At 40.2% G+C, this 72,089-nt stretch overlaps 1 protein-coding gene across 1 annotated transcript; it reads left to right on the top strand.

Annotated features, from left to right (window-relative positions):
• Positions 1-19,611: 19,611 nt before the first annotated feature.
• jam3b (junctional adhesion molecule 3b) lies at positions 19,612-71,671 on the top strand. Its single transcript, XM_063011528.1, has 9 exons — positions 19,612-19,682; positions 57,276-57,344; positions 57,441-57,554; positions 58,121-58,273; positions 59,807-60,009; positions 60,880-60,979; positions 61,104-61,233; positions 68,121-68,175; positions 68,271-71,671. The coding sequence occupies exons 1-9, from the start codon at positions 19,634-19,636 to the stop codon at positions 68,304-68,306; spliced, it is 909 nt and encodes a 302-aa protein (XP_062867598.1). The 5' UTR covers positions 19,612-19,633; the 3' UTR covers positions 68,307-71,671.
• Positions 71,672-72,089: the final 418 nt, after the last annotated feature.

Here is a 72,089-nt window from a genome sequence, read left to right as displayed (position 1 = left end):
TCTGTTTCAGGATTCATTGGTTTGGTTTCCCAGAGACGTTTTAACCAACTGGTCAGACATCCAAGAACAACTGACAAAGTTCTGCCATGAATTAGAAGCTGCTCGGTGGCTAGCACTGCTGCCTCACAACAAGAAGGTCCTGGGTTCGATCCCCAGGTGGGGCGGTCCGGGTCCTTTCTGTGTGGAGTTTCCTTCGGGAGCTCCGGTTTCCCCCCACAGTCCAAAGACGTGTAAGTAAGGTGAATTGGAGATATTAAATTGTCCATGACTGTGTTCGATATAAACTTGTGAACTGATGAGTCTTGTGTAATGAGTAACTACCGTTCCTGAACTTCCTGTCATGAATGTAACCAAAGTGACGTGACGTAAAAATCCTAATAAACAAACATAAACAAACATCACCGTGGTCTTAGAAGCCTCTGCAAAATGAAGAAGTCAAGCAACTCCGTGTTTTATTCTTTTTGTTATAAAATAAGAAGCAGAAGTTGTAATAATCAGTTGTCACTACAAGCGTTTAAACTTTAAACAAACCACTAGATGGAGCCAAAAAACCAGTTTTGTGAGTTCGACCAGTCTGAAGCCCTCATGAATCCAGGTTGGTCTCTTCATAATATTTTAGTCTTCTGCTGTCATTCACCAGACACAACTTATATCATTTCTTCCATTATGACTTCATTATGCAGTTAAACATATTAAACAACTTTGAAAAAAAAAAAAAATATATATATATACAGGTCCTTCTCAAAAAATTAGCATATTGTGATAAAGTTCATTATTTTCCATAATGTAATGATAAAAATTAAACTTTCATATATTTTAGATTCATTGCACACCAACTGAAATATTTCAGGTCTTTTATTGTTTTAATACTGATGATTTTGGCATACAACCAAAATTCCTATCTCAAAAAATTAGCATATCATGAAAAGGTTCTCTAAACGAGCTATTAACCTAATCATCTGAATCAACGAATTAACTCTAAACACCTGCAAAAGATTCCTGAGGCTTTTAAAAACTCCCAGCCTGGTTCATTACTCAAAACTGCAATCATGGGTAAGACTGCCGACCTGACTGCTGTCCAGAAGGCCATCATTGACACCCTCAAGCAAGAGGGTAAGACACAGAAAGAAATTTCTGAACGAATAGGCTGTTCCCAGAGTGCTGTATCAAGGCACCTCAGTGGGAAGTCTGGGAAGGAAAAAGTGTGGCAGAAAACGCTGCACAACGAGAAGAGGTGACCGGACCCTGAGGAAGATTGTGGAGAAGGGCCGATTCCAGACCTTGGGGGACCTGCGGAAGCAGTGGACTGAGTCTGGAGTAGAAACATCCAGAGCCACCGTGCACAGGCGTGTGCAGGAAATGGGCTACAGGTGCCGCATTCCCCAGGTCAAGCCACTTTTGAACCAGAAACGGCGGCAGAAGCGCCTGACCTGGGCTACAGAGAAGCAGCACTGGACTGTTGCTCAGTGGTCCAAAGTACTGTTTTTGGAAATCAAGGTGCCAGAGTCTGGAGGAAGACTGGGGAGAAGGAAATGCCAAAATGCCTGAAGTCCAGTGTCAAGTACCCACAGTCAGTGATGGTCTGGGGTGCCATGTCAGCTGCTGGTGTTGGTCCACTGTGTTTTATCAAGGGCAGGGTCAATGCAGCTAGCTATCAGGAGATTTTGGAGCACTTCATGCTTCCATCTGCTGAAAAGCTTTATGGAGATGAAGATTTCATTTTTCAGCACGACCTGGCACCTGCTTACAGTGCCAAAACCACTGGTGAATGGTTTACTGACCATGGTATTACTGTGCTCAATTGGCCTGCCAACTCTCCTAACCTGAACCCCATAGAGAATCTGTGGGATATTGTGAAGAGAAAGTTGAGAGACACAAGACCCAACACTCTGGATGAGCTTAAGGCCGCTATCGAAGCATCCTGGGCCTCCATAACACCTCAGCAGTGCCACAGGCTGATTGCCTCCATGCCACGCCGCATTGAAGCAGTCATTTCTGCAAAAGGATTCCCGACCAAGTATTGAGTGCATAACTGAACATAATTATTTGAAGGTTGACTTTTTTTGTATTAAAAACACTTTTCTTTTATTGGTCGGATGAAATATGCAAATTTTTTGAGATTTTTGGGTTTTCATGAGCTGTATGCCAAAATCATCAGTATTAAAACAATAAAAGACCTGAAATATTTCAGTTGGTGTGCAATGAATCTAAAATATATGAAAGTTTAATTTTTATCATTACATTATGGAAAATAATGAACTTTATCACAATATGCTAATCTTTTGAGAAGGACCTGTATATATATAGAAAGCAGGAGGCCACAACGGAGGCTACATGAAATTGTGTGTGTGTGTGTGTGTGTGTGTGTGTGTGTGTCTGTGTGTGTGTGTGTGTGTGTGTCTGTGTGTGTGCTCTGTGATGGATTGACGACCTGTCCAGGGTTTTTCATGCCTTTTACCCAGTTAATCAAAACCACTCAAATCATTGAATAAATGGTTAAATAAATTCATATTCATTCATTCATTCATGTTGCATATTTCACGCTATGTGTTTCTCTCATTTTATTCTCCTTAACCAGTGAATTGAACCAATGCTTGACCACATGGTCTGGCACGGTGGCTAAGTGGGTAGCACTGTCGCCTCACAGCGAGAAGGTCCTGGGTTCGATCCCCGGGTGGGGCGGTCCGGGTCCTTTCTGTGTGGAGTTTGCATGTTCTCCCCGTGTCTGTGTGGGTTTCCTCCGGGTGCTCCGGTTTCCTCCCACAGTCCAAAGACATGCCGCTAGGCTAATTGGAGACACTGAATCGTCCCATAGTTACCTAGCCGCTGCGATGCACAGACCAGTGCATTGTAGTGCCGGTCCCAAGCCCGGATGAATAGGGAGGGTTGTGTCAGGAAGGGCATCCGGCGTAAAAACTGTGCCAAATCCCGCCGGCGACTCCTAACGGGAAGAAGCCGGAAATGCCGACCCCGTAACCGAGAAACGGGACAAAGGCTGAGGAACAAGAAGAGTGTTTTTTCACCTAAATTTCCCAGCTGTCAGAGCCATTTGTTCAGAATGTGGCCTTTAGCGAAGAGAAAGCAGTTGTGTGGTTGAGATCTGACTTCAGTGACTTTGCTTTGGGCAGGTGCTGGTGCTAACAGGTAGGCCATGGGTTGACCCAGACCTGACAGGATGTATAAAGCTAATTTCTGGGCTTTGTGCTCCAGGCTGCGATGCTGTTTAAATCTTTAATGTTGAAATGGACTAACCTAGGAGAGAGAGGGGGCAAATGTGTGGAAACATGGATTTCCATATAGCATCAGGTGGTGCCCCCCCTGTAGTATCTGTGGTGTGTTGAGTATTAAACCATGTTTTTATGTTACCTGTTATTTTTGGTCTGGTCTATACATCATATCTATTGGATTCACATGGTTATTTGACAGTGACAATTGAGGGGGGTTCCTGAACATATCCAATTTTCAGGCCTGGTGGAATACGATTTTAGACCATACGATTTTTCAACTCATCCGCCTGCGTTCACTGAGTCTTCATTAAGTCAGTGATGGCACTGTATGTTTAAGTTTATTAGCTTCTGAATTTATTTATTAGCTTATTAGTTTCTGAATTAGATTGTGTCAACTACATATTGATGAATGCTAACATTAGCTACTTTCTAAGTTTTGCCTGAAGTTACAGTTTGAATAACTATAGACCCCCCAGCAGTTGTTTTTACCTTTTTTTGCTGTGCAAGTATTAATTAGGATGGTCAGACCTCCTCCAATCTTGCATTTGGATTTTGGATTATAATCCTGCTGAATGACAGGCCTCAGTGTTACCTGTTATTTTTTTCAGGATTATAGAATATAGGACATTTTCAAATAAAAATGTAAATAAAATGTAACACCAGCATGAACACATTTTCTATGTGCCCCTTACATACAGCAAATAATTTTTAAAAGCATGTTCTTTTCCATGTACATCTGCCATTACAGCTCCACAAAACCATTGCTAATGCTAACACTCCATCATATCAGCACAACACACTGACGGCATTCCTTCAGTTTAAACACTGCCAAACATTTGGTGCATCATCAAACAGCAACTGCTATCAGCTAAGAGCTTTTACATTTCAAACATTCCAGGTTTGTTTGGTATAAGAGTAAAACGTCACACACAGTAATAGTTGTTTTCTTGGATGGTCTATTTTAACCAGAATTAAATTGATGCTCATTGTCAAAATTTTAAAGCAAAAATTAAATTTCAGGATGCATTTAAAATGTATTAAGGTCATCCACACACAGCTGATTGCACTTAAGCTGACTTGTACTTATTTACTAACATTTTTGTCCATTAAAAAAAAAAAAAAAAAACACTTTAGTTCTAACAGGTTTCAGCAGATTTGTGTTCTTCGACTGTTGTTTACTTAAACTAGAGAAATGAAATGTTTGCTATGGAAGCTCTTCTGTAAGTCGCTCTGGATAAGAGCGTCTGCTAAATGCAGATGTAAATGTAAATAATCAGTAGGGATGTAATGATGCACCACAAAAAATCAGTGCACATGTGCCACGATTCAAATCGGTTATTCATTTAAAATGCATCAATATTCACTTTAAACAGCAGAGGGCACTGGCGCTATTCACCTCACCTGGTTGACGGCACTTTACAAAGTTGCCAGGTTCAAAATTTTCCAGCTATATTTTTTAAAGTGAGGACTTTCTTTATTTGTATTATTCATTTATCTATATAATGTTGGATTTGTTTTAAAATTTTATTTGTTTTTTTAACACAATAAGCATTATTTGGCATAGTTTACCTACCTCAGAAATAAAAGGGCATTCATTATTTAGATAAATAAAAGATAAGCACAAATACAGTATTTTTTTTTTTTTTTTTTTTTTTTTATATTTTTCCCCTCTTTTCCCCCCCAATTTTTATCCCCCAGTCTAGTCATGTCCAATTACCCTAAATGCGTCCTCTATACTGATTCGACTCTTCACCGCTGACTGAGGACGCCTCTCAACTGACATGCGCCCCCTCCGGTATGCACAGTCAGTACAGACTGCATTTTTCACCTGCACGAGTCGAGTTCATACACTTGACGGGCACTGTGCATGGAGGGCCACACCCCCATCAGCATTATTCCTCAGCCCTGTACAGGCGCGATCAGTCAGCCAGCAGGGGCCACAGTCACACCAGTTATGAGAACCTATGATCCGACTTTTTACCCTCTAACCCTGAACAACAGCCAATCGTTGTTCATGCTGCCGCCCAGCCCATTCGGAAAGGCAGATCTGAGATTAAATACGATGTATTCAAAACTCCAACTCCTGCAAAAGATTCATGAGGCTTTTAAAAACTCCCAGCCTGGTTCATTACTCAAAACTGCAATCATGGGTAAGACTGCCGACCTGACTGCTGTCCAGAAGGCCATCATTGACACCCTCAAGCAAGAGGGTAAGACACAGAAAGAAATTTCTGAACGAATAGGCTGTTCCCAGAGTGCTGTATCAAGGCACCTCAGTGGGAAGTCTGTGGGAAGGAAAAAGTGTGGCAGAAAACGCTGCACAACGAGAAGAGGTGACCGGACCCTGAGGAAGATTGTGGAGAAGGGCCGATTCCAGACCTTGGGGGACCTGCGGAAGCAGTGGACTGAGTCTGGAGTAGAAACATCCAGAGCCACCGTGCACAGGCGTGTGCAGGAAATGGGCTACAGGTGCCGCATTCCCCAGGTCAAGCCACTTTTGAACCAGAAACGGCGGCAGAAGCGCCTGACCTGGGCTACAGAGAAGCAGCACTGGACTGTTGCTCAGTGGTCCAAAGTACTGTTTTTGGAAATCAAGGTGCCAGAGTCTGGAGGAAGACTGGGGAGAAGGAAATGCCAAAATGCCTGAAGTCCAGTGTCAAGTACCCACAGTCAGTGATGGTCTGGGGTGCCATGTCAGCTGCTGGTGTTGGTCCACTGTGTTTTATCAAGGGCAGGGTCAATGCAGCTAGCTATCAGGAGATTTTGGAGCACTTCATGCTTCCATCTGCTGAAAAGCTTTATGGAGATGAAGATTTCATTTTTCAGCACGACCTGGCACCTGCTTACAGTGCCAAAACCACTGGTGAATGGTTTACTGACCATGGTATTACTGTGCTCAATTGGCCTGCCAACTCTCCTAACCTGAACCCCATAGAGAATCTGTGGGATATTGTGAAGAGAAAGTTGAGAGACACAAGACCCAACACTCTGGATGAGCTTAAGGCCGCTATCGAAGCATCCTGGGCCTCCATAACACCTCAGCAGTGCCACAGGCTGATTGCCTCCATGCCACGCCGCATTGAAGCAGTCATTTCTGCAAAAGGATTCCCGACCAAGTATTGAGTGCATAACTGAACATAATTATTTGAAGGTTGACTTTTTTTGTATTAAAAACACTTTTCTTTTATTGGTCGGATGAAATATGCAAATTTTTTGAGATTTTTGGGTTTTCATGAGCTGTATGCCAAAATCATCAGTATTAAAACAATAAAAGACCTGAAATATTTCAGTTGGTGTGCAATGAATCTAAAATATATGAAAGTTTAATTTTTATCATTACATTATGGAAAATAATGAACTTTATCACAATATGCTAATCTTTTGAGAAGGACCTGTATATATATAGAAAGCAGGAGGCCACAACGGAGGCTACATGAAATTGTGTGTGTGTGTGTGTGTGTGTGTGTGTGTGTGTCTGTGTGTGTGTGTGTGTGTGTGTCTGTGTGTGTGCTCTGTGATGGATTGACGACCTGTCCAGGGTTTTTCATGCCTTTTACCCAGTTAATCAAAACCACTCAAATCATTGAATAAATGGTTAAATAAATTCATATTCATTCATTCATTCATGTTGCATATTTCACGCTATGTGTTTCTCTCATTTTATTCTCCTTAACCAGTGAATTGAACCAATGCTTGACCACATGGTCTGGCACGGTGGCTAAGTGGGTAGCACTGTCGCCTCACAGCGAGAAGGTCCTGGGTTCGATCCCCGGGTGGGGCGGTCCGGGTCCTTTCTGTGTGGAGTTTGCATGTTCTCCCCGTGTCTGTGTGGGTTTCCTCCGGGTGCTCCGGTTTCCTCCCACAGTCCAAAGACATGCCGCTAGGCTAATTGGAGACACTGAATCGTCCCATAGTTACCTAGCCGCTGCGATGCACAGACCAGTGCATTGTAGTGCCGGTCCCAAGCCCGGATGAATAGGGAGGGTTGTGTCAGGAAGGGCATCCGGCGTAAAAACTGTGCCAAATCCCGCCGGCGACTCCTAACGGGAAGAAGCCGGAAATGCCGACCCCGTAACCGAGAAACGGGACAAAGGCTGAGGAACAAGAAGAGTGTTTTTTCACCTAAATTTCCCAGCTGTCAGAGCCATTTGTTCAGAATGTGGCCTTTAGCGAAGAGAAAGCAGTTGTGTGGTTGAGATCTGACTTCAGTGACTTTGCTTTGGGCAGGTGCTGGTGCTAACAGGTAGGCCATGGGTTGACCCAGACCTGACAGGATGTATAAAGCTAATTTCTGGGCTTTGTGCTCCAGGCTGCGATGCTGTTTAAATCTTTAATGTTGAAATGGACTAACCTAGGAGAGAGAGGGGGCAAATGTGTGGAAACATGGATTTCCATATAGCATCAGGTGGTGCCCCCCCTGTAGTATCTGTGGTGTGTTGAGTATTAAACCATGTTTTTATGTTACCTGTTATTTTTGGTCTGGTCTATACATCATATCTATTGGATTCACATGGTTATTTGACAGTGACAATTGAGGGGGGTTCCTGAACATATCCAATTTTCAGGCCTGGTGGAATACGATTTTAGACCATACGATTTTTCAACTCATCCGCCTGCGTTCACTGAGTCTTCATTAAGTCAGTGATGGCACTGTATGTTTAAGTTTATTAGCTTCTGAATTTATTTATTAGCTTATTAGTTTCTGAATTAGATTGTGTCAACTACATATTGATGAATGCTAACATTAGCTACTTTCTAAGTTTTGCCTGAAGTTACAGTTTGAATAACTATAGACCCCCCAGCAGTTGTTTTTACCTTTTTTTGCTGTGCAAGTATTAATTAGGATGGTCAGACCTCCTCCAATCTTGCATTTGGATTTTGGATTATAATCCTGCTGAATGACAGGCCTCAGTGTTACCTGTTATTTTTTTCAGGATTATAGAATATAGGACATTTTCAAATAAAAATGTAAATAAAATGTAACACCAGCATGAACACATTTTCTATGTGCCCCTTACATACAGCAAATAATTTTTAAAAGCATGTTCTTTTCCATGTACATCTGCCATTACAGCTCCACAAAACCATTGCTAATGCTAACACTCCATCATATCAGCACAACACACTGACGGCATTCCTTCAGTTTAAACACTGCCAAACATTTGGTGCATCATCAAACAGCAACTGCTATCAGCTAAGAGCTTTTACATTTCAAACATTCCAGGTTTGTTTGGTATAAGAGTAAAACGTCACACACAGTAATAGTTGTTTTCTTGGATGGTCTATTTTAACCAGAATTAAATTGATGCTCATTGTCAAAATTTTAAAGCAAAAATTAAATTTCAGGATGCATTTAAAATGTATTAAGGTCATCCACACACAGCTGATTGCACTTAAGCTGACTTGTACTTATTTACTAACATTTTTGTCCATTAAAAAAAAAAAAAAAAAACACTTTAGTTCTAACAGGTTTCAGCAGATTTGTGTTCTTCGACTGTTGTTTACTTAAACTAGAGAAATGAAATGTTTGCTATGGAAGCTCTTCTGTAAGTCGCTCTGGATAAGAGCGTCTGCTAAATGCAGATGTAAATGTAAATAATCAGTAGGGATGTAATGATGCACCACAAAAAATCAGTGCACATGTGCCACGATTCAAATCGGTTATTCATTTAAAATGCATCAATATTCACTTTAAACAGCAGAGGGCACTGGCGCTATTCACCTCACCTGGTTGACGGCACTTTACAAAGTTGCCAGGTTCAAAATTTTCCAGCTATATTTTTTAAAGTGAGGACTTTCTTTATTTGTATTATTCATTTATCTATATAATGTTGGATTTGTTTTAAAATTTTATTTGTTTTTTTAACACAATAAGCATTATTTGGCATAGTTTACCTACCTCAGAAATAAAAGGGCATTCATTATTTAGATAAATAAAAGATAAGCACAAATACAGTATTTTTTTTTTTTTTTTTTTTTTTTTATATTTTTCCCCTCTTTTCCCCCCCAATTTTTATCCCCCAGTCTAGTCATGTCCAATTACCCTAAATGCGTCCTCTATACTGATTCGACTCTTCACCGCTGACTGAGGACGCCTCTCAACTGACATGCGCCCCCTCCGGTATGCACAGTCAGTACAGACTGCATTTTTCACCTGCACGAGTCGAGTTCATACACTTGACGGGCACTGTGCATGGAGGGCCACACCCCCATCAGCATTATTCCTCAGCCCTGTACAGGCGCGATCAGTCAGCCAGCAGGGGCCACAGTCACACCAGTTATGAGAACCTATGATCCGACTTTTTACCCTCTAACCCTGAACAACAGCCAATCGTTGTTCATGCTGCCGCCCAGCCCATTCGGAAAGGCAGATCTGAGATTAAATACGATGTATTCAAAACTCCAACTCTGGTGCGCTAGCGTACTTTACCGCTGCGCCACCTGAGCGGCCATAGTATTTAATTATTTTTAAGAGAAATAATAAAATGAAACTTTGTCATAATTTGTCTTCAATTTCATTTTGTTTAATAAAATTGGGAAAAAAATCGTATCGTGAACCCAGTATTGTGAATCGTATCGCATTGTGGGTAGAGTGTATCGTTACATCCCTAATAATCAGACAAGAAATAAAGTAGAATAAATTGTATCATAACATGTTATAAAATTAAATATTATCTAACCTTGTAAAACTAATTTTAAATAATAATAATAATAAATAAGATTGTTCTTAAGGGCAGCACAGTGGTGCAGTGGGTAGCACTGCCACCTCAAATCAAGAGTGGCCTGGGATTAATTCCCCGACCAGGCAACCAAATTCCATCTGTGTGGGGCTTGCATGTTCTTCCTGTGTTTGCGTGGGTTTCCTCCAGGGACACTGGTTTTCTCCCACAAGTCCAAAGACATACAGTCAGGCCAACTGGAGCTACTAAAAATTGCCCTAAGTATTTGTGTGTGTGTGTGTGTGTGTGTGTGTGTGTCCGCTCTATGAAGGACTTGCCACGTGTCTGGGGTGTTTCCTGACTTTTGCTCAATTAACGTTACCCTGACCAGGATAAATCATCAAAAAGGTCCTGGGTTCGATTCCCAGGTGGAGCAATCCAGGCCCTTTTAGTGTGGAGTTCTGTGTGCATGTTCTCCCCTTGTCTGTGGATTTTCTCTAGGAGCTTTGGGTTCATCCCACTTTCCAAACACGTGCAAGTGAGGTGAATTGGAGATACAAAATTGTTCATGACTGTGTTTGACATTGAACTTGTGAACTGAGGAATCTTGTGTGACCAGTGATTACCTGTTCTGTCATGAATGTAACCAAAGTGTGTAAAATAAGATGTTAAAATCATAATAAATAAATAAATAAATTCTACCAGGGATTTAATTTTACTCTGCAAAATTCATTGGATGTATTTTATGCTCATGACCCTGACAACTAACAACTAATGGGATGTCCAACAAGCTCATGGTCAGGTGTCCACATACTTTTGGACATATACGTAGTGTTTACTTTCTAAAGTGATTTTGCATGATTGTGTTTTATATTATAGAAAAATAATGTGTTTGAACACTGAAATAAACAGGTTGTTATTTGTCCACATGTCAGCCCCCCAATGGCTAGGCTGATTCAGCCACCCTCCCGTCGAGAACATTAGCCAATCATGTCCATGCAGGAGCTCAACTGGCCGATACACCGCTGAGATTTTAACCCCAGATGCCCAGATCTTAGCAATAGTGTGCCACTGTACTGCTGCACCACCAGAGCGCTCTATGTCATTTGTTCATAAATAAAACAAGTAATATGTCTATATTATATGCTGCTGCATCACATCAGCAAATGGTCTCAGTAACATCAGCTCCAGAACTCCAGAACTGACAGCTCCCTTCAACTTTCAAAAAGTAAGATGACATTTTCTAGTGGTAGATGATTGGTATCAATGATTTAAAAAGCCAGGCAATAAATTATTAACTTTTCTGCTGGCATCACATCTTCATTTAAAAACATTTTTATAACATTTATTTTTGAATTACCATTTGCAGACCTAACACTAAATACATAAGACTGCACTTCTTTTTACACAGGATATTATGTTTCAATAAATATTTGGTTTTCCACTTTATTTCAGGTCTTAAAGAAAATTAAAGTGAGGAAGATCATAAATAGTTGAGCATCAGTGATGCGTATAGATATTACATATTTATAGAACTTAGAGCAACTTTAAGAAATTTTAGTTTACTTAGAACTAAATCAGTACATTTAGGTATAGAGTTATATATATTCTTTATGCTTTTTCTCCCTTTTTTAGCGCGTCCAATTGCCCAATAGCGTCATGCTTCCTGCTTTGATTGAGGAGAACGAAACTAACCCACGCCCCCTCCGACACTTATTACCTACACTTTGACGAGTGCAGTGCAGCTCAGCACTGTGTACGGAGAGACACACCCTGACAGCACTCTTTTCTCATCTCTGTGCAGGCGCCATCAATCAGCCAGCAGAGATCATAATTGCACCAGTCATGACAAAGAGACCCCATCCGGCTTAGTCCCGCCCATCTGAACAATAGGCCAATCGTTGTTCATGTGGCCGCTCAGCCATAGACTGTAGGCAGAGCTGAGATTCGATACGTTGTATTCGAGATCCCAGCTCTGGTTCCAGCATGTGTTTTTACCTCTGCGCCACCTGAGCGGCCACCACAAGCTACCTTTGAGGTCTAATCAAACCCCGCTCTATACCACGCAACCTCCGAGCCACTAGTCTTGCTCAACTTGATCCTCCACCCAGAACTTGAGGAAGACAAGCATCAAGGCTCTTCTCTCTACTGGCACCCAAGTGGTGGAACGAACTTTCCTTGTTTGTCTGAACATCCGAGTCGCTCGCTGTCTTTAAAAAACGATTAAAAACCTTCATCACCTCTTTACTAAGCACTTAAGCTGACGTACTTATTTACTAACACACATTTCCTGAAAAAAAATGCTAACAGGGTTTCAGCAGATTTATATTCTTTTACTGTTGTCCACTTAAACTAGAGTAAGGTAATGTTCACCATGGAAGCACTTCTGTAAGTTGCTCTAGAGAAGAGCGTCTGCTAAATGCCAAAAATGTAAATGTAAATGTTGTTGTTGTTTTCCATTGTGTAGTGTCCCAATTCAAATATACGTAACTTCAATGTGACCTTTATGTACTCCACAACGCCCTCACTTACATCCACACATATACTTTCAGAACAGAGAACCACACTTTTCTTTTACCACTAAGATTGCCACCTCAATTAGATAGTAGTTGCTCAAGTAATACCCAATCTAACCTTCCCCCCCTCAGACATTCCAACTGAGTTTATTTAATAGTCAAATGGCTGTATAGAGATAAAGCAAAAAGCCAGAAAAAACTTGGCCGCTAACACCATCAAGTCTGTTTTAAACAACAAGATCAATAATTTCACAGTGTCCTGTGTACATGTACATTTACTTTTTCATTGCATTGTTGTACTTTGGGTGCAACAGTGGGTGCAAGGCGGTATTACCCTGGACAGAAAGCCAATCCAAACCGTCACCCTCTCAGACATATCCAATTATGTCTGTTTGACGCCCAACCACCCGAGCAACCTCCAATTATTTAGTCACAGAAAAACAGTTGCAGTTGTAAATGTACCTTAAAAGGGTACGCAAACTTTTGACTACAATTGTCTTCATTCATCCACTGTCTTTGTTAAAAATTTTACTTGGTAAAACTGTGTAAATTACCAAAAAAGTGTTCACTTCCAGTGATCTTCCAGTGTTTACTTGGGCTCAGTTGAAAGGCAAACGTGGAATTCTTCACCATCTGGTGTTGGGCTGCAGTTCTAGGAATTCTGTTCTGATTAGGGAACGTGGCTTAGATACAGGCTGGGGGTGCTGGCGGGGTCCTTAAAGGCCCTGCTACCAGGGCGACATGCCTGGAATGCTATTAGTAGCTAAAGAACAATGGCCAAGAGGCATTCAAAGCAATATGTTATTCATGCGCGAACGCAAATGCCATCAACAAGTGTCCTTTCTATTTCTGCTAATGCATGTAGCTGGGACAGTCTGCTGGGTGAAAACTCAGTTTGAAGTAGGCAAAGCAGCTCAGCTTAAACTCTCTGTTAACATAATTGTACTATAAATTAAAATATATTAGATTTTATATTAGCAGTCATCGAGAAAATCTACATACACAGACCAACAGCCATTCCTGGTTGCCTTGCAACTCATGTGCCTGCGATGTGAATTAGCTGTGAAAAACAGAGGCTATGAGTATAATTTCAGATGATAAGCATTGCTTCAGGAGGGTTACATCGCTGTACCAAGCTTAGCTGTGCTAAATGACACGCTTTGGGTTCAGGTGCTGTCGCGTGGAGCATCTGCTCTCATGGCAGACATCCAGGAATCGTTTCTCTATTCCTACAGATGTTGCTGTGCTCACTATGTGAACGTAGACTGTGTGGCACAAACTGTAATATCAGACGCCATCTCTGGGTTTCTGCCAGAAGGCTCTGCCCTGCTCAGCTGACCCAGTGAATGCATGGTATGTTAGGGGTCGGTAGCAGCTGTAAACGTATGAGCACAGTCTATGCCTGGCGCTTGGCAGGCTGAGGGGAGCATATGGGTGAGTCTGAGCTAAACAGGCCCAGCAGTGCTCGGGTCACTGAGAACACATGGCTAAGACTGCACCTTTAAATCACCTGCCAGAAATCCCAGACATCTGTGCTTTATTTACCTGATAATACTTAAAGGGGCATGAACAAATACAGTTGTGCTCAAAAGTTAGCATACATGTCTAAGGGACGTGCCCCTGGATTTCAAAAATTCTTTGAACAAAACAAGAATACCCCAGAAAGGGCGCCAATCTATCCCAGGGCTTCAGCCATCCCACTTAGACATAGCCATTCATGTCTGTGTAGATGCTAAGTCAGCTGATAGCATGATGAGATTTAAAGCCCTCAGTTTGCTTATATGTATAACGATGGGTGGGAGTGGGGTGAATAGGTTCAAGTATGAATTCAAATCTTCATGTCTACCTATTCGCTTTAATGCTTTAAATGTCAGAGCCTGCTCATGTTTTTTGTTGTGAAAGGTGCAGAGGGGTGCAGAATAGAGATTCAGCTGTGCCCCTTCTTGCTTTGCTCTGGGCACTGGTCCTGTCGGATCTTATTACCTAACTGGAACTGAGATGCAGCTGGACAGAGTTTCTGCCGACACTACACTGCTAGTACGGGACTCAAGCTTTGAGTCTGAGTACGTAATGTGTCTGAAAACATGGTGTTGGGCATAAGATCATAATTCCACATGTAAATTATTTTGTACATCTAAGTTATTTTACCTGAGAAGAAGGAGCCATGTAACTGTATTTTTATTTTATTAAAAATTTGTACAAACCGGCGCTTGGGTGGCACAGCTGTCTATATTGCTTGCCCACCATCACTGAGATCTCAGTTTAAACCTCAGTGCTCCTACTAAATGGCAATTCATCTTCTGCATGTTTTATGGGGTGATAGAAAGTTGGAGAACATGACAATCTCCTGTTGTGCCTTCATGCCAGCCTAAGATTTTAAAGTAGCTCGTACATTTAATGGTGAAACAATGTTGTTGTTAAATTTGGTTTAATGTAATTTTTAAAAAATATTTTAGCATGTCTGTAATCAATTCATTTTCCAAACTTTTCTAAGGACAAATTGAACTGGTATTTACTTTAGCAGTCAGATTAAATGAAATTTGACATTTATGTTTCTGCCAGTGGGGGATGTGGTTGCCACATCCTGTTTTCTTACAAAACTGAACAGCATTAAGGGTTTAAAACTGGGGGTGCCTATTAGTTCCTGCATCCTCCGAGCAAAGAAAAAAACCCCTGCTTTGATGAGACCACTAAATGAATATCAGAGCTGATTAGATTTGCTCAAGCCTTTCGCAAAGACAGTCAATTAGTTTACGAGACATCTGTTCTGGAAAATATGTGATTCTATTCATTAAGCAATCAGTGGGTCATTATACAGATGGACACTGTAAGGAATGCTTGGTAAAAATAGCCACTGAATGCAAGTACACATGCGGTGGGTGGGCCAGGAATATACACATATGTGCCCACAATACTGTAGCACACTTCAAGATAAATATTTACTGTATGGACATAATTATTAAAGAGAATAACAGTATCCAAGTCTCTACATGATGTTGTGAACAACCCATTAATGCTGCAGATGGTGTAAGACAAAAACGTAATAAGTTTTTAATAAGAAAAATTGATTGGAAGATCAGTTGACAGATCATATGGGACATGCCTTGCTGAATCCAAATATCCTGATTATCATCTTATGCAATAACTATAATCATGTTGTTTGTTTTGTTTTATTAGGATTTTAACGTCATATTTTACACTTTCGTTATATTCATGACAGGAACGGTAGTTACTCATTACATAAGGTTCATCAGTTCACAAGGTTATATCAAACACAGTCCTGGAGAATTTTGTATCTCCAATTCACCTGACTGCACGTCTTTGGACTGTGGGAGGAAACCGGCGCTCCCGGAAGAAACCCACGCAGACACGGGGAGAACATGCAAACTCCACACAGAAAGAACCCAGACCGCCCCACCTGGGGATCGAACTCAGGACCTTCTTGCTGTGAGGCAACAGTGCTACCCACTGAGACACCGCATGCCGTCCCTATAATCATACAAGTCTTACTCCTGCATTTCTCTGCTGTGAATGCAGTGACTACAATGAACCAGAACTCATCAGCAGTCAGCAGAAGTGATTTTCTTATAACTTTTGTTAGAATTCATTTTATTTTTACATATCTAGTTTATTTGATCTAATTCTAATTCATACAATTACCTTCTAGGCCATCCAAGGAGGATGGAGGTCCATGTTGAGTCTGGGTTCTATCAAGATTTCTTCCTTATAATATTGAGTTTCATACTTACTACTTTTGCCCTCAGCTTGCTCATCAGGTTTTTTGGTCCTAGAATCAGTGAAGTGCTGTACAAATAAATTTTGATTGATTGACTGATTTACTGATTGAGCTATTCCCTTATTGTTATGTACAGTAAAGGGGCAAACAAATTGTATACAGTTTCACTTATGATATTTAGGATGCATCTAGTGCACATTTGCTCTTTAAATTTACACACATTTTTGTATGTTTTGTCAACTTTTCAACAACAGTTTGGGGAAAGCCTATTCCCTGTTCCATCATGGTTCTGCCCTATGCACAATACAGGTCTATAAAGACAAGATTTGATCACATTGCTGTGATAAAACTCCAGTAGCAGAAAAAAAGCCCAGGCCTTAACCTCATTACCCACCTTTTAGATTGGCCTTCTCGTTTTCAACACACTGGGCACACGGATACACTCCAAAATCTGGTGAAAGAGGGGATGCTGTTATAGACGTGATTAATGCCCATGGTTTTGGAATGGGATGTCCTGCAAGTTTATTAACATGTGTCCACATACATATGGCCATTTCGACAAGTGTTTAAGGATATCATAAAAATAAATTAACAACAGAAGAAGCTAGCATTCATAGAGTCAGTGCAATATCCAACAGATTTATAAAACACAAATAAGCCAACTGGATTAGTACCACATCCAGGAAATTATGGATTTAATTAGAAGACGTAACGGAACATGAGTTTCCAAGAAATATATCTCAGAAGTTTTTTATTGAAGTCAGAGAAGACTGACAGAGCAATAACAGAGTTATTCTGACTGATGCACTCTAAATATAAAAGATTACAAAGAACATCTGAGGTATAAATACATCAACTTAATGCTTGTCTTCTCTTTGTCAGGAATCAGCTCTTACTAAAACCTCTTCCCAGCCCAGCAAGTTTGCCATATACAGCAGAAAGTCTGAACCTGTGGCTCAACACGGGAGCTTGAGATGCACTGTGAGAATAGAAGCTCTAACTCTCAACTTACTCTCCTCTCTGCTGATAAGACTAGCCAAAACCTTTCTGTGGCCATATAAACAAGGCAAAGTTCAAATACTTTTGGGAAATGAAGCAAGCCTTGAGGCACACCCTAACTCAGTTCAGATCCTGTTTGTGCTAAATTACTCACTGTAATAAGCATGTTTCAATATTACCCACAAGCGACTCTATCAGAAAGTTCATGTGAGGATAAGAATTCTCATGGGCAGCATGACAGTTTGATTTAATGAGTGCTGCACAACAACATGGGTGCCGTGGACCTGGGAATGATCTTTACCACCGGTCACTGTCTGAGGAGTTTCCATATGTCTGTATGGGTTTCATCTGAATATTCCAGACTCCTCTCATTGTCCAAACATGTGAATGTGGTAGTGTTTTTTTTTTTGCCATATTAACATCCTGTCCAGAGTGTAGTCAATCATATTATATAAACTCAATTCATATTTATTTATTTATTTCTATAATCATTTTATGCTGGTCAGGGTTATGATAGCGCTGGCGCCACTCAGTAACAGTGGGCACAGTTAAATAACAAAGCTATTTTATAATATAATGATTCTAAAATCTTATTTTAGTAATATCTGTTTTATTTTAGTTTATTTTTTCCAGCATACCGGATAACATTTTTTGCTTAAAAATGAGCATTTGAATAGCTATTTCTGTATATATTTAAACTATATAAACTACAGTATATATATACTGTATATATATACATTAAAACCACCTTACCATATAGAAGCACTTTGTAGTTCTACAATTATTGACTGTAGTCTATTTGTTTCTCTACATGCTTTGTTAGCCCCCTTTCATGCTGTTTATCAATGGTCAGGACCCCCACAGCGCAGATATTATTTGTGGATCATTCTCAGCACTGCAGTGACACTGACATGGTGGTGGTGTGTTAGTGTGTGTTGTGCTGGTATGAGTAGATCAGACACAGAGGATCCACTGATGGAGTTTTTAAACACCAGTTTTTAAACACCTCACTGAGAATAGTCCACCAACCAAAAATATCCAGCCAACAGCGTCCTGTGGGCAGCGTCCTGTGTTCACTGATGAAGGTCTAGAAGATGACCGACTCAAACAGCAGCAATGGATGAGCGATCGTCTCTGACTTTATCTACAAGGTGGACCAACTAGGTAGGAGTGTCTAATAGAGTGGACAGTAAGTGGACACGGTATTTAAAAACTCCAGCAGCGCTGCTGTGTCTGATCCACTCATACCAGCACAACACACACTAACACACCACCACCATGTCAGTGTCACTGCAGTGCTGAGAATGATTCACCACCTAAATAATACCTGCTCTGTGGGGGTCCTGTGGGGGTCTTGGCCACTGAAGAACAGGGTGAAAAAGGTATATAGAGAAACAGATGGACTACAGTCAGTAATTGTAGAACTACAAAGTGCTTCTATATGGTAAGTGGAGCTGAGAAACAAGGAGGTGGTTGATATATGTGTGTGTGTATATATATACAGTATATATATACAGTATATATATATATATATATATATATATATATATATATATATATATATATATATATATATATATATATATATCTTTACTGTGTGTTTATATATACTATAATTCATTTGAGCTAAAATGCTAACATGCTGAAAGGCGGGAATATCTGAATAGCTGAGGCAGCAGGTCGCCATGGAAACTTTTATTCGATGAGCGATCGTCTCTGACTTTATCTACAAGGTGGACCAACTAGGTAGGAGTGTCTAATAGAGTGGACAGTAAGTGGACACGGTATTTAAAAACTCCAGCAGCGCTGCTGTGTCTGATCCACTCATACCAGCACAACACACACTAACACACCACCACCATGTCAGTGTCACTGCAGTGCTGAGAATGATCCACCACCTAAATAATACCTGCTCTGTGGGGGTCTTGACCACTGAAGAACAGGGTGAAAAAGGTATGTAGAGAAACAGATGGACTACAGTCAGTAATTGTAGAACTACAAAGTGCTTCTATATGGTAAGTGGAGCTGAGAAACAAGGAGGTGGTTGATATATGTGTGTGTGTATATATATATATATATATATATATATATATATATATATATATATATATATATATATATATATATATATATTTATCTTTACTGTATGTTTATATATACTATAATTCATTTGAGCTAAAATGCTAACATGCTGAAAGGCGGGAATATCTGAATAGCTGAGGCAGCAGGTCGCCATGGAAACTTTTATTCGATTGGGCACTTTCATGCGCTCGCCCCGCTCGCTCTAAAATAGCATACTACCGTACTAGATAGTATGTTAGAGTAGTAGGCTCAAAAAGTTGCTATATGTATACAGTGGGATGGCTTACTAGTTTGGCATACTACTTAGTAGGGTAGTGCGCATTTCGACCGTTATTCGTCTCTCTCTCCCTCTCAGTCTCTCTCGTTTAGTTTGCGCATGTTCGCCTCACACTGCACATTTACATCCACACCAAGATGGCGTTAACGCGTTTGTTCTGGCTGCTGGCTCTCTTCACGGTACAATGTAAGTGGCTTTTTTACGCTGTCTGTGAGAAATGTCTTCGCTTTATGAGAACGACGACTGGGAAGTTTGTTTTTTGCTTGTTTTCATTCGGTTGAAGTGGCGACATGTTCCGAGAAGCCGTTGCCCTGTTGCCCGACTGAACAAAGTACAGAATTAAATCAGAGTTCGAGCTCTCTGTGGAAATGTAGCTTATAAAGTGGACTGTTGGACTGAAGTGGATAAAAGTAGCGGCACTGTTTCACTAAACCGTGTTTATGTTTTATTCTCGTTGTTTTGGGGAGTCTGGAGCACCGGTTGCATCAGTGGTCGAACTGTATCTCAGACCTGCTTTAAGTAATGTAGGCTCACAGTGTTCCGTACAGTGCTCCTTGTTAATTACATTAATTATTTTATTTTTTTATCAAACAAGTTAAAATCAGTACACTTGATCTTTTCCGTTATTTTCAACGCCTGTGGTAGGAAATGACATTTAAAACTGAAAAAAATCAGGTAGGGTAAAGACCAACCGACACTGTTCGGCTTTCTGTTAACACGTAACAGTGTTCCATGCAGAGATACACCGAGTGAAAATGCTTCTATTTTTAATTTGATTGATCCAAATTGAACAAATAAGGGTCGAAAATGCAGAGAAGACTATTAATATAGCTGTTGGCTCACTGGCATGGAGTTGGAACAAAGTGCGTTGAATACGTTTTATTAAAAAGCAACCGCACGGAATACTGTGAAGAACCTGTTCCTTGTAATTAAACCCAGTTATTATCAGATAGTTTGTGTGTCATTTAAAGGTTTTGTTATTCGGGGTGTACAGTAGTTTCAATTAACTCGCCTATTTACATTTATTGAAGTTAATTGTCCCTTGTTACTTCAGCCTTTCCTAAAAGTTTTGAGGTAACAGACAGTTTGATGAACAGCTCACAGTCTGAATGGTTTGGTACTGCAGAATAACCCTGTTGTATAGATGCAGCATAGACCAGTTCAGTTCCTCAGTCTGTTAGTGCACAGCGAGGTTCTTTAGTGATTTACTGGTGTGGAATGACTGGGTCTGTCTGATGGTGCCTGTATGGAGGAGGCAGAAGAGCTCAGCATGAATGTTACTCGTGAAACAACAACGTGTGGCGTTTACCTAAAATAAATCTAACCACTTACACAAAAACAAAAAATACATTTCATTTACACAACTTTATTCATTACTAACTCATTTGTTTCTATGCATTTGGAATTACTCACTAGCGGAAACAAGCAAATAAAACTTAACACTACAATTTAGTGTTTGTGGTTACCAACTTCTCCTCAGTAAAACATACAGAGCTTGTTTTAATGTTTGAGGATCAGTGCATTTGTTCACTAATTTTTTGTTGTTAAATTTCCACTTAACACTGCAGATTTTCTCATAGGAAGAAGAGCACTTTGGGTTTTCTGCCTAATTAACATAAAAACAGCAGACTTTTACAATTATTTTACCCTTTAAACAGGTTGTCTGGTTTATAGTTTGGTAATATTGACTCTGTAAACCCCTAAAATAAAGTGCTGTATGGTTTCTGGTTCCAGTTTAAAGCATTAATACCTAAAGAATAATCTGACGGTAGAAGGTCTTTGCTCCATGCGGTTCAGGGACAAATTGAAATGCCCTTTCGGGTGACCGACGCGACTGCTGTTTCTAAGATTGGCTTATGGTTTGGATTAAAACACTTTATTATTCTGGTATATTTTTCTGAGTATAGTGGGTATTGTCAGGTGTTTTAGATACATCAATGCTTAACTCACTGGAGGTTAAAATCCTTTCTTTTCTCTGTAAAAAGGAAGTTTCTGTGGAACAGTAATGTTTTGGTCTTTTCAGAAGAGAGCTCCACTGTTTCTTTTTCTTCCTTGGCAAACTGTGAAATTAAACACTGTGCTGCACATGATGTATTGTGAAAATCAGGTTTTGCAATGTTATCCAAGAATTTTTTTTTATCTGTTCCTCTTATAAGGTCTCCTTGTGGGCAAATTTTAGTTATGACAGACTGATCCAATTATAGATGTACCTCTCTGGTCATGGGTCTCTCCGGGATTATGAGTTTCTGGTTTACAAGGCCAAGTTATTAGATTGATATAATTTACGAACATGCATCTTAATTGTATTACAATGTTTTTTACTATTAAAAAAACTGTGCTTTTAAGAAGACTTTTACTTGTCACTTAGTCTAATACCAAGGTTTAATCAGTTAGTTAAAATCAAATCAAATTATAATCTTGTAGTTTACAGAACTTGACTGTTTGTACAGTCTGCATTATTTGCACTTTGACAAAAAGTAATATACTACAGTTATGTTTTGTTTTTCAGTGTTGGGTACTTGAATCATGTAACCCAAACAAAAACTCTGTGTGTAGAATGGTGATCCACTGATCTTATATCAGTTTTAATTGTATTTAATTTGTATGTTATTTTCTGTGATTGATATTTTTGTGATTGGTTTGGGCAAAACTTTTATTGCTTTAGAATAAAGCGTGATAAGAAAGTGACCACTCTGTTTGATTACTAAAGCGTACGGACTGGCTTAAATCACTCATCGTGCAATTAGTCTGTAGATCTCCGCCTGCTAACTTATCTGGTTTATTGTTTTTCTTTTAGTCATGCTTGTTGTTCAGAAGTTTACTGATTAGACATTAGACAAAATAGTATGCCACACTTTTCTATACATGGAACTTGTGAATAATTCTAAATACGTGGTTCATAACAAGTCACAGGATAGATTAAACCAGTTTATGGTCAGACAGTCGGGGCCTTTCAGTGCCTCGGCGTTTGAAAGCCGTTTGAACGAGCTCTGGATAGTGTCCGGTCCTACCTGTCAAAGTCTAGCAATAGCAGGATATTTTGAATCTGAACAGTGTTTGAGAAGGGTTTTAGCTTAGGGTAAACACTTGTCCTTTTTAGCAATGGTAGCTAAGTAGTTAAGGTATTGGACTAGTAATCAGAAGATTGCAGGTTCAAGCTTCACCAACTCCTTATTGCCCCTGAGCAAGGCCCTTAACCCTCAATTGCTCGAAATGTCTTTGGATTAAAGCGTCTGCTAAATAAAAGACCAAAATAATTAAACTGTATGTACTGTGTATGTATGTTTTATGTCATATAGACGATCATTTATTTATTTCTTTTTACCCACTTCATCCTGGTCAGGGTCGTGCCTATAGACATAACTTAAATCATGTGGTTGTTAAAGAAAATGTCCCTGATGGAACTGTTCAGAATTTTTATAAAAAAATTGTAGTTGAGTAAACAAATATTTAGTATCAGATTTTTTAGCCTGTTTCTGTAAGAAAACAGCAGTTAGGAAAAAGAGAAAGTGTTAAAAATGTTCCCGAGAGGTTCATCATGTTGGCTGCTTTCCTTCCCTCCTACAGTTTTAGAGCAAATGTGCTTTGGGCTCTGTAAAAAGCGGACTGGTCCTCCTGGAATACTCCATCACCTACACACTTAGATTTTAGTAAGTGGTGGAGATAAATGGATGACACGGCATGAAGCCTCACTCCTCACATTACTTTTGAGAGAATCCTTACAAGTCTTTTTGGGTAGGGTTGTGTAGCTGTGTTAATTCACGTGTCAAGGCTGGTCAGGCATGCATGTCTCCAAAGCAGAACACTTTTTAAAACGCCGCCACAGCCTTAACAGGCTTTCCTGTCTGCGATCAAGTATAGATCGTACAAAAGACAGGTATGAAGGATTAGCGTTTTACCATCCACGTGGTTCAGAGAACTATTTCAGACATGGGGCATCAAAGTAATCCACATGGGTACCACAACAGTCAGGGTGTGATGAAACATGCTGAGTCTATGAGCGACAGAAGTCTAGTGCGTCTGGTGGCCCAATGACCGTGTAATGGCCAGAAACAGCTGAGCACCTGTGTGCCGAATTGGTTGGGGACGCCACTAACATAGAGATTAGCAAAATATCCCAGGCAGCTCGCCACGCCATGTACAGTCAGCCTAGGGAACAAATGTGGAATGCTCTCCCACAGTACATCACAGAGCAAATGGGAGCCAGATATGCACTGGACGAAAAAACGTACCATGAAGAGTATTAACCAGGATTTATTTTAGTATCTTGTTAAAGGTGCTAAATTCTAATCTCAGATTAAAATCTCTAGGATGATAAAATGTATTTTAATTAGGGTTGTCGGTGATTAACCGATAACCAGCGACAGTCATAATTCGATTAAGAGCGCATCTCCCAATGGCTAATGCCAAGTTCACACTACACGACTTTCCAAGTCGTCAGGTCACTGTACAGTTCACACTACACGACGGTGTGTATTTCACACTACACGACTGATCGGCGATAGGGGGTTTCACACTACACCATCTATCACCAACTGGAATCTCAGGCGAGCTTCTTTGGTCTCCCAAACTACATTTTGTCACGAAAACAAACGCGAGAAATGACAAAGTTTAATGATACCGCGTCCAAAAATGCACGTCAAAAAGAAGTGAGCGATCAAAGTTGTTTGTGCGCTGATGTGCAGCATAAAATCAAGGAGAAAAAAAATAAATGAATCTGAGTGGATTTGGCTACGTGGCCAGCATGGATTGTTCTATAGTGAGTTGGAGCACTCGGTGAGTCGCTTGAATGGAGTTGTTGAGTAGTTCACATATATCAATTGAGAGACGAGTTTCGATCGCTGAGCGAACGCCTAGTTGCTCCCGAGCCGGCAAATCTAGCGCCGACCAGTCGGTGAGTGAAAATCAGGGCAAAAATGGTGTAGTGTGAACTAGGCATAAGCTGTTCGGCCGATCATGTCTGTCTAGTAGGCGATGTCATCAACTTTGTCAACTTCCAAAATCTCTCAGTCTTAACCTTCCCAACTTTTCTGGAATGTGTTGCAGACATCAACTTTAGGATTTGATGTATATTTATAAAAATGTATTAAGTATTATGTACCTGTAAAACACTGCTTTCTGCTTTTATTTACCTTCTCTGTTTCAGCTATTTTGGAATTGGGTTTGTGGATGCAAGGTGGTCAAAAAGGATCTTTAATGATATCACTATTAAATCAGTTTTTAGTATTTTTTAAAGAGCCTCTTACAATTCTGAAGTGTTGCTGTTTTTGTTCTCTTTTGTCTTCATAAGATGGGACAGATGGAGGTAAAGCTGCATACATTAATGCCTTAGGAATGCCAAACATGCATTCCCCAAATGCCAATAGGATTTCTATAAAAAGATGGGCATTGATCAAAGTAGTTCCTGGCTCCTGCACTGAGATTACACATCTTCAAAGCAGAATCAGCTTAGGACTCACATTGTAAAAGAAAACAGCCCCTGCTCAAATTGCTACCTTCAAACGCTGTGCTTTATTGGACCCATTTATTTTTTTGAAACTCACAAAAGCTTTCTTACAATCATGCAGTCACAGTAATAATAGTAATATTCATTTTCATTTCATCTTCATGTTTTACCACCGCTTCACTCTAGTAAAACCACACACAATGGATGAAATATTCAACCATACCAAAGCAGATATTTTTGTCAAGTTTTTAAACTGATAGTACAAAGCGGATACCAGAAACCAGCATCGGGCGGCGAGGTGGCGCAGCGGGATATTCCGCTAGCACACCAGCACCGAGTTTCTTAACTCCTCGGTTCAAAACTCGGTGTTGCCACCGGTCGGCTGGGCGCCATCTGGCGGGCACAATTGGCAGTGCCTGCAGCAGATACTAATTGGCCACTGTATCTGCAGGGTGGGGGCCGGACTATGTGTGGGTGGGTGGGTGGGTATTCATATGCTGTGTAAAGACCCTGATTGGCGGAAGAGACGCCTGTGCAGAATGCAGGGGCGAGAAGAGGAGGGCTGTACACGTGTCGGAAGAGGCGTGTGAAGTGATGTGCTCTCCTTGAATGCAATCTGGTATCTCTCAGCAGTGGAAGACAAATATTGAGTGCGCTAATTTGGAGGAAAATGGGAAGAAAATGCAAAAAATAAGAAACCAGCATCATAGTATAGAGTTGCTTTGCGGATTTGGAACAAGTACAGCTTACAAGCATTGAGGGAGCAATTCATTTGTTTGATAAAATAGAGAGTGTCATCGTAGTCAAAACCTGAGTAAATCAACAAGAATGTAAAAAAGTTCAGACTGGTTTAAGTCATCAACTTCTCTGAGTCTGAGGGTTTCTCTCTACGATTTCAGGGTGGTTTTATGTAAAAAAAATTTTATGAAATTGCCTGAATGGAGAGAATTTAGATGTTTATGAAATATTAAGCAGAACATGTTTAAAGCATGTCAGGAGCTTCACGTGTTCATTTGCACTTTGGGCCAGTGCAATATTTTTCTTGAGGTGTGGGCTGTGTAAGTAACCTCTCACACAACACATCAGTAATTCAGTGTCCCCCGGCATCAATCGATCAGTGGCTTACTCAGTTTCACACAGTGATTTTTAATTAATTAGTTCATTCTGTTACAGAGAAGTGTGTCGATGTGTGGATCTAGAGATCAGAGATGTGTTGGTTTTTGTGCAGAATCACAGCCAGACGATTGTGTTGGATTAAGCCCAGTATTTACAGTGTTATCTGTAAGGCAATTATTGTTTCTAAAAATAGGAGCAGGCAGCAGATCATCTGACTGCCGCTGGAAGAAGACGGCTGTTTGGACTGCTTTATGATTTCAGCTAATCAGATTAGATGTTTCATTAGAAATTGAAATTTATTTGTAAAGTAATAGTCTGAATATTATATACTGCATGTGATATTCTTTATATAATTAATATAATAAAATGTGTTTAGCCTTTCACTGTGGTTACACAGTTGGTATTATCAGGAGCTGTATTTTTCCCTCCCTGAAGAGATGGCTGGCATTTTCAAGCTTTGAGTTGTTAGTCATCTAAAAAGTATATCACCAGTAAACAAAATGCCAAGAATAACAGACTCGCTACTCTGAGCTGGCAGATTGACAGTAATTTTATTCCCTCACAGCAGGTACTGTCTTCAGAATTAAGTTCTCTGATTGCCTGAATCTTTGATTAGGTGTCGGGATTAAAAAAAAAACCTTTCTGTGTTGTTCTTTACAGAAGAAGCCTTTCTCTCAGATAGCAACCTTGATTTGGTTCCAGAACCATTGACTAATTGGGGTTGGTGGTGGTGCCGTTTAGTCGGTATGACACCAGTTTAATCAACTAAAGTTATTCACATAAACAAACCTTTCAGACATGTTTACAACTCTCTTGATAAATTACCAAAATCTAAATTGATTGATATTCATTTCATTTTACTAACCGCTTCATCCTGATAAAGGTTTAAATGGGTTTGGTGCCATACGAAAACAGAAACATGGGTGTAAGTCAGAAACATTCCTTGGACATGGTGCCATTCCATCACTGATTGATTTATATTGATAACATGAATCAGTGTTTGGATAAGAAAGCATTTGGTGGGGGGGGGAAATACATTGGGAATAAAAACCTTACATATTTTTTTCTCTGACTTGTTGAGATTAGACCTTCTCACAGGCACAGGTTGTGTAATTCATGTATCAGCAGAAACTGAGCAGCCAGACAGCCTTATTTTCCTTCTTAGTGCAGTCAGTCCACCGCAGGGTGAAATCCACTTTAGCACCAGATTTGCACTGTAAGTGAAGCCGACTGGTCAGATTGCACAGACAGGACCATCTGGTGAGCCTGTCTTAGAGATAACGCTTGATAATCTTGATAATTTTTACACTTGTAAGGACACTGAACACAGCTTTTGAAATAAAGAAAAAAAAACCCTAAAGGAAATTGTGCATCGTGAAAATCTAATTGAGGCCAGTGGACGAGTTAGTCTTGCTCTGTTGCTAATGAACTTTAGTCTGAGAATGTAAAACTTCCCAAAAGTATGTACTGGAGGATGTAATTCTTCTGAAATGTTCTCACTGCATGTGTCACGATGCAGCAGGGTTTACTCGGTGTGTAACTGTACGCACTCAGCACTGCTGCTAGCTGAGAGCGCATGTGCTGGGTAAGGAAGTGCCTCACATATCTCAGAGAATGTCTGGCATAGGTGGGACGCTTGTTAACTGCTGGCTATGAAATGTGTTCATTTACTGTAAAGTATACAGTACAAGAAGCATTTTAATTATATAACACCAAACACAACCTGCACTGGTCATTTAACTAAATACAATAATGTGAAATATGCTTTACTGGCTTTTACTTAAACATGCAGACATTAAACAAAGTCAAACGTTTACACTTAGGTTAGAGTTGTGGCTGGTTCGGTTCCACCGGGAAACACTAGGCGCAGGGCAGCACTACCCTGGCCAGTCCATCGCAGGGTTTCAGCTGTCCAACCCAGAAAAGACACAGCCAATCATATCAGTAATTTGTATTAATTATCATATTACATGCTTTTTTTAACTCTTTATTATTATAAATGTAAGTATTATACTGTATTTATGCGATTTATTAACACAATAGTTAAATATATAAAATATTAATAGGTCATTAGGTGGTAAACTAGGCTTTGTGTGCATTCCAGCAAAAACAACTGTTGACTGAAAAGAATGGTTGAACTATGATTTTAGAAAGTAGTTCCTTAATATTAGAGATGGGCCCGATCCGATCCCGGACATCATATACAGATCGGATATCTGATGGACAGGCCGATCTACTTACCGATCCAAATTCCAGTTTGCATCTTGTGCTGGACCATAAACCCACTGTAATTTAACATAATGTAACATGAGGCACAACACCGATCCAGGTTCCTTTACACATCTTACCATGAACCCGTGACAACTTCAGTCAGTAACGGGTAAAAAAAAATAACATTTTCTGCTTATTTACTAAAATGTTCTTTGTATGGAAATATTTTAGTCCGGAAACGCAGAAAAGCAAAACAGCTACTTGCAATGTGTGTAAAGCTAGTGTGTCAAGGGGTGGAAGAAAGGTTTCGTTGTATAACACGACTAATTTAATCAAGCACCTGCAGAAACTTAAAAACTTAACCGTAAGATAATGTTTTTTTTTTTTTTTTTTGCTCTTTTAATATGATGTTCTGTGTGGTTTCAGCCTCATGTAACCCTCAACACAATAACAATCATAATAATATTATATAAGTATCGTTATCGGTATCGGCAGTTGTGTATCGGGATCGGAACTGAAAAACTGTGTTATGTTCATGATAACATTTATTCAAACAACTCCTATCAGGCAATTATGTAACAGGTTTATGTTACAGGTTTATGAACATGACGGTTTATTCACGTGTTCCACATTATTGCTTATACAGCAGCTGTGGCATGGATGCCCAGCTCCAGTTTTTGAGGACCGGCGTCTAGCACGGCTTTGTGATTTCTGTATTCAGAAACACCTGATTACATTCACCAGATGTAACAGCTGTGTTGGAGCACAGAAATGACCGGACTGTGCTGGATTCAGCCCTTACTTTAAGGATTGGATTTGGGTGTGTTTGAGTCATGGGATAGCTTTTGGAATACACAAAGCACTGACAGCGCTGTAGCTTTATCATAGAAGATGAACATTAACAACGATGTGGCAGTAATCAGATACAAAAGATTCGAGATTTTTAAGCCAGCTAAGAAAATCACGTTAACATTGTTAAAATGTTGTTAGGTTCTCAGGAACTAGCAGTATTTAGTTCATGTCGTGAACATCTAGCTTCCTTTCTGTAGCTCAGATATTGTCGGGAGAATATAGTAGCCTGGTCCTTATGCATTAGCTAATCAGTACATTGACCTGTAGTTAAGAAGATTATCACATTAAGCTATATCACAGTTTTTTTTTCCTATCAGCTGTTGTAAATGTTTGGTTGGATTTCCTAAAGTAGCCTCATTATCTTCAGTGATTAGCCCAGCGTCACTAGGGTAAAGATGTTTATGGAGTGGCTCTTATCTGGTTATACAAACCTTAAGGCTAACCTTAAAAGCTGTTATCACGGATGTCTGAAGCCAGTGTTTCCTGCAGGAAATGATTCAGAGACTTGACTCCTTCAAAAAAGAAATGACCAGACCGAATTCCTTCTGCTTTACAGCATGGATTCATGTGGAACAGTACTAGGTGATATTAAACAGATGTGAAAATTGTGTAAACAGGTGAGACTTGTGAGAGGAAGATGCAGCACTGAGCTACCACTGTTCAAACAGTAACTGTACTATTGGTCGTGCACTGATTTTTCTCAAATTGTCAAGACACAAACATCATTATTACGAGATCCATCTTTATATTCATGTATATTTATGTGTTCTGTATTATTCGATACGATTATGATAAAAAGCTATGTTTACTGTATTTATTGTAGCCTTTTAGGACGATATGAGTTTTCGGTTAGACTGGGTACATCTGGCCATATAAGGTTTAAAAATTAGGCTTGTACTTATACAGTTAACTGTTTTTTAATAGATTATGTACACCGATCAACCATAACATTAAAACCACCTCCTTGTTTCTACACTCACCGTCCTGACTGTAGTCCATCTGTTTCTCTGCATGCTTTGTTAGCCCCCTTTCACCCTGTTCTTCAATGGTCAGGACTCTCCCAAGACCACAGAGTAGGTATTATTTGGATGGTGGATCATTCTCAGCACTGCAGTGACACTGACATGGTGGTGGTGTGTTAGTGGGTGTTGTGCTGGTATGAGTGGATCAGACACAGCAGCGCCAATATATCCAAAATATCCAGCCAACAGTGCCCCATGGGTCTAGAAGATGACCAACTCAAACAGCAGCAATAGATGAGCGATCGTCTCTGACTTTACATCTACAAAGTGGACCAACTAGGTAGGAGTGTCTAATAGAGTGGACAGTGAGTGGACACGGTATTTAAAAACTCCAGCAGCGCTGCTGTGTCTGATCCACTCATACCAGCACAACACACACTAACACACCACCACCATGTCAGTGTCACTGCAGTGCTGAGAATGATCCACCACCTAAATAATACCTGCTCTGTGGGGGTCCTGTGGGGGTCCTGACCATTGAAGAACAGCATAAAAGGGGGCTAACAAAGCATGCAGAGAAACAGATGGACTACATTCAGTAATTGTAGAGCTACAAAGTGCTTCTATATGGTAAGTGGAGCTGATAAAATGGACAGTGAGTGTAGAAACAAGGAGGTGGTTTTAATGTTATGGCTGATCGGTGTACTTGATTATGTATTAATACTTGTAAAAGTGCGTCGTCATGCAGCACAGATGGAGGATTTGCAGTGTTTCTGTTTTTAGGTCTCTGAAGGTGAGAGTTCTCCCTCAGTCCTTCACCATAGACATACGATTTAAAGTTTGCTCTTATTGTGCTGTGGATTTTACAACAAAGACAACATCGATGTGAAGCTTGTGAAATATTTACTGCTTGGAACATCTTGGAGAATAACACTGAGAAATAATTAATGGACAACATGGAGAGAATGGAAGAGTACACTTAAGACAATGGCTTTTAGTTACGTTTCAAAGAGGGTTGAACTTAGGCATTCATATTTGTTTGTTTCCACCCCTTCGTAAAGTAGTATATTTTTTTAGGCTCTGCTTTAAACAAGAACAATGATGCACTGTGCTGGCATGTTGTATAATCATGAGGGCATTGATCAGAAATTTTGAGGATCATACTTCCTCAGGCACTTTGTGCAATGATTTGTGATTCAAAGTTATTCATGCACACACTTATCTTCACCACTCAATATCGTCCACTGTATGTTTGTAGGCGATAGAACATGGTTAGAGGGAGAATGTTCCTGCTAGCTGGAGCGTCTCTGCCCTGAAATGACAAGTTTCAGCACAAATTAGATCGGAGCATTTTAGGTGGTCTTGTTTAGGCATGACATGCCTGGCGCTTATCTTGGGTGGGGATAATTACAATGATTCTGCCCAAAATTTGAGTAATTTAGTTTTAATAGGCTTGCCAGTGTTTACATGTCGTCTTCCTTATAATAGACCAGCTAAGGCATCGCATCAGGAAAATGATCAAGTTTAAAGTTACATAGAAAACAACGTTTTGGTCTACACAGATTTTTTTTAGTTGACTGTTTTCCGAGGCACAAAAGCCAAATGGATAAAATCTGATCGCTGTTGTTGTAGGTTAAATATGCAGGATTATCGTGTTAGCCCTCAATCTAGCAAATACAAGGGGATTAACATTGTTCTTTAATGTTGATCAAGCTCCAGATGTGGACATGATTCCCTTTTTAGTAGGTGGGGATGTATCTGGACATCAGATATCCAGACAAAACAGTAAATCACTGCAGCCAGCTGAGCTTCAGGAACATGAACTAATGCAATACTGAACAGCACAGTAAATCATTGAGGATTTTTGTAGATTGCTTAGTGTAAAAAATGTCACCGATGTTACCTTTGGGGTGGTGTCCTAAATCACTGCACAAAATAATGATGGTGTTACAATTTTGATGTACTAGTAGTACTAGTATGTACTTTTTCAACATATTTAATCAATGTAAAATCATTAAAGGTAGCTGTAAGGTATCACTCTACATGTGATAAAAAAAACAATTATTGGACTTATTCTGATGGGTGTGTTTGATTTTTTGACATCCAATAATGGCCATACTCGGGAGTGTGACCTATACATGATCTGTAAAATGATTGGAGTGTTAAAAACCATAATGATCTAAATTATTCAGTGTCAGATACTGAAATGCCTCTCCTGTCTAATGCAGCACAGTTAGTTAACTCACCTGCTATTCTGAGAAAGAATTGGGGGTGTTTTAAATTCCATATTTACTGAAGAAGCTTTGAGATAAGAGCAAGGGTGTGTAAGAGCTGGACATGGAATAAGGCAGACAGGGAAAATTGATGTTGATATATACAGGTGCTCGGATGGCACAGCAGTAAATTACACCAGCCCATTAGAGTATAAATTCTCAGTGCTGCTATGAGCTGGTCAGGCGTTGCTATACAGAGAAGATTGGCTGTATCAGAGGAGAGTTTTCTAAGGTGCTGCGATGGACTGGTGTCCAGTCTGGAGTATGTTACTGCATTTCGACAGGACCTACTGTGACCCTGACCAGAATAAAGCAGTGGTAAAACATGTGGGGAAACCATGTAAAAAAACTAATTTAGCACTATCAGTATTTTTTATCAGAGGGCATGAAAAAAACCACTTTAATATAATATGCCCCCGAGCATGTCGGTGTTCTACATAATTAATTCTTAATGTTTTACGTTTTCATGTTTATGAAGCTTGTTTGGTTGCTTGTTGATAAACAGCTGCAGAAGCCAGACTAATGTAAAGTCTGATAATGCAGCTCTTGCCCTGTGTGTCATCCACCATAAGCTCTTCTGCTTCCTCCCCCATCCTCTGGAATGTTCACATTTGTTTTAGATGCCCACAGAGCGGATGGCATCAACCTTTCAGCATTTTAGCCGACTAAGAGGGCTTGCAAAACATTTCCCACATGAGAAGGAAACCTCCCGAGCAGGTGATGTAGGGCTTCCTCTTCCCCATCGCTCCCACCTGTTACTGCATTCCCTTTCAAGCTGCTCATACAACATATGCCAACTATGAGTCTGAAATGTGTCAGAAGTTGTTTTTAAGTCCCAGCTTACACCTTTTACACTGCCTGCCTTTAAGTGATGTGAATTAAGACTTTTAGGCTCAGCAAGCAGCTAAAGTTTTTGACTTCGTTGACAGGCCAAGCATACAACGGTTACTCATTTAGAAGTAAGTGGTGTCAGATAGGGGTGGTCAATACAATGATATATGTTCACTATCGAAATGTCAGCCGCTGTAGATTTAAATAGTTCTGTGATGTAAAGGTTCAGAAAGCTTTGCTAAGCATCTTGAATAAAGTGTGAAGGGCTGCTTTACATCATTTAAATGTGAAAGGCAAGAATTCAATGCAGAGGAGAAAGATTTTATATTCTGGTCTTCAGCTGAAAAAAATGTACATTAACTAATTAACATTTATATAGTGATATACAGGAGGTCCTCGACTTACGTTGGAGATCCATTCCTACGGACGCGACGTAACGCAATTTATGCCGTAAGTCGGAACCCACCTACATAAGCATCTACGTCACTCACATGGAGCACATACACAGTACAGTAATGAAGTGAAACAGTAAAAATATTCGTATTCGTCCCCTCCGCTCGCCAACTAGTTCCCGTGCGAACTTAGTTTTTATGTCTCAAACGGCGTACATCGTAATGACGGAACAAGACTTTCTTAATAAATTTATAGGAGATGGTGACGTAACCACGAAACGCCGTATGTCGAGTCCGCCGTAACCTGAGGACTTACTGTATACTGGTACTGATATTTTTCATTTCATTTTCATCAACCTCTTTATCCTGGTCATGGACACAGCGGGTCTGGTTCCACTGCCGGGCCGCGGCCATTTCCCCCCTAAGGCATAGCCAGTCGTGTCTGTGTAGACACCAGGCCGGGCCGATAGCACTGCTGGCCACCGCTGATATCTGCATTTGAATCTCGGTGGTGGTGGGCTGGTGTAATAAACCGGTGCCCGACCGGAGCTACTGTGATTAGGGATGTCCCGATCAAGTTTTTTTGTTCCCGATCTTTAATTTTGATCCCGATCCGATACCGATTCTCAAACCGATACTTGTATTTTCTAGATATTGTCTAGATAAGAACTAGATAACACTGTTCACACAGTGCACACTTCAAGTACATTACAGTTATTCAAATTAATCCAATGTACATGTTTAACAACTGAATAGCTCTGCAGTGCTGTAGGAAAAAAATGGCCTGCATCCAAGCTATTGCTTAATGTTCTTTTACAAAATAAAAGTAAACAAACCTAGTGCAGCATTGTAGTAAAAATGAAGTGAGATAATTACAGTTTCACTTTGAACTTTATATTCAAAGAACATAATTCTGTTTAATGCAGTGATACACTAAAAATGAACAAAAATCTCCACTCACAAGTGGTGTAGCAGCTTAAAACAAATAAGTTACTTAACAGCATTACAGTAAAACCTGAATACCAAAATAAAATGGAAAGTCACTCTTTTGTTATGAAGGAAAGCCAGTTCTTAAAGTGCTTGTATTGTGACAATGGTTTGATGGACGGGTCTATGCAAATTGAGTGTGTTTTGACCCTTTGGGGCTTCCATAGTGCATGGGATAGCGTGCTCGGCTCTGGCTGTCCGCTATTCGGAACAGAATAAGTTAATAAAGTGTTTTGCTCCCGACAATTTGTGAATATACCGTGTATTTTATTTCTTTATTAAGCGAGTGCATCACTACGACGCTCGGTTACATAACTAAGCCAATCAGAGCGCTTGATACTGAGATGTCGTTCAGTCTTGTAACACGTAAACTTGTAAAAGCTGTATGTTATGGTCCTGAAGTTTTCATACTTGGATTAAAAGTGATTGTTTTGTAAACCGGAGTGATCCTCGACTCACAAACCATATAAACAGTAAAATTCTACAGTAATGAACGCAGCTCTGCTCCCACCGCCTCGAGAAACGCTCACATTGCAAACATTACACCGCTGTTGGACAGCGGACATGCTGACGTAAAACAAAAGATCGGGTTATGATCGGCATTAGTAAAGCCGATTTCCGATCAGTTAAAAATGCCTTGATCGGCCCCGAACATCCCTAACTGTGATATAGCTAAAAATCTTAATCATGGTCTGCGTGATTTAACATCACCTATTTTTTTTTTTTTTCAGCTCAGGATTAGATTAAGTGTTGTGAAGTAAATCTTTTATGTGGAAAAGTATTGATTCTGTATTGATACAGCGCTGTAATTTCCTACGCACATCATCTGCCATCATACTGATACCTATTACAATATATCATGTTTAATGTTGTCAGTGCTTTGGCTTTTATTCAATGAAATAAAAACGCATAATGTAGTGAATTTTGCATTGAAGTATTTACATGAACATGACATAAACTGTAGAGGAAAGTCAGTAGCTAGCAGTTTGTTCCTGACAAAATAGTTTAAAATACCATATTTAACAGATTCATCCCTTTATAATCTTTTTAACATACAGACGGTTTGTGACACTGTACCGATACGTTATCGTTTCCACGTTCCACTTAGAACCTAAGCATGCTCCTCTAAAACAGGATAAATGTTACAGCAGTTGCGCATGCGTGCTGAGGGTGTCGAATATCTGCTGAGTAATATTTCTATGATATATTTGTTACAGAGCTAAGGCTCCACCTTTACCCCCATCCTGGCTTGAATGTGCTAATGTACATATATGTTTACTTAAGAGAGTGCAGTTTCAATCTCAGATGCTCCACATGTTCTGTATGTATGTCGATGCTCCTGGAGCTCTGTGTTGGTCTCCTTGAAGCTCTGTGTATGTTTTTTAATCATGTTTGTGATAGAGAAATAAATAAGAGTGGTTTAAACCAGGCGGTGTTTTTCACCAGTATGAGCTTATAGTTAATATCAAGTCTGGAATAATTAAACACAACCTGAACATTATTATAAATAATTAAAACATTAAATACTAAAGTTCATTTAGTGGGTTGTCATTTCTTTTTTATGGAATGTGTGTTTTTGTGTGTGTTTGTGTGTTTGTCTTTGCCCACGTATATGTTTCTGTGAAGAGGAACTGATGTATCTGCCTGGAGCTTACATACGTCCACCTCCCCCTCACAATAATCATATTTTTGATCATTTTTTGATCATTGACATTAGGGGAGTACAGTTGGAATAAAGAAAAACAATCAGCAATTAGCAGATTAAAGTTTTGTAAATTAGTCTGTGTTAATATAAATTAGATTCTGAATCAGATTAGTGCACTTAAGCTTAATTTGAAATGCTGCATTTAATGAACCAAAATACATGCAGTTTAAAAATATTTTATGGTTTGTGATGAGATCAGTAGGGAATTCTGTTTTTATGTTTTTCTGGCTGTAGTTCATTAACTTGTCTGTAGAAATTAAAATCTAAAATGTATTTGATTGGAACACCTAGTAAATGTTACTTGATTTAGTAAAATACAAAAAATGAGACCAATCAGAGAGACCTTGTGGTGTATTTACTGTCCTATAGTAGGAAGTCCCAAACATGTGCTTTGTGCTGATATTGTTATGAGCAGCTGGTATTTGCTGGGGAAGAATATAGAAACATACCACAAGCACGAGGGCTCGGCCAAAAAAAGCCCATAGATACCACCGCCTTACGCCCATATTAGACGTCTGTAGATGTTCTGTGGTAATTTTATCTTGTGTATGGGCAACAAACAGTGAAAGTTAAAGCAGTTCTTGAAAGCTGATAGCTCACACTGCTGAAAGCTGGGAGAAAGGGGTCAGTGACCTTTCACTTTGGCCATTGACCTTTTATATTGGTCAAAACACTGAATCACCTGTTGCACAGCCAAGAAGGAAATGTTCCAGTTATTGGGATGAAGCAGGTGAATATTTACCACCTGTCATCAAGAACGTCCTATAAATGTTCAATGATTCAATTTTCTAGAGACAGGAGAAACTTTAAAGGCAATAGCAATATGTATGGCCACATAATTATTTTGGACTACGGGATTCTTATCTGGAAACATTGTTTGCACCCTAGGGTGCACCTGGTATTGTGAAATTGGCTTATATTTATTAGCTGTTAACCATGTCAGACCATGCAAAGCAGTTACTGAAGCTTACGATTTTTATGAAGTATCTGCCCATAGCTTTTCATCTAACAGTAGGCTGCAGATTTTGTGGGTTAAATCAATTCTTTGGTTTTATCCAAACATAAATTTTGCCGATTTCTTTCAACCGATAACTCACCATGATTAGTCGATTGTTTAAGGTTAGCTTCAATCCAACATGCATGTAGCATCTTTTCAAAATATAAAAAACCCATCAAAAAACATCACTGAGCTTCATATTAACAGAGTGACGAACAAACTCTGATTCTATTGGATGCTATTGGCCGGCTGGGTGCCTTCATGCAGACATGATTGGTTGATTTGGCGCCTGCATAGATTCAGGGGAATGGCAAATGCAGAAGCGCTTGGCAAATGCACACATGTCTGAAGGGGTGTGTATTAGGTACGACTCTCCTCGGTCAGTGTAGGGGTCTGCAGCAGTGAATGAAAAATATAACCAGGGTAACTGAGTAGTAAAAGGTAGCTAAATTGGTAGTAAAAGGGAAAAATTCATAAATAGCATGAATAACAGCACAACAAAGAATGTGGCAATAATAAAGACAGTAAGATGAATGTGTGAACCAGGTCAGCATCCAGAATGTAGATTTTATACAGTCTCATAACTGCTCGTAACTGAAGGTTTTGTTACAAGGCAAACTTGTCCTGGTCTGAAACATTGCTGCTTTTATGCATGTGAAATGCACCATTATATTTAAAATAAATCACATTAGAAGTGTTTAATTATGTTACAGAAGCTACAGAGCCTGAAGTAAAACCATTGCTCATTTGCAAATAAAAAGACTCATAAATTCAGACCTTGTTTGCTGGAAGACGTTATTTAACAATAATGGAAAAGGATTGTGGTCTTGAAGCATTAAATGTGTGAGTGTTACTAAATTTGCATTAACTAATGCAGATGTGGCTGTGGAGCAGATCAGTACCAATCAACATGATGCCTTTTTATGGGTGTGTTAGTGGCTATAAAGTCTAGTTAGAGTTTGTCAGAGCTAGATCTTTAAAAGCATACAGATGAAAATAAAATTGGGAACAAAGTTTTTGATGCAGTGGTATGTACAGGAATCTATCTGAAATGAATCTGTCTAAATGAATGTATCATATATTTTCGTGTTGGGTCCATTAATGATTAACATAAACATGAAATATCACCACAACATTGTTTTTAGTTTGTACAGTGTTGGATTGAGCAACACCAGCAAAACCTGGAAATTGACCAGTGGTGTCCAGACTTTTTGCTATATTGCCTTGTTCTTTGTTCAGACTGTTTTTCTTAAGTTGGGTTTATGGTAGGGCTGTAAGGATACACTCTACCCACGGTGTGTGTGCTATGCAAAACAATGCTGCACATTTCCCTTTTTGTGTTAAAAAAAACTGAAATGAAATTGTAAAACAAATCCCACATTAAATGAATAAATAAATAAATAATACAAATAAAGAAAGTATCCTCACATAAATAAATTTGTCTGGGAAAATTCCGAACCTGGCAACCCTGTAGTGACGTCAACCAGGCGAGGTGAATAGCACCAGTGCCCTCTGCTGTTTAAAGTGAATATTGATTCATTATACATGTAAACCGATTTGAATCGTTACACATGTGAATCGATTTTTAATTGTGGTGCATCGTTACATCCCTAGTTTATGGTGTAAGTAATAATGTTTAAATTTGCAGCATAAGAGGAATTTCTAACTGTAAAAATAAATAGGTCTTGACTAGGGCTGTCGAAGTTAACGCGATAATAACGCATTAACGCAATCTTAATTTAACGCGATTTAAAAAAATAGTGCCATTAACGCAATTTCTAGTTCATGTTGAGACTTGACTGGTAGAACAAACGTTTTAATGTCGGACTTGCCACCGTTTTTCATTTGCGGTTTGTTAACAAAATGTAAAAGAGCGTCGTAACATTTGCACTTGCATAATAAAGAAATAAATACACGCTATATTCACAAGTTGTCGGGAGCAGAACACTTTATTAACTTATTCTGTTACGGTAAAGAATACCGGACAGCTGAGTCAAGCACGTTAGTCCATGAACTATGGAAGCCCCAAAGGGTCAAAACACACTCACTTCGTGTAGAAACGTCCATCAAACCATTGGATAGTATTACTGCCTAGTATGTGAGTGAATAAAACTCCCTTACAGTTTTCTCTTGTCCCAGCAGTTTTTAACATCAGTACATTTAGCATAAAATGTGTTCACCATTTTAATTGTAACATTTCACTTAAAAATCCTTGTTTTCTATAACATTTACACAGATTTTTTTTAATGCGATTAATCGCGATTAACTATATGAAATTCTGAGATTAATCGCGATTAAAAATTTTAATCGTTTGACAGCCCTAGTCTTGACCTTTAAAATGCTGGCCTTTGCCCTAAAGCGCATCTCTAGTGCAATATTCCTTTTGTAACTTGGTGTGTTTTAAGAGTAAGTTTGAGGTCATATTGTTGTGCAATATATTTAGTTTAATTTGTTTCCCCTCATTGTTAGTTTTGTTGCTCTATAGTGCAAAATTAAAGAAGCAAGCTCAGGACAGCAAACATGCCGTGGCTGAACGACTACTTGTTGGCAAAATGAATCATATTTAAAATGTTTAAGATATTAAAAATCACAACTCTTAAGACTTAGAAACACATTCAGCTCTAACTGCTAGAGAGATTTTTACCACACAACACTGCTTCTGTTCAGACTTGCAAACAGAAAGGCAATTAATGAGAGCTGCTACGGGGGGCCGCGCTGCACAAAGCACAATGAGAGTTGAATGATTTGTGCTTGGCCTGCCGTTTTAGGCCAGATACTGTCTCAGCGAGCATACTGAATGCCACCACTCAGCTTATAATGCCAAGTTTATGAGCTTCCTGCTACTGGTGCACTTACTGCCCAGCCAGGACAACAGTGCTGTCAATGAGAGAACCCAGATCTTTACATTTAATTCATTTTCAATTAAATCTCGTTCAGTCTGAAGTTGTTTAAAGGGTACAAAATTACATGGACAAAAGCATGAAGACACCACACTTATTATGGAGTTTTTGTTTAGGACACACCCTTTACTAGCAGGTGTGTAAAATCCAATTAATAAAAATGATGTACTTTCATCTTTGTGGCAACAGTTTGGTGAAGGGTCTATATGTTCCAACATGATACTTATTATGTGCACAAGACAAGGTCAGTCAAGCATGGTTTGGTGTGGCTGAACTCTAGTGGTCTGCACAGAGCCCTGACCTCAGCCTCACCTTTGGGATGAACTGGAACATTGATTTCAGGCCAGGTCTTTTTATCCAGCCTCAGTGTTTGACTAAGTGGAAACAAATCCTCACAGGCTCACACCAAAATTCGGACCTGTTACGGTTTGTGTGGAGTTTGGCATGTTCTCTCGTTCTTTGTGGGTTCTTTAGTGTGTTTAAATGAATGAAGGGGCGGCACGGTGGCTAAGTGGGTAGCACTGTCGCCTCACAGCAAGAAGGTCCTGGGTTCGATCCCCAGGCGGGGCGGTCCGGGTCCTTTCTGTGTGGAGTTTGCATGTTCTCCCCGTGTCCGCGTGGGTTTCCTCCGGGTGCTCCGGTTTCCTCCCACAGTCCAAAGACATGCAAGTGAGGTAAATTGGAGATACAAATTTGTCCATAACTGTGTTGGATATAACCTTGTGAATGTATGAATCTTGTGTATTGAGTAACTACCGTTCCTGTCATAAATGTAACCAAAGTGTAAAACATGACGTTAAAATCCTAATAAACAAACAAACAAATTAATGAAAGTACTTCTTTCTGTATTCCCCTTGTTTTGCGCTCTGTTTTTTGGGGCCTGTTTTAAGCAGGAATTGGAGAGGATTAGGGATGTGCCCTCGCTAAATCAACAAGTACCCCCACCAGCCATGTGGTGCTATTATTGAGCTGTCTGATAAGCCTTATTTGGCTGTAATGCTAACAATAGGAACGTTCTGCCTGGGCTGTGGTCTTTTTTTATACACTGCTGATCAACCAGTCAATACATAAAACCATAAATGTTGTAGATGAGGCTTCATTTCTTTTCAGTCCCATATCAGCTGTTCTGTACAGTCGTGTAGTTTTACACAGTTTATTTCCTTGTACACACACACACACACACACACACACACACACACACACACAGAGGCATCTACACAAACATGACTGGATATGTCTGGGGGAATGGGGCGATGGTTGAAACCCTGTGGTGCCCTGTACAGGGTTTGTTCATGACCTGCACATAATAATTTTGGATGGACCCGGACCCATGGTGACCCTGACCAGAATAAAGCAGTTGATGTAAGTGAAGTAAAAACATGAATAACAGACAGTGTAAGACGGTCCTTGTCCCTGTACGTTGTACTTTCTTTGCATCACGCAGCATATTTTTTCTCTTCTTTCACACTGAATGTAAAGATTTGATTCTCGAGCTTTGTGTTTTTTTCTGAGACACTAAAAGTGATTTCTTGCTTAATGCTGCACTGCAATGACACCATCGTATTAACACCTCATCATAACAGTCCCTTTAAAACAGCAAACAGCACGACTGTCTCATACCGTTTCAAGCTGTCATTGTTAACCAAAAAAGGTTAGCTTGGTTATAAATTTTCTGCAGCGTTTGGGGTAGGCTTTGGTGCAAATTGCATTCCTAATTAGGATTAAGGAAGAGGTCAGTCTGCTTGGACGAGAATGCGAGGCATTTGCAGCGAGTGCGACTGATGCCATCTGTGCCGAGAGCAGCAAGCAGCTAATTCTGGCAACTGGAGCCACGCGATTTAAAGATCTCTGTGCCGACAGCTTTTCAGTGAATGCAGGATCCTCGGCTCAAAAACAATGCGCTGGGATGAATAAGGCTCACGGGCAAAGACGTTTATCTTCATAGATTGAATATCATCGAGACGTAAAGCATTTTAAGAGTATAATCCGTTCTGTCAGAGCCCGCTCCAGGCCGAAAGGCTGAAAAGTGAGCAATAATTTGGTCTTATTAAGGGGGATGGTCATTGCTTCCAGCTGCCTGGAAATGGCACAGTAAGAGATCTACTGCTCTGACTTACCTGTGAATGCTACGAATTAGTAAGCTGTGCAGACTCTGCCTGGCATTGACAGCCGCTATAAATAGCCGAGACTTCCCGAACATTAACTTGTTCTCAACCCCCTGAAGAATAACTCACAGACCTGCTGCCTCCGATTGTCCATCACGTCATCACTAAACCACTCCGACAGATACAATTAAAGGTTGCCGCTAGGCTAGTCTCAGTTATGTTTTAGCTGACAGTTGTCATAAGGATAATTGTGTTTAACCGTTTAATTGTTTCTTGTGTCGATTTAATAGTCATTTAGAGCAGTAGAATAGAAACCCAGGATACTGATTTCTCTCTTGCTACCCTGTGCTGGTTAGGTACGTAATAGCCATAAAAGCTTTACATTAAAGATTTCTAATTTTACATTTAGACTCGCTTGGCTTTCTCACTGTGGCAGTCTGTGCTGACTTGAAACAAAGACTAGACTGAACTAAAAGATAATATTAGACCAAAAATACACAATTTGAAATATGAATTGATTAAATACAACCGGTGCATTATTAAAATAAGAAGGAAAACATTTAATTTATTAAGACACTGAAACAACTGATATACAGCCTATTGATTTTTTTTTTTTATTGCATTTGGTAAATTCTTTGTTTAACATAATTGATTAGCTTATTTAAAGCAGTAATGTTTCCTCAAACCAATAGCAAACTATTTAGTACAGTAGTAAGGACGCTCGGGTGGCACAGTTGTAAAATGCATTAACTCACAAATACTGAGATACAGGGTTCGAATCTCGGCAGTGCCATCTGCCGGTCAGGCGTTAGCACAAACATGATTAGCTATGTCTGAGGAATAGGAATGGAACAGCATAGCCATTGGGAGGTGTACTTGTCAGTGCACTCTCTGTGCCGGTTCCAAGCAATGCCAAAAATACAGGTGTAAAAACTGTGCCAAACCAGAAGTATCCACTGTCGCAACCAGTACATATGAGAGCAGCTAAAAGAAGAAACTCACCTATTGTCACTATATTAAATTATTTAAGATATAGTAGGAATGTAACGATACACTCTACTCACGATGCGATTCACGATACTGGGTTTTTTCCTGATTTTAGTTTTTACTGAAATTAAAGACAAATGATGAAGTTTCCTTTTATTATTTCTCTTAAAAAATAAAATAAAATACTGTATTTGTGAGAAATTTTTTTTTATTAAGCCCAATTTGGCTGAAAACCCCCTAATTTGGCAACCAGGCGTATAGCGCCAGTGACGTCAACCAGGCGAGGTGTATAGCGCCAGTGCCTCTGCTGTTGAAAGTGAATATTGATTCATCATACATGTCAAATCGATTTGAATTGTGGCATTTTTTAATCGGTTATTAACTGTCTTGTGGTGAATCGTTACATCCCTAGTATATAGGTGTGGTTTGAGCCTGAGAACCTATTACTTGGCAGTGTCTCACAGAGCCGTACCGTGTACAGAATGATATGTTATGCCTCCCATTAAACATCCACTACTACTATAGGTTGACCAGATAGCAGAGGTTTCAACTGTACATTGTCAACGAAGCCCTGGTGACCATCCTCCCTCAGACACAGCCAATTGTACCTGCTTAGACCCCGAGCCAGGTCAAAGTTGTCAGGTTTTGAATGGTGGCATTCATTCACAGTCGTTATTAAAATCTGCATAATTAATTAGGCATTCATTCACTCCCACCATCATAAAACAAAACCTCTGCAGTCATGTGAATTATCCTGAGAATGGAATGATATTAAACCAGCCGTCTGTTTATACAAAAATACAACAGGATTGTCGAGGCCTGAAATGTGGAGGTGACTAAATTCCTCTTCAGATTTTTAGTCTAATTTCTGCTTTGTAGTTTGATGATGTTTCAGGTGTTTTACTCAACATTGGCTGATCTGAGATTCAGTTAGTATGTTATTTAAACCTGTAACGCTGAAGCTAATTCTTTGCTGTAGTTGACTGGAGAAGCAGAGGCGGATTTACAGACTCTTGCACAAAGTGACAAGTTCCCAGGCTTTTTGTTGACACCCTGAACCCTTTTCAGGGCACTGATCAAGGGCTCACTAAGTAGCGTTCTGCATTTACTAACAAAACCAGAAAGCATGAGGGCAGAAGGGGCGCCTCAGGCTGAAGTGAGCTGCGTCAGAGAAGGCCCAGTTTAGAAAGAAATGCAAACGAGTGGTACAACACGTGGTTCACTTGAGCAACTCATTATTTTTAACCTAAAAACCTACACTGATCTGCATATACTGTTTAACTTAAGCAACACGCTTGTGCATATTGGTGTTTTATATTAATGTTTAATATTATACTGTATTAGTATGAATACACTTATTACACAAAGGATAGCTGTAATATTATTACTGAAGGGCCGTCCTGTAGCATAGCTCTAAATTGCACTAGCACACTACCACTGGGATCCAAGGTTCGAATCCCCAGTGGGGATATCGGCTGGTCGGGTGTCTACATACAGACATGATTGGCTATGTCTTGGAGAAGGGGTGTGGCCAAGGCCCCGCCATGCATTCGCCACCTGTCTGGTGTGTGTTATTGCACTGCCTCTGGTGTTTCCAGGGAGGGCCTGGCCCACTCTAACCTTGACCAGGATGAAGTGGTAAAGCATGAAAATAAAATGGAGACTAAAATACAGACAGGGTTACACATCCCAGGGTTTGCACAAACTCTAGTTAAAAGAAAATGTTTCTTAGTGAATTTACTTACAAAAAGTCACTCTTTTGTAGGGATGTAACGATACACTCTACCCACGATGCCATTCACGATACTGGGTTCATGATTTGATTTTTTTCCCGATTTTTTTTTTACTGAAATTGAAGACAAATGATGACAAAGTTTCCTTTTATTATTTCTCTTTAAAAAATAAAATAAAATACCGTATTTGTGATTATCTTTTATTTATCTAAATAATAAATGTTCTTTTATTTCTGAGGTAGGTACAAACTATGCAAAACAATTTAGAATTAAGCCCAATTTGGCTGAAAAATCACCAGAATTTGGCAACCAGGCATATAGCGCCAGTGACGTCAATAAGGCGAGGTGTATAGCGCAAGTGCCCTCTGGTGTTTAAAGTGAATATCAATTCATTTTACATGTCAAATCGATTTGAATTGTGGAATTTTTGAATCGTTATTAACTCTATTGTGGTGAATCATTATATCCCTACTCTCTTGCCATGAGATGACAAAAATGAATAAATTGATGGCACATTGATTTGATTGTATTTGGGGGGGGGGGTATGTAGCTAAGCGTGGCTCTCTATACTCAATATGGCTCCGTGTCGGAACCCCCTACTGGCAGGTGAAAAGAAGCAGACACAGACTGGACATGTGTCGGGGTTGTGACACAGCATCATGCCGCTTAATGTACTTAAATTTCAAATGAAAAAACAAGATTTCTTGGTTCATTCTGCTGGATCTCATAAACTAAATATAAAGCACAGTTTTATATGAAGTATTATCTTTATTTCATTAACTTATTTTAACGACACAGCTTAACGTGGCTTAATCCATCAAAGCAGCTGTTGGACTGCACTTATTATTATCCGTGTATATAAATACGTTTGGGAGGCTCTTCGTAGCTTCCTATTTTGGTATATTCATTTTTCAGTTAGCATTTTAGAATGTCTCAAAACATGTGATGTTTACCTGTAACTACTGGTCATTTACTAGCAGGCCGTGTGATTTATGGACTAAAAACCTTTTACTGTTTTGATGTACCTTGAATGCTCCAGGTTCTAATGAAGCACATCTCAGGCTTCAGTGACATTTACTCGGCACTTGCAGTTGAGAAGATTTTTCTATCTCTGAGCTATCAGAGCTATTTTTACTCTATCTGAGATAAAGAACAGCGACTCTTGCAAACAGGGTTTGTGAATCCAGTTCACGTACAAAATAAACGGACCAAATCCTTTGTTTGTTTTCTTTTGTTTCTAATGACATTTTCGGCGCAGTAGAAATGTTTCGCTCTTAATGGTGCAATTTTTCTATTAAAACTAAAATACAATCAGCCAGGATAGAATAAGATTACTACCAGAGGTCTGTCCCTAGATCCCAAAGGTGCTTCTTTCATCCAGGTCATTTAATTTGAGTTTAAGAGCAAGCAGATGGTTCGGGATTGTTCTGCAAACAGCAGGTCATTGTTTATAAAAGATTGGGAATGTCAGCTTCTTTGGGTTTTGCTCTAATCCACCTCTCAGCTCTTCCTAAACGTAGGAATACTTTTGGACAGCATCGAGGAGCTCATTGTTGGATCAGTTCAAGATGTTTAGGCCTGGAGTAGGTGTCGTCATGCGCAGTCCACAGCTGTAAAAACGCAACTCCTGCACACTTGGACAAGCAAAAGCTAAACGAAGACTCTCTGTTTTTAAATACTTTCTTGACAGGGACTTGAAAGTAGCTCAGCTTCTCTCCTTCATTCTCTTCCAACAGGTGGCTCCTCCTGACTCATGATTATTTGTTTAGGAGCTAGAAAGGAATCTCGCATTACTGTGTCAGTTATGGAAGCAAGCGGTTCTATTGAGAGTCTTCAAAATCCTCCTTTTTTGGTTTCTTGTTTACAGTATTTATGTTCTGTTCATCAGGATCAACAGCACACAACCATGCAGGCCTTTCAGTTTACAAAAGATGTTCATAAATAGGTACTCATGTAGCAAACAGACATCATACCTCTAGTAAAACAATGTATATTTAGCAAATGGCAGATAGAATGGAACACATTTACACAGAACAAGCTTTATAAAATATGCCCTGTCTTAAAAATCCGCCAGAAATCATACACAGGAAAACGTAAAGATCAAGTTATCTACTCTAGATGTCACATTGGACACACCAGACTTACACACTCCTACTTGTATAGGGGGAGGATGCCCTGCAATGCAAATTCTGCCAATTACTCATCACGATTAAACACATACTGAGTGCTCTAAATACCAAAGGGAAAGACAAAATTTCTCCATAGCTGGAACAATGAAAGACATTTTATTTTTGAAAAAGCAGAAAAGCTTTTAAACTTCATTACAATCACTACATTAGGAATACACATATAATATCAGAGACTACCTAACGGATACAGAGCACCCACATAAACCTTTCCTGCCATGAATGTAACTCACAAGAGTAAACACGTTAAAAGATAGATAGATAGATAGATAGATAGATAGATAGATAGATAGATAGATAGATAGATAGATAGATAGATAGATAGATAGATAGATAGATAGATAGATAGATAGATAGGCAGGCTCATGTAGCACAGCAATGTATTATGCTAGCCCACCACCACAGACATCCGAGTTTATATCTCAGCTGTGTTATTGGCTGGCCGAGCATCTACACAGACATGAATTGTTCTGTCTGATGTGGTTTGGGGGGTGACTGCCACGACTTTTCTGTTGGCTCAAAACATGTTTTCTTTTGTTTACTGGTATTATAATTAATTCATGTTGCTCTCTCTTCACAATCTGTGATATTCAAGTTCTACAAAAGAAGTAAAATAATTTGATTTTGTAAAAATAAATCTATTTAAAATTGTCTAAAATTATTGTATTATTAGTACATTAGTGTTTAATCCATTCATCATCACAGCGTTCATAAGAAACTGAGCAGAATAATCTGGAGGACAATAGTCAGTAATTTATAACCAGAACACTTTTCCAGTGTTTTCAAGACTCAAGATTCAAGATCAGCTGTCACGCAGTAGAACTGAGATATCGTTTCTCTCCTTAATACAACAAGAAAATATAGAAATATAGAATGTTGCTATGGTAGAAACATAAACTATATAGAAAAAGGGAACATCATAGTGCTTTATGGCGGTGCATTAGGACACAGCGGCTCCTCTCTCTCCTCATAGATTCTTTTAATTTAATTTACTAATTGTTTTGTTGTGGTTTGTGTCTGTTGCAGTGTGTTCAGCACAAACCTGGATAGATGAGTAACACTAAAAAGCTCTAGATTTACTCAGAATGCTTTTCTGTGACATGCTCAGAAAGCTTAGGAAAATTAAAATTGCCCCCAAGCTGAGACACACTGAACCCCCAGGAGCTCCCATAGTGCCAGCGGAGGAGGGTTTGCGACCTCACAGGATGCTGTTGCAGTAACATCCATGCTCATTGTAGAGCAGCGGGGGTGGGCAGGAGTTAAAGAGGTTTTCCTGGAGAGGACAAACTTCAGTTTATATGGAGCTGCCGTGTTCGTCACAAACAGCACAAACCGCGCTGACTGGAGCATGTAACGAATGGCTCCAAGGGCATCTCTTTTTAGCACGTTTCATCCCAGCGGTATCAAATCAGTGCAACAGTTTAAAAATAACAAGAATATTATCCACTTTGTTCATTGCTGAGTGAACTGGATGCATCGAATGCTTCCTGACCGGCTGCATGGAGGCGGAATCTGCCTCAGCATTTCCACTCGTCCGCCCTTACCTTCCCCCCTTTGATTATAGACCTTGTGTTGACATTAGGTGGGGTGAATTTAAACTCTGGCACTGTTGAGGGGGTGCCGGAATGCCTTTTACACTTTCGAATTTCAGTGTTGTTTTAATTTGCTCATCAGTGTGTATTGTGTTGCATGTTGTCAACAACAAGGAGTGTTAGCCTGGTCTCCTCTTCTAAACACAAGATCTTAATGACCACTAATGACTTCACCACTTACTCTGATCAACAGGGAAGACAATAATGTCATCCCAACCACAGAGAAGTTGGTTTTCATGCTTTTTTGGAATCCCAGCTATGTATAGCAAAGGCATTTTAGGGCACAGTGTATCAACAGATGATCACGCAAGCAAAAGCTTTTGTTATGCTGGTTCAGAGACAAACTTCTTTCCACTTAATTGCTTGTACTGTTGATGCATTTTGCTAAAATGCTCCTGTTCGAGTTATTTAACTGCATATACCCCCTAAAATCTTAGCATATTCGTTACATTCTCAGCTGACTGTATAAAACGAATCTTTCAGTCTTTCTTTCTTTCTTTTGGTTTTTTTTAATGCATTTTCCTCCCGATTTAGCACACTCGGTTTGTCTTCCGCTGCTGACGAATACCCGATTACATCCGAGGAGAGCACGTCGCTGTACACGCCTCCTCCGACACGTGTACAGCCCTCCTCTTCTCGCCCCTGCTTTCTGCACAGGCGTCTCTTCCTTCAGTCAGGGTGCTTACACAGCGTATGAAGACCCACCCACCCACACATAGTCCGGCCCCCACCCTGCAGATACAGTGGCCAATGAGTGCCTGCTGCAGGCACTGCCAATTATGCCCGCTAGATGGCGCCCAGTGAAACGGAGGCAACACCGAGTTTGGAACCGAGGAGTTCAGAAACTCTGTGCTGGATCTTTCAGTCTTTCTGATCAGATGGTACATACAGTAGAAGCTTATTTACATTTTACATTTATGGCATTTATAGTGACTTTGAGGATTAATGGCTTGGTAGGGCTTGAACCGGTCGCCTTCTGATCATTACCACTGAGTTAGTACTGCCTTACAGCTATTTAATAACAGAATGTTGTAGAAAAGAGTTTTGTGTATTTTTTTAAATGTAGGTTTGATCCTGTGATCCATGTTCTTTCAGCTCTCTACCTTTACTTGCACAAGCAGCTTGTTTGTTTACAATCTTTTTCAGTACTTCATATAGAATTGCTTCATTTTGATTAACATTTTACCAAGAACTAGGGCTGTCGCGCTAACCGCAATTTTGAAATATCGCGGTATAGACCAGCCAACCGCAGGGCATGCCAAGCAACCGCATCACCGCGGTGTTCACGTTTTTTCTTTCTTTCTTCTATTTTTATTTTTTTATATTGTTGCAGGGTCCATCTTGTTTTACGCTTACATTCGGGCGTAATAAATGTTAAATAAATTCATAATGAAAATGAGCTAGGAGCGTCATTTTCCCGCAACCTGTTCTCATGCGTTGCTGCTGAGTGTCAGGCTTTGTGTAAACAATCGCAACAGGAATTATAGGCAAGTTTATTAATGATCAAATTGAGTTCACACTCAATAAAATACTTGTAATTTAGACTATATTTAAACAGCCTTGGTGAACTAAAACACTTAATGACGGTTAATATGGCATTGCAGCCTGCAAATATTCTCTTTCTGGTCTTGCTGGAATGATTTAAATGTATTTTTTCATTGAATAAAAATGTATTGAAACGAATAATAACTTGAAATGTAGTATATATTGTTATGTTAATTATATCTACTAAATAGATAGTTTGTCGCATTGTAAAGTCGCATGCAGGTACAGTACACGTGTATTAGTGTAACGAGTCCCATCAGAGAGAGTTTTAGTACCGAGGGGAACATCTCTACCCCACTCAGATTCTCTCTAAACCACATCAGATAAACGTGTTGGTTCTTCTAGCGCGCATAATAACGCAGGTTTAAACTCTTACAGACTTTATTATATTTCTTTTTTACCATATTTTGATTAGAAGTGTATTTACAATATTTAGCCTAAACACTTTTTTTTTTCGTTTCACACTGTATATCTAGCCTAGGAGCTAAATTTAAACCTTTTTTTAATAGAGAAAAGACGCGCATCCCTGCTCTGTTCTGTATTTAACATTAAACACGCATTTCATTGGTCTTAAAGCTGTCTCATCTTTGTCATTATAAAGCAATAATATACCGAATCATAGCCTAACAATAAAGCTTGTTTATATAGCTCTAAAATCCAGATTAATTAAGTAATTTTCAAAAAAAAAAAAAAAAATGGCGATATTACCGCATACCGCGATATTGAGACAGGTTGGATATCGCAAGGGGAAATTCTTTCACCGCGACAGCCCTACCAAGAACCACTCTAAATGAATGAACATACTATTAAGAAATGCAGACTGACCCATAATAATGATTATTGTATACCGATGAATACAGGAAAACAACATCAGAAGGACCGTAACATTCCTCGCTCTGTCTCTCTGTCCTGTGCATTGTATTGTGCAGTGCTGTCATTTCTGGGTTTAATCCTGGCATTACATTCAGATTACTGAAGAACACCAGTTATTCTTCTAAAGAAAGAAGTAGAAGATTAAAAGTTGGTCCAGATTGTCAGTTCTGTGCTCCAGCTGCCCCTGGAAGTGCTTAGACCAGGCGCACTATGTAGGTCACCCTCCACCTGCCTCGTTTGAGGGCTCAATTATGGCATGACTGGCGTCACAGACCTCAGACAGCAAGACAGTCGCCGTGTAACACAACGTGATGAGGTGTGTGTGTTCAGACATTCTGCCGACGCTGTAAATTCAGGGTGTTGGTAGTCGTATGGACTATGGAGCTTTAAGAGCCCACAGCTGAAGTTGACAGGACAGGATGTACAGACAGAGGGAGGAAAACAGAAAAGAGATTCCTGCCCCCTGCTTTGTTTCCCTTCATACAGTCTAATGCTAATGTCCTGTCTATTCATCAGCTACATAGAAACACTGGACAGGATGTCATTGTTAGAACTGTGTGTGTGTGTGTGTGTGCTAAATGCTCAGCATCCTTCCTCTAAACTAGGAATTCTCAAGCTCGACCCAGGGGATTTTTGCACTCGTTGTGCTTCAGGTAGTAAGAACTTTGAGAAGCACTGCTCTAGACACTGTTATATATAATAGTGTATTTATAATATATAAATATTATATGTAAATGCAGCCATAACATTAGAACCACCCACCTAATACGCTGCAAGACATGAACTACACAATACATTTGACTTAGTCCTGTAGTATTTGGTACCAGGACATTACCAGCAGGTTCTTTAGCTTCTGTACGAGGTGGATCATTTTACGATGCACCCCAGTGGCATCACTTCCACTCGTAAACATTTACAGCATTTAGCAGAGGCTTTTATCCCAGCCTCTCAGTTCTAATGTTCTTCTACACATTTAAACTGAATGTATGATTGCAAAGAGTTGTTAACGCACCTTAATCGAAGCTAATGCTAAAACTGTAATGTAAAAATCCCATGCTTTCATTCTAGCAGTGTTTTGAAAATGTTGAAAGTAGAATGTAGATGTTTTTCTGTTTAAATAAAGTAAATACAATAATAAGTCTAAATATTGAGATGAATATTTAACAAGCTGTATTGCTGTTAAGACACATACGAGCTGATCTAGGGATCAGTGTTTAGTGCTCAGAGACGAGATGTGTTCTGACTCGTTCTCACACTTTCAGACACACTTTTCTGTTTTTAGATGATCCTTGTAACCTTTTAGCTCGGCGTCAACTTCGTTTAAGTGCCATCTCTACACGAGAGACGACAAAAAGTGCTTTAGGAAAGTATAAGGCAAACCGAATGCGGTCGGTGGAGCTGTTTTTGTCTGAGCATAGCAGCAATACACTGTGTTCCAAATTATTATGCAAAAAGTGTTTAGGAGTGATAAGGTAAGAATTTTTTTGTTTGTCAGTTAAACTCATTGATCGTGATGTGTGTCAGGGCTCTTTATATCACTGAAAGCAATTGCAGACACCTGTGCTAATTAGTTTGGCAGGTGTGTCCAATTAAAGGCAAGACTACTTAAGAAGGCTGTCCCACATTATTAAGCAGCCTACATTTTCAGCCAAAATGGGAAAGAAAAAGGATGTGTCGGCTGCTGAGAAGCAACAAATTGTGGAGTGTTTAGGTCAAGGCATGACTACAATCAACATTGCCAAGACACTTCATCGTGATCATCGCACAATCAAGAAGTATGTAGCTGATTCAGAGCACACACATGTGCGTGCTGATAAGGGAAAATTGAGGACTCTTTCCAACAGGCAATTACGTCAGGTTAAAAGAGCAGCTGCAAAAATGCCTTGTCATAGCAGCAGACAAGTTTTTGAAACTGCTGGTGCCTCCAACGTCCCCCGAACAACAAGATGCAGGGTCCTTCAGAGGTTTGCAGCTGTGCGTAAGCCATCCTGTCGACCTCCTCTATCCACTGCACACAAGCAGAAACGGCTCCAGTGGGCCAAACAATACATGAAGACTGACTTCAAAACTGTTTTGTTCACCGATGAGTGCCGTGCAACGCTCGATGGTCCAGATGGATGGAGTGGAGGATGGCTGGTTGATGGACACCCCATGCAAACAAGGCTACGGCGCCAACAAGGAGGAGGTGGAGTAATGTTTCGGGCTGGAATCATGGGGAGAGAGATTGTCGGCCCCTTTAGGATCCCTGAAGGGGTAAAGATGACCTCCATAATGTATGTGGAGTTTCTCAAACAGCACTTCCTGCCATGGTTCAAGAAGAAGAACCGTGCATTCCGCAGCAAGATCATTTTCATGCATGATAATGCACCGTCTCATGCTGCAAAGAACACATCTGCATCTCTGGCTGCTATGGGCATAAAAGGGGACAAACTTATGGTGTGGCCCCCATGCTCCCCTGACCTCAACCCCATTGAGAACCTCTGGAGCATCATCCAAAGGAGTGTCTATGATGGCGGGAGGCAGTTCACATCTAAGCAACAGCTCTGGGAGGGTATTCTGTCCTCATGCAAAACAATTGAAGCAGATACCATCCAAAACCTGACAAATTCAATGGACGAGAGAGTTCAGAAGCTCCTTTCGAACAAGGGGTCCTATGTGCAAATGTAACATCACCTAGAATAAAGTTTTGACTTGAAAACTGTTTGATTTCAGTTTGTAATAACCTGCTAATGCTTATAATTTCACAAATGACCATTTTTTTGTTCTTTATAAAAATGAAAAGGTTGAAAACTCTGCTGTGCATAATAATTTGGAACATGCATTTTGAGTGCATTTTGAGTGTTTTATTTTTTTAAAAATATACTGTTATCATTGGCAGTTTGTTCAAAAACCTTTCAATTGTACTCTAATAGTTGATGACTGGAAAATTACAATGACTGCAATTCATATAGGTAATTTTGGAAAATCTGAGAAAATATTATTTGCATAATAATTTGGAACACAGTGTAATCATGTAATCATCTAGTTACTCTTGTTTAAACCCTCCAAAGTCCCTCCAAAGCCCTACCAGTCTCTGCCTGCTTCAGCTCATGAAATTTAGTATGTGAATTAACATCAGAATTGATACATTTAGGGCGACACGGTGGCTAAGTGGGTAGCACTGTCGCCTCACAGCAAGAAGGTCCTGGGTTCGATCCCCAGGTGGGGCGGTCCGGGTCCTTTCTGTGTGGAGTTTGCATGTTCTCCCTGTGTCTGTGTGTGTTCGATATAAACGTGTGAACTGATGAACCTTGTGTAATGAGAAACTACCGTTCCTGTCATGAATGTAATCAAAGTGTAAAACATGACGTTAAAATCCTAATAAACAAACAACAATTGATACATTTAAGATTTTTTCCCTCATATTTGTATTTAAAATGCACAGATGTTTATATATCCTCAGCACCAAATTCAACCCTTTTTATTTTGCTTCAAGATTTTCGTCACATGACATCTGGTCAATGTGGGGGTGGGTCTGGCTTCCCCCAATATGTAGGGCAGGAATACACCCAGGACTGGGCACCAATTGATCATGGGCACTTTCTGTGTCCGCTTGGGATGAAAATGGATGAAACCTTGGTCCCCAAATACGTCAATGATTTGTGATATTGTCCTTATTGATCAAAGTGTTAGAAAAGTTTCAGTCTTCTGACTGGATTGCTGGATTAAAGCAGCATCTTTGCTACACTACATGGTTGAGAAATCACACAGTGGAATCACCTCGTATTTGGATCTGGACTTTCCTGGACGGGGTTCAAGCCGTGTGTTGGGAAGTATGCTCCACCAGCTGGCTGTCTTTAGCAACATACATCTTCAAAGGGGTTAGCATGTTTTCGAAAGCTTACAAAGACCAGATGTTGAAGAAGGCATGCATAAACAAACCTTTGGTCTTCTGCCTCAGGTTTGGCTCAGCTGCGAATACCAGCAGCAGCCAGCGTGTTATTCTACACTAAATACACACTCTTCTAGGGTTTTACGTACCGTACCTTTTATTTACATTTTTTGCACAGGCATTAGTAAGAGAATTTAAGTGCAAAAGAACGACTTAACATAGGTGGTTATAGCCAGATGTTTATACGAGAGTGTTTAGAATTAAAGGAGGTGGGGGATGAACAGAACACATTACTGCTCATCTCTTTGAACCAGATCCCAACCAATCATTGTTTCCCTTATTCTGTTTAGTCCATGAATCATTGTGTGCTGATGTTTTAATAGTCTGTCAAACAATCTTATTAACAAACTGTATATTTTGAAATCTAAACATAGGCATAAAACCTGGCTTGTGCTTCAATAGTCTGTGCTATGAGACTCTTTATTAATACATACGGCAAACATTAATATAATACCTGCGTAAGCCTTGCAGCAGTGGTGGGCAAACTACGGCCTGCAGGGCTACATATGACCCGTTAGGCTGTTTAATTCGGCCCGCTGAGTATTTACAAAATTGTCCTAAACCGCATTCATTTCACTGTTTTCCTGCAATACCTGCGTTTCAATTGATTCCACTAGATGGTGCACGCCAAACACTACCGACCTTTGCTAAAGCCGAATCTATCTGGTCTACACACAGATATTCATTCGTCACATTTGCCATCTCACTGAGCCCTACTACCCCTCTGGAGTCGCCTATCGCGTCAGTGGGATCTAACCACTTGGCTGGTTTAAAGCGTCACACATAAACCATTAACTTATGTCGAAAGTGCTGCTTTAAACGCTGAATTGATTTTGTTTATACGGCGATACACCAAGTAGAAACAAATAATAAAAAATACATTAAAAATCACATTCAAGCATGTGTAAATTATGTGCACATAATAAGATGAGTCTGGCGTTTTATTTATATTCAAAAATTCATCCTTTAATCACGAAAATAAAGGTTTTAATGTGAATTTATATTAGTTCCAAACCCCCACACCCACCCGGCCCGTCTGTCGATTTTTAAAACCCAGTGTGGCCCTTGAGCCGAAAAGTTCGCCCACCCCTGCCTTAAAGGAATCCTGCATTCAGTCCTTAGTAAGCAAAGCCCACTGCAGTCAAAACATGGTCATGCTAATCTTCTAATCTTCTTCTCTTTCAGTCCTAGTTACAGCTGCATGGTCCAAACACTGTCGATATGATTGCAGTTACTTTTGCCATTTTTGATGGTAATGCCAGGCTGATTCTGCAACTGAAAATTAGTTTCATTTCAGCTCTTTGTGTTTTCCAAGTACAGCTGGGGTCCCACATTGCTTCACTGATGACCCATCTCACTAGAAACACGTCTAAACAAAAACATCATCTCATGGACACACCTCAAATTAAAAGTAAAATAGTTACAGAAGTGATGAGGAACTCATTCCTTCTTCCTCCCCCATGCAGCCAGTTGTGTTTAATGGATGCCTGGTCAGGTGGATAGCTCAGCTTAGATTTAAACTCAAGAGCTCAAGATCTTATCGATGGCAGGCTAGCACATTAGAACGCTGCACCCATATACTGCTTACAGAGTGAAGTACAAGATGCAAAAATGTTCATATTTTTATGGCTGACTGCAAAAGCAGTTGCTAAGACAGAACTACGGCAAAACAAACACCAATAGAGAACACACTGATCGTGACAAAGTGTTGTAAGAGCAATAAAAACATTGTCAAATAAAAAAATTCCTCATATATTGATGTAACCAGAGAGAATTTGAAGGAATGGATCTGAAACTATACAGCAGTCGTATTAAAACTCAAGTGATGGCGGGTTCATTTTATATCAGGTCTGATCCAGTTCACATTATTTAAACCTAAAGCTGACATGCAGTTGACAGAGCTAAACTAAAAATGGCCGGTAACAGATCTGCCGGCAGACACGGAGATGTAAAGAATGTGCGTACGGGCGGGGTGTCGGCCCTAAGCTCTGAGCACTGGGTGTTAATTGAGTTTCAGGAATTTTCTGGAATGGTCCACTGGTACAGATATTTCTAAAAGCTCAAATGCCAGCAGCAATCTCAACCTGAATGATTTTACTGCTTCTACACATCTCCCTCCTGAAGAATAATTCTCTTTATCTCTGCTTCATTACAGGCTGGATCAGCGTCCTGGCAGTGGTATTAAAATCTTCGAACCCTTCACCGTGGGTCAACGAGTTTGAATGTAAGCACAATTTTATTTTATTTATTGTTTTTCTTTTGCTCATGCTGACATGATCCAGTCAGAAAGCTGAAATGTTCTTGTCTTCTATTTGTCCAGCAATTGAGCTGTCCTGCCTGATTGAATCCATCTCCACTACCAATCCCAGGATAGAGTGGAAGAAGATTAAGAATGGAAAACCAAGTTACGTCTATTTTGACAAGAAAATATCAGGTGATCTTAACAAACCACTCTATTTCCTTAATCTTTTCTGTGATTAATAAAGTATCTATCACAATAAACAGCTACTCATTTTGTTTGATATTTAATGATAAATATAGATATTGAATGATAAATATTGGTGCTTGGGTTGTGCAATGGTAAATTACACAACATGTGAGATCCAGAGTTCAAATCCCTGTCGGGCGTCTACATACAGTGATAGCTCAGTGGTTAAGGTACTGGACTAGTAATCAGAAGTTTGCCGCTTCAAGCCCCACCACTGCTAAGTTGCCACTGTTGGGCCCCTGAGACAGACCCTTAACCCTCAACTGCTCAAAATCATGTTCATGTCATAATTGTAAGTCGCTTTGGATCAAAGCATCTGCTAAATGCCGAAAATGTAAATGTAATTACATACAGACTTGACTGGCTATTTCTAAGATGGGAGGGATGGCCGAGGTCCTGTCCAATTATTCTGTGGAAACTGGACCCACCATGACTCTGACCAGAATGAAGTGATGGTAAAACATAAAGATCTAATTAAAAGATGAATAAATATATTGTTTTGTTTCCTGTAGGTGATTTGGAGAACAGAGCAAAGATTCTAGAGCCTGCAACACTACTCATTTCTAATGCTACGAGAGACGACACAGCATTGTACCGATGTGAAGTCACTGCCATCTCTGACCAAAAAACCTTTGACGAGATTCTTATAAACCTTGTCATAAGGGGTAAGTGACACTGCAGTATCAAGCAGAAACGGGTATTAAAAAACACCATGCTGTAAGGTGGAATAATGTATAACTGCCACATGTACTGTACATCATGTAACACCATACACTGATCAGCCATAACATTAAAACCACCTCCTTGTTTCTACTCTCACTGTCCATTTTATCAGCTCCACTTACCATATAGAAGCACTTTGTAGTTCTACAATTACTAAATGTAGTCCATCTGTTTCTCTACATACATTTTTAACCTGCTTTCATGCTGTTCTTCAATGGTCAGGACCACCACAGAGTAGGTATTATTTGGGTGGTGGATCATTCTCAGCACTGCAGTGACACTGACATGGTGGTGGTGTGTTAGTGTGTGTTGTGCTGGTATGAGTGGATCAGACACAGCAGCGCTGCTGGAGTTTTTAAATAGAGAATGTCCACTCACTGTCCACTCTATTAGACACTCCTACCTAGTTGGTTCACCTTGTAGATGTAAAGTCAGAGACGATCGCTCATCTATTGCTGCTGTTTGAGTCGGTCATCTTCTAGACCTTCATCAGTGGTCACGGGGCGCTTTTGGCTGATATATTTTTGGTTGGTGGACTATTCTCAGTCCAGCAGGGACAGTGAGGTGTTTAAAAACTCCAGCAGCGCTGCTGTGTCTGATCCACTCATACCAGCACAACACACACTAACACACCACCACCATGTCAGTGTCACTGCAGTGCTGAGAATGACCCACCACCCAAATAATACCTGCTCTGTAGTGGTCCTGTGGGGGTCCTGACCATTGAAGAGCAGCATGAAAGGGGGCTAACAAAGCATGTAGAGAAACAGATAGACTACAGTCAGTAATTGTAGGAGTACAAAGTGCTTCTATATGGTAAGTGAAGCTGATAAAATGGACAGTGATTGTAGAAACAAGGAGGTGGTTTTAATGTTATGGCTGATTTATATGGAAATTTAGCAGAGGTGTGTTTACTACAATACAAACAACCACAAGAAAGTCTCTTAAATTCTTACAAGCATTAGGACTTTAAGATGCCATAAAGGATACAATTAAACACTAAAGTGTCAGTGTGAGGGTCGATTTGTTTTCTTCCTTGTGTATGTAGGGATTAGGGAGTTGTTTGTGTGACGATGTAAAGATAGCATTTATTGTTCAGCCATGATAATAGTCATAGCAGCTGACATGGTGTTAAGAATCAATCAAATGCACAAACAAACAAAACTAAAAAAAAGTGTTGCTGTTTATCGAACAGTGACGCTGTAAGCTGAGCTGGAGCTTGCTGCCCTTTCTGCCCCTGGCCCACACTCGAGGATGCTTTCTGCCCAGTCTCATGGCCGGGTGTGTCCAGGGCTAAATAGGGAAAATTCTGAAACTGCAGCCGAGTTTAATCAGACAGCTAAAAGCGGAATGAGCTGCATGGTAGTGATGCTCTCAGAGCAGAATGCATGCTTGTTCAAATGCTCCAGATGATTTAAATATTTGAACTCTTTACTTTCTGAGTCTCACTTGCTGCGTTCTCTCCTGTTTTGCAGTGAAACCAGTGACCCCAACATGTTTTGTGCCCAAGTCGGTGCCGGTGGGAAAGTCGGCCGAGCTGACGTGTGTGGAGGACGAGGGCTTCCCCAAATCCCAGTACCAGTGGTTCCGCAACAAAGAACCGATTCCTGAGGACTCCAAGAGCAACCCCAAGTTCTTCAACTCGTCCTACATGCTGAACAGAGAGACGGGCACGTTGGTAAGTTCCAGGGGGGTCGGAGGAGGGATATTTTTGGGAGCTAGTTGATGTGTGACAACTCCAGCCACGATGGGAATCTGCTGTACTCACTTGCACCACACTTTGTCATTTACACTTAGTGGCCCACCATGGTGACTCAACCTTCACAGTGCCCTCTAAATCCTGCCCTGACTCATGAAGTCTCCATCTGGACACACTGACGTACACTATATCACCAGTCTCATCTGAATTCATCTGATCCCCTATTCGGACTGTGGGTACAGAGACCACACCTCCCTTAGCAGGACTGACAAGTACAGATGCCACGCCCCCTTCAGAGGAACGAATGGTTATAAAGGCCATGCCTCCCTCACTGACTCTGATGGGTGCAAAAGCAATGCCTTCTTTAGTGAGTCTGACAGATACTGAGGCCACAGTGTTTATTTATTGTGATTTATGGGTACAGAGGCCTCGTTACTTTCACTCAGACTGACAGGTACAGAAAATGTACCAGTTTTACTGAGACTCCTGAGTAAAGAAGCCATGTCGCCTTCACTGGGACTGACTGGCACAGAGGCCACATTTCATTATGAGTGATCGGTATAGAGGTTTCTACGCAGAGACTGTGGAGTATAGATGCCATGTATTTATTACAAGCACTGATGGGTACAAAAGCAATGCCTCATTTACTGAGACTGTAGGGAACAGAAAAGAAAGATACATAGTGGAAAAGGATATTACCTTTATAACCTTTCAAAAGCTAAACTAGAAAAGATACAGTTCTTTATTGGATACAGAGATGCCCGGGTCCATTCAGTTTCCTTCTCGCCACAGTGTAGCCATATTGTACATAATGAGACGTGTAGCAATTATTATTTCTTGGTCCAACAGAAATTCAGCTCAGTGAGGAAAGAGGATGCTGGCGAGTACTACTGCAAAGCCAGGAATGAGGCAGGAGTGGCTGAATGCCACCCACAGGTGATGGAAGTCTGTAAGTCCCTGTCTTATCAAAGCAATCAACACAGTTTCCACAATATCACGTAATATCTGTAACATGAGCGTCCTAATTCTTATCTCATGCCTAATTCCCGTCATGCTTCTCTTTTTTTCTTTAGATGACCTTAACATTGTTGGCATTATCATGGGTGTGCTGGTGGTAGTGGGGGTTCTTGTTTTAATAACAATGGTAATCTGCTGCGCCTACAAGAGAGGCTACTTTACCATCGAGAAGCAGAAGGGAAGCAAGTAAGTGAAATGGAATAAGTTAAAGCAGTTGCATCCTGTTTCACAGACATATTGATTTACAGAGCTATTACCTGCCTTTTAAAAGGTTAGAAACCTAGTAAGCAAGAGTACATGAACGCAAATGGCAAGATGAGAAAAAAAGAGCTTGAGTCCTGTTATACACCTATAGTGAATTCCTAGGCTCCATCGAATGATATAAAAATCAGTTCTAAGGCTTTTTCAGCTTCAAACTTTGCATTTCAGTTTTTTTCTGTTGGTTATTGATTAATTGGTTAATTATTAACATGTAAACTTTTTACGTAGTTTAAAGCAATTGCATTAAAGCACTCACCTTTTTGCAAGGTTTATTATTTTGTCCTGTAAGATTGGAGAAGGGTCAAAGTAATTGAAGCTGTACACTGATGAGGCATAACATTATGACCACCTTCCTAATATTGTGTTGGTCCCCCTTTTGCTGCCAAAACAGCCCAGCAACTGTGATGCTCTGTGTATTCTGACACCTTTCTATCAGAACAAGCATTAACTTCTTCAGCAGTTTGAGCTACAGTAGCTCGTCTGTTGGATCGGACCACACGGGCCAGCCTTCGCTCCCCACGTACATCAATGAGCCTTGGCCGCCCATGACCCTGTTGCCAGTTTACCACTGTTCCATCCTTGGACCACTTTTGATAGATACTGACCACTGCAGACCTGCTGCAGTTTTGGAGATGCTCTGACCCAGTCGTCTAGCCATCACAATTTGGCCCTCGTCAAACTCGCTCAAATCCTCACGCTCGCCCATTTTTCCTGCTTCTAAAATCGACTTTGAGGATAAAATGTTCACTTGCTGCCTAATATATCTCACCCACTAACAGGTGCCGTGATGAATAGAAAATCAGTGTTATTCACTTCACCTCTTAGTGGTCATAATGTTATGCTTAGTCGGTGTATTTGGGAGTATACATTTGTATGCAGGTGGAAAACATTACAGCGTAGTTCCAGCCTGCTAGTAAAGCACTGAGGTCTGGTGAGGGCCATAAATGAAAACGACATTAAAGTGTTTATCTTTGAAGTCTTTCTCAGTTCCCTTGATTAAAAGTGGAATTTATTAAACTCTGCTCTCCACACTGTAAATCACAGTGCTAAAAACTGACCCCACACATACACAGATTGTCAATCACAGACACACACATACACAGAGAAATAAATGAATAAATTGCCGTATACAGTATAACCTATACACTAGTGCATGGGACCCTTTGTGGCTCAAATCAGGATGAAATACACAAGAACACCCTCAATGCAAATGGTCTGACAGCATCTTGTGAATTATTTTCACAATACCATGTCTGGCTGTGCGAGACGTCTAGCCTCTGAATAGCAGATAATTTGTCAGATATGCAGAGACCCCAACTATCTTTAGTAAGCAGATTTTTAAATGGTTAGCCATCTTGATGCGGAATAGAATTTCATAGTTAATGTTGCTGTGGGAGTCTGGAGTCCAGAGCTCTGGTTACTGTCTGTGCAATCTTCCATTACACTCATCTCTGCTTCGGTTCCATCCAGGTAGTCTGGTTTTCTTCCACCTTTCAAATAAATGCACTGGAGATGGATTAGTTGATGTTTGAGTGAGTGAGTGTGTGAGTGAGTGAGTGAGTGAATGTGTGTGTGTGTGACTGACAGAGTGAGTGAGTGAGTGTGAGTGAGTGAGTAAATGTGTGTGTGAGTGACTGAGTGTGTGTGTGAGTGAGTGTGTGTGAGTGACTGAGTGAGTGTGTGAGTGAGTAAATGTGTGAGTGTGAGTGACTGAGTGACTGACTGAGTGAGTGAGTGAGTGAGTGTGTGAGTGACTGAGTGTTTGACTGAGTGAGTGAGTGAGTGAGTGTGAGTGAGTGACTGACTGTGAGTGTGAGTGAGTGTGTGTGAGTGAGTGACTGAGTGAGTGAATGTGAGTGTGTGTGTGTGTGACTGTGTGTGTGAGTGAGTGAGTGACTGACTGACTGACTGACTGACTGACTGACAGTGTGTGTGACTGACTGAGTGAGTGAGTGAGAGTGAGTGAGTAAATGTGTGTGTGAGTGTGTGAGTGACTGACTGTGACTGACTGAGTGTGAGTGAGTGTGAGTGAGTGTGAGTGAGTGTGAGTGAGTGTGTGAGTGAGTGTGTGAGTGTGTGTGAGTGACTGACTGAGTGTGAGTGTGTGAGTGAGTGACTGACTGAGTGAGTGTGTGTGAGTGAGTGAGTAAATGTGTGTGAGTGACTGAGTGAGTGTTTTACTGAGTGAGTGTGAGTGAGTGTGTGAGTGACTGAGTGAGTGTTTGACTGAGTGACTACTGAGTGAGTGTGTGTGAGTGAGTGTGTGAGTGAGTCTGAGTGAGTGACTGACTGAGTGAGTGAGTAAATGTGTGTGAGTGAGTGTGTGAGTGACTGACTGAGTGAGTGTGAGTGAGTAAATGTGTGTGAGTGAGTGTGTGAGTGACTGAGTGAGTGTTTGACTGAGTGACTACTGAGTGAGTGTGTGTGAGTGAGTGACTGAGTGTGTGAGTGAGTCTGAGTGAGTGACTGACTGAGTGACTGACAGTGAGTGAGTGAGTAAATGTGTGTGAGTGAGTGTGTGAGTGACTGAGTGACTGACTGAGTGAGGGAGTGTGTGAGTGACTACTGAGTGAGTGTGTGAGTGAGTGTGTGTGAGTGAGTGACTGAGTGTGTGAGTGAGTGTGTGTGTGAGTGACTGACTGTGACTGACTGAGTGAGGGAGTGTGTGAGTGACTGAGTGACTGACTGAGTGTGTGAGTGAGTGAGTGTGTGTGTGAGTGACTGACTGTGTGAGTGTGTGTGAGTGACTGAGTGAGTGTGAGTGAGTGAGTGTGTGAGTGTGAGTGAGTGAGTGAGTGTGTGAGTGACTGACTGTGAGTGAGTGTGAGTGAATGTGTGAGTGTGTGAGTGAGTGAGTGTGTGTGTGAGTGACTGACTGTGTGAGTGTGTGTGAGTGACTGAGTGAGTGTGAGTGAGTGAGTGTGTGAGTGTGTGAGTGAGTGAGTGAGTGTGTGAGTGACTGACTGTGAGTGAGTGTGAGTGAATGTGTGAGTGTGTGAGTGACTGACTGTGAGTGAGTGTGAGTGAATGTGTGAGTGAGTGAGTGAGTGTGTGAGTGACTGAGTGACTGACTGTGTGTGTGAGTGACTGAGTGACTGAGTGTGAGTGAATGTGTGTGAGTGAGTGAATGTGTGTGAGTGAGTGAGTGTGTGTGTGTGTCATACACCCGGTCTCACTCTACACGACTCCGAGATTAAACTCCTGCTATATGCAGATGATCTGGTCCTGCTGTCCCCCAGCGCTCAGGGTCTCCAGCACAAACTGGACCTGCTGCAGCAATACTGTCAGACCTGGGCCCTGACAGTCAACCTCAAAAAGACCAAAACTATGACCTTCCAGAAAAGAGCCAGATCTCAGGGAACCAAACACACATATAAATTAGGACATCATGAAATTGAGCACACTAAAGATTATACTTACCTCGGACTGAACATCAGTTCCACAGGAAATTTTAACCCGGCAGTAAATGAACTGAGAGAAAAAGCTCGCAGGGCCTTCTACGCCATAAAACGGCAAACATTCGTAGAAATTCCGATTAGAATTTGGCTTAAAATTTTTGAATCAATAATTGAACCGATTGCTCTATATGGCAGTGAAGTTTGGGGTTCGCTTACATACCATCAATTCCATAATTGGGACAAACATCCATTAGAGACCCTGCACACAGGGTTCTGTAAAAGCATCCTAAAGGTGCACAGACACACCACGAACACACACCAACACACCACGAACAATGCGTGCAGGGCAGAATTAGGCCGATTTCCTCTAATTATCAACATACAGAGAAGAGCAATCAACTTCTGGAACCATCTAAATAAGAGCGACCCCCAATCTTATCATTATAAAGCCCTGAAACACCAAGAGCTGAGCAAACATACCAGTCCCCTCATCCAACTGGTCCTGAGTCACTGCACCCATACACCACTAACACACACCGATACACCACTAACACACACCGATACACCACTAACACACACAGACACTGTAATAACACACGCCGACACACCACTAACACAATAAAGACTCAGGAACAGGAGAAATCTGTAAACCCAATTAGAATAAACCAAATTACACAAAAACTCAGAACTAAATATCTGAATTATTGGGAAACTGAAACTAAAACTTAAAGTAAAATGCAGTGTTATTTGGCCCTAAACAGACACTACAGTGCAGCAGATTATCTGAGCACAGTATCCGACCCTAAATTAAGAAACACCCTGACGAGGTACAGACTGAGCGCACACGACCTGGCCGTGGAGACGGGGCGACACACCCGGTCCTGGCTGCCCCGGGAGGAGAGGTTGTGTCAGCACTGCACTCTCAGTACAGTAGAGACGGAGCTGCACTTCCTCACCCGGTGTACCAAGTACCACCACGTCCGCTCCCAATTCTTCCCTAAATTTAATAACATCATCCCCAACTTCACCTCCCTCCCAGACCCCGAAAAACTGCTCCACCTACTGGGGGAGCACAGAGAGAGCTGCACACTAGCAGCACTCTATACTCACAACTGCCACCAGGTGAGGGACAGTGGGTGACCATGTCTCATACACACACACAAGCACACACAAACTGATCGTTTTTCTACCTCATTAATGTAAATATTATAATTTTTATTGTTATTATTTTTGCACTGTTTTTATTAATATTTTATTATATTTTATAATATTTTTTGCACATGTAACTGTTCTGTATATTTTAGTTTTTTCTTACTTTTATTTTTATATTTCCCTGTAACTTGCTTTGGCAATACGAATGTCCTTATTTGTCATGCCAATAAAGCTTCTTTTGAGTTTGAGTTTGAGTATGAGTGAGTGAGTGAATGTGTGTGTGTGAGTGTGTGTGAGTGTGAGTGAGTGAGTGTATGAGTGTGAGTGTGTGTATGAGTGTGGGAGTGTATGAGAGTATGAGTGAGTGAGTGTATGTGTGAGTGTGTGTGTGAGTGAGTGTATGAGTGTGTGAGTGAGTGTATGAGTGTGTGAGTGTATGAGTGTGTGTGAGAGTGTATGAGTGAGTGAGTGTGTGTGTGAGTGAGTGTATGAGTGTGTGAGTGTGTGAGTGAGTGTGTGAGTGAGTGTATGAGTGTGTGTGTGTGTGTGTGAGTGAGTGTATGAGTGTGTGAGTGTATGAGTGTGTGTGAGAGTGTATGAGTGAGTGAGTGTGTGAGTGTGTGTGTGAGTGAGTGTATGAGTGTGTGAGTGTGTGAGTGAGTGTGTGAGTGAGTGTATGAGTGTGTGTGTGTGTGTGTGTGTGAGTGAGTGTATGAGTGTGTGAGTGTATGAGTGTGTGTGAGAGTGTATGAGTGAGTGAGTGTGTGAGTGTGTGTGTGAGTGAGTGTATGAGTGTGTGAGTGTGTGAGTGAGTGTGTGAGTGAGTGTATGAGTGTGTGTGTGTGTGTGTGTGAGTGAGTGAGTGTGTGTGAGTGAGTGTATGTTATGCCCTGCGATGGACTGGTGTCTCATTATTTCTGTAAACCAAGACCATGATAAACTGGATAAATGAATGAATAAAACATTGTTATAAAACGGATAGTTCTGGTGCTAAAATCTGATTGGCTGAGCCGCGTTCGAAGCCGTTGTAAAATCCCTGATAAACTCACACCTATGACCACCTCACATCATTCCATATTAATACGCCACTGAAAAGAAAAAGTGAATGTTATGTTCGCCCTCATGTTGCCTAGCAACACTGTTAATCGAACTACCTTGTGTCACGGAAGAATGCTTTATTGTAAGTTTATACACAATAAATACATTTATGAATTAAACATTGTTGTATTTTATTATATTTTATGTTGACCATTGTTTTATAAAAGCAATAAGCCACTCGAGACTGGCAACTCGAGACTTATGATTTTTGTACGGGAAAGAAGTTTTAGGCACGACGCGAAGCGGACATTCCCCGTGCTAAAATCACAGTAACACACGGCCTCTCGTGGCTTATTGCTTTAATAAAACACATTACATTATTTGTTTAAATTGCTGTATCCTGATTGGATACAATCAGGTCAGGGCACCAGAACATCACTTGGCAACTTATTTATTTATACAATTAAGAGAAACTTAAATTAGCTATAGGCACCAGTCTATCAAATTGTCTATCAAATGTTCTATCAAATGGCACTACACATTTACTTATTCATACATTTATGTATATAGCATTTAGCAGACACTTTTATCCAAAGCTGCATACAGTTCCATGGTTAAACTTCTCCTCGCTCAAGATCCCAACAGTGGCCATTCGGTGGTAGGGCTTGAACTGGCAACCATCTGATTACTCGTCCAGCACCTTAATTCCTTTTTTAATTAAAAAAGAGTAGTGCACCTGCCGACTCCTAACTCACTCATAATTCATACTTGCCGACACCTACAGTACGAATAGTTCTAGGGGAATTTTAGGGCAGCAGTCAGTGGCATGAAAACATTCTTATTAATTCATTGATACTTGGTGAAACCTGAGGGCAGTTAAATATAGCCCTAGGTGCAATTTATCACCAGTTCATTGCATGATGAAAAGCACTTACTCATTTATTCATACTTGGCGATACATTTGACACTTGGTAATTACGAGTAGTCTTATGTAGGGCTCCCACATTGTCTTATCTAAGGGCAATTTAAAGCACCAGTCCATCAATTTTCATTCATGGACAATGCACAACTAGGGGTTAATTTAAAGTAGCCCTGTGGGCAAAGAAGGGTACCAACTCATAGCAGGATTGTGTTGTGGCACCAGCAGTACCCGCTGTGCCGCCGCTTCATTCTGTTCTGAGTCATCTGTGTATTAAAGTAATTATGTGTGTATTTTTGTTTTAGTTATAAAGCACCAGGGAAAGTTGACGGAGTGGATTATGTACGAACAGATGAGGAGGTGAGACGATCGATGGTTTTATACAGATATTTTCCCTATGAATAATAAAAGATTCTCTCTTACACGCTTTCTCTCTTTGACGTTTTCTCTTTCAGGGGGATTTCCGACACAAATCGTCGTTTGTCATTTGAGTTAGGACGAGGTCATAAGAGACTGAAATGCATCACAGTAAGAAGCGAAATACTTCTCCAGTAAAAGTCCACACTACACACTGAGGAAAGACTCTGTGCCAGCACGTGCCTTACATCCTGGCACGTTTGCTGCTACAACACTATTCACATTTGCCAAAGCTGACAACGATTAGAAATGTTCCTCTGTACACAATTTCTTGTCTCTTGAACCTACATTTCACCCTTTTAATACCAAACCAGGTTCTTTCTCTTTCCTAACAGTGACGTTTTCAGAATTGAAGCCTGAAGTTTCTATTGTGAGAATTTTGCTTTGAATTTCTTGTCGTTTATATGACTTTTGTTTTGTACCGGCTAAATGTTTCAGAATATTTTTGATGGAATATATTTTAAAAATCCTTTAGAAGAAGGTTTACTTTTTTAGATATTTGTAAATGACTAACAAGGAAGCCAGTGTATTTTATAGACCAATTAGGTGTTTGAAAGTAACTTATAACCACTTTGACCACTGTCATCATCGGTAATCGATCAGTCAATTGTCCTTAGCATAATCAGACTCTCAGTTTATTCATGCGCTTTCTCTGGCTTTGAAATATATTTTAGTAGCATATCAGTTGATCGAGATTATGAAGGTCTTACATATTTGTTTTACTGATGGGATCTAAATTCACCCAAATCCTGTTATTCAGACTCTTCTTACTCAGATTTCCCTCCATTATAACGTCTGTCTTTTTACTTTTTATTCCACTGTGTTATTGCGAAATTTCCACCCACTAAGTCTCCTGTAACTTCCTCTATAACAATTAAAGCCAACCACCGCCTCTTTTCTAACTGTAGCTAATCCATCATCAGTGAGAAACCTGACACATTTAGATAAGGTTTATAAGGGGCTAAGCACCCTTTTTATACTATAACAAATATGAATCATGTTTGTTCTTAGCACTTTTACATGTGAAACACCTCATGGACCTGGCTTTGACTGTAACTTAGTTCTGTCCAGCAGGTGAAAAGTGTTTTTCCCCTGAAGAGGAAGTACTGGCCTCTGAGTTTTGTGTGTTTTTGTGTGCTTCGCATCAGAGACACTATTTACCTTGTTATCGAAATAAATAAGCTAATTCTGCCACACATTTTGTCCTCTGGATTTCCCCTTTATCTCCCAATCTAGTCATTTGCAATTCCCAATTGTGAATCGCTGCCACTTGCACAACCCCTGATCTGATCATAGAGGGCCGGATCAACCCACACCCTCTTGGACATGTGTCCAGCTAAGCTCTATGTGACTTTCCCCATATGACTCCATATCACAGCAGGAGGAGACTTAGTCAGCCCACAAACACGGGCAATTGTGTTTGGGTGGAATCCTGGCCAGGCTGGTGGCTCTGCTGAGATTCGAACACTCTGCAGTGGTGTGCCAGCATGTCCTGAGCGTCTCCACCACATAGGTTAAGACTGGTGCAGGCCATTTAGAAAAAACAGAAGCCATCTTAAATATTTTAAATAATAATGGGTACAAAGATCCAGGTTAAAATTTGCCATTAATACCATTTTTTTTAGAAGGGCTTGTGTCTTGATAGTGGGGTTTGGGTGTAGTTTACGTTTCCATGTTTGTGTTTGTATATAGTCTTAGTAATAATGCCAGCAGTAGTTTGGAATCACTGTAAACAGTCCATGCTGTGTATCCTTTGTTGAAAGTGTTCTTCTTCCATGCTTCTATCTTGTACATAGTGAATATACTGTCTGTCTTTTACCTTTTACTTTCTATTACTTTAAGCGAGTTGTTGTTGCAGTTCTGCTTTTTAATAAAACAGGGTTTTTATGTTGGCTTACCATTACTACTCTCCTAAAAATAAACATTAGTAAGTTTGACTTAAAAAGTACAGTTTGTGGCAGAGCCAGATATGAAACTCTTTTAATGATTCAAGCGGCCAGATCATGAGAAAGAGAGGACATGCCTCATATGCTGCATATTACACCACCGTTTCAGTCATTTTGTCAGTGCTTCAAGCAGTAAAGAAAACAAAACAGTTGCAAAAAAAAGTTTGTGAACCCTTTAAGAATTAGCTTTAGATTTCTATGACTTTAGGTCCGTTCATCTGTGCTTAGTCTACATAAACAAAAGTAAAATGTATGACATGTTAGGGACGCTTAACATTAAATCTTAAAACCATTTAACATTGATGTGCAAAATGTACACAGTAGACTGGATACGTTATGGCTACAAGCATGTTCTGGTCACTGTCCGGCCAAAAGCTACAACAGCAGAGGCTCGCCAGTGTGAATGAAGGACGAGACCACAAAGCAGCTCCAAACCATGATGCTTCCTCCAACTTACAAAATACTTTACAGTTGGGATTAGGGTTGGGTGCTGGACAGCGGTGCTCTTGTCCCTCCATACACAATCCATTTACTGAACCAGAGGTGGTGTTCTTTGGCAAATCTTACCATTCTGGACCAAGATTTGATTCTTTCTGAAAATGAAGGGTAAATTATTCATTCATTTGGGTCACAAACTTTTTTGGGAAACTGATTCTATAATAAATTAGAACAGAATGACTTCTAGAAGTACAATCACAGCTAATTAAACAATTTTAGTATGTTTTTAATGAAACCCATTCTTTTATTTTATTGTTATTTAAACCATCAGTCATTCCTCTTGAGTGCCTTTCAATGTGGTCGTATGTTAAAAATAATAATTTATATTGTGTTCTTTGCATTGTTCTATACTGTGACGTCTAACTGGACACTTCACTGTTCAAACCTATTAATATTCTAATGATTCATCTATCTATCAGATGATTAGCTATTAGCAGAACAGGTGTTTGAGAGGAATGATCGCATGCTGTGTTCGCAAACCCCCAAACCAATACTTGGTTATTTTGATAAACACAACATATCTGACTGTTGTTTTGTAAATAGATTTGTTTTATTTTACTGTGAGTTTATTCTGTCACTGAAATAGATCTGAATATATATTTGTGCCTAGAGTGAAGTGATGTTCAGATGCGAAAAGCACCAGTATTAATCCAACAAACACACCAAGAGACAAATGGACACTTTTTACGAACTGACTTGATAAACACAGGTTGTCTGGAGTGTTGATATTACAGGACAATTTGCAGAATTTGTTAAATCGAAGTAAGAACTTTAACCAAATACTAGTGAATGATTTCTGTTTCAGTATTATCCTGCAGCCAGGTCTTGTAGGAAGGTCGTGTGGGGGTTGAAATTCTTTCTGTTTTTTGTTCTTCTCAAGACTTTTTTGCTTTTCTTGAGCTCATGTGACATGTTGGTTTTGGGCTGGTATAAATCCTGTGTACATTCTTGAACAGTAGCCTGTTTGTGATTAATAAAACTCACTTTAAGATTCATCTTCGCTTTTTATTTACTGTAAAGTGAAAGTCAGAAGGTTGCATATAATGGAGCAAAATGTATTTAATCACTTAATAAATGGGGCGGCACGGCGGCTAAGTGGGTAGCACTGTCGCCTCACAGCAAGAAGGTCCTGGGGTCGATCCCCAGGTGGGGCGGTCTGGGTCCTTTCTGTGTGGAGTTTGCATGTTCTCCCTGTGTCTGTGTGGGTTTCCTCCGGGTGCTCCGGTTTCCTCCCACAGTCCAAAGACATGCAAGTGAGGTGAATTGGAGACACTGAATTGTCCATGACTGTGTTTAATATAACCTTGTGAACTGATTAACCTTGTGTAATGAGTAACTACCGTTCCTGTCATGAATATAACCAAAGTGTAAAACATGACGTCCTAATAAACAAACAAACAAACTTAATAAATA

Source organism: Trichomycterus rosablanca, chromosome 16, assembly GCF_030014385.1.
Source record: "Trichomycterus rosablanca isolate fTriRos1 chromosome 16, fTriRos1.hap1, whole genome shotgun sequence".
Lineage (NCBI taxonomy): Eukaryota > Metazoa > Chordata > Actinopteri > Siluriformes > Trichomycteridae > Trichomycterus > Trichomycterus rosablanca.
This window is presented reverse-complemented; position numbering and strand designations above follow the sequence as displayed.

Bases quoted from the DNA above. Each gene is read 5' to 3' on its own strand.
- jam3b (XM_063011528.1), top strand. From the start codon at position 19,634: ATGGCGTTAACGCGTTTGTTCTGGCTGCTGGCTCTCTTCACGGTACAA. The intron at 57,555-58,120 runs GTGATCTTAACA...TGTTTCCTGTAG, and splicing joins TTTTGACAAGAAAATATCAG to GTGATTTGGAGAACAGAGCA. The intron at 60,980-61,103 runs GTAAGTCCCTGT...TTTTTTCTTTAG, and splicing joins CCCACAGGTGATGGAAGTCT to ATGACCTTAACATTGTTGGC.